Below are 70856 nucleotides of genomic sequence, written 5' to 3' on the forward strand. Positions count from 1 at the left end.
GCTTTTGTTCCTTCCTTTCCCCCCTCTGGGAACTGGAACTTTCCAGACTTCTGCCTGGCCCTACCCTCGCTTGCCCCAGGTGCTAAGGTGGTCACTTGCTGAGGCCACCTGCTGAGAGCCCGCAGGCACTTTCTGATGGGCAGGCCCAGGGTACCTCCTGAACGCCACTGCCTTGGGGCAGGAGGGAGGCCAAGGTGGGGGTAGAGAGGAAGGGCCCAGTTGTACTATGAGATGCTCTATTTTGGGGGGCTGCAGAGAAGTTCTGGGTATCTTTTTTTTTTTTTAAGAGAAAAAGGATAAAAATCTCAAAGTTGATTTTTCTTGTTACAGAAAAACTAATATAAAAGCATTACCCTTGTCCTGGCAGCTGCAGCCATGTTTGTGTGTGCTTCCAGCCAGGTGCTGGGCTGGTGTCTATGTGTGATGAGAGGGATTCAAACATCTCTGCACTCTGGCCATACCAGCAGGAATTGGGCCAACGTCAAGTTTCAGGGGCTCACATAGGCAGAGAGCCAGGGAGACTGGGCTTGGCAGCAGGTAAGGAGGCCTGTGTGCAGACCCCAGCTGGGCAGGGATCAGCAGGTACGGCTGGAACCACCACACCTGCGAGCCCACTCTGCATTCCCAGCTGAGCATCCAAGCAAAGGACCTGTTTAGACCTACTTGGGGCTCACCTAGGGTCATCTTTGCACTCGGGCTACTTCCAATGTACCAGCTCTGTACCATAGAGGTGGGGAAGGGGACAAAAGGCAGGCTTGGAAGAAAGTGTAGACCTGGCTTGGGGGCTAGGTCTCCGCAGCCTCCCCAGGGAAGAGATAACAGGATGCTGCCCCTCTTGGGTCAGAGCTGGGCTTGGGGTCAAAAGCTGCAGGGAGGCAGCACTCAGCTCTGCACCAAGAACCTCTGATGGAAGTAATGAGCTCTCCCTCCCAGAGGTATGTAAGTATATTCCTATCAAGCTTGCTAAGGAGCAGACTCCTGCCTTGTGGTGGGGCAGATTTGATTGCTCAAAGGGTCTTAGAAACGTCACCCAGACCAGGGGCACATAGCCTGTCTACACGAAGTTGAGAGTGACTGACAGCTTGACCTACGACCTCTCCCAAGTGATTGGCCTCCACTAAGGGAGGACGCCTTGTGGTGGCCCCGCAGCTCCTGGTCCTGCTAGGGGAGGGGAAGCCGAGGTGGAGGCCCTTCTGGACTCCTCAGGCTGTGATCCTAGGAGAAGGGTGACATAGTTCAGAAACTGGGGTGGGAGTAGGTGCCCTCCTGTCCTCCAAGTGACCTTGGGGAAGCTTGTCTCCTCCCTGCGCATCATAATGTAAGACCCCTCTAGACCCTGGGGCTGTATCTTCTCCCTCTAGAACAGGCTGTGTGGCAGGGGCCTGGCACACGGGCCAGGAGAAAGAAGGAGGCACTGGAAAGGCCCTTGGGCATGTCCCCTGCCTGGGGCAAAGCATTCACCAAAGGGAGCAAGACTGGCCCAGGACCTTTGTTTCTTTCATGGGGACTGATCGCAGGGCCCGCCTGCAGCCAAGCCCAGCCAGGAGCAGAATAATCTGTCTCCCAGGGATAAGTTCCAGCCACAGGCCCCTCGGCAAGCCGGTCCTCACTGTCTTCTGCATGTGACTGCTCCAACAGGCCTGTCCTCCTTACAGCCACCACAACAGGCCCATTGGTACTCTGACTGCAGACGTTAGCCCCAGGGAAGAAGTGCTGCCCATGTGTGCGGTCTCTAAGCCCACAAGGCTCAAAAAACAAGACACCTTTATTGAATTATTGCTTAATTTGCAAACACGGAAAGGGATACTCTGACTCCACCTTCCTGCGTAGGCCTTTGGGGAGTCTGACCCCGGGGCGCCACTGGCAGCTTGGCTGGAGCGCCCCATGCAGAGACCCCTCCCTGGGGCCCTGCATGGCCACCTGTCCCACGGGAGGCTGGCCTGCAGGGCCAACAGAGCCTTCCAGCCCTCATGAAGACCAATGCCTCCATATCAGAAAGGCCCCGAGAGATGCCGCAGGTGGATAGGCTGGTGGCCACAGCACTGGAGGGCAGTGGGTTCTGGCCTTGGAAGAGGTCTGCCCTGGGGATGGCTGCTGGGCTGAGGCCACCTGCTATGGGGTGGTGTGGGGGGCAGGCCTGGGCCTGGACACAAATGGGGCAGAAACCAGGACCAAGTTATTTTGTCTCCCTAACCTGTAAGTAGTAATGGCAGGGGGGTCTGGAGAGGGGCAGAGCCCTTTCCTCCAGGAGGGAGTGGGCAGGCCCCGAGAGACTTGCATTAGCGTCCTGGCGTGGACATTGCTTGCTTGAGACTTTGAGCAAGTGTTATCAGCTCCTAGAACCTCAAGTCTGTCATCCAGAACTTGGGGACAGTAGCTCTGGCCCAGTGCTCTCACAGGCTCACGGGGCAGAAGTGTTCACGGCTAGGGCTTGGGCTCTGCAGGCCACGCTCCCTGGCGGGGGCTCCTCATATGCCTTCCCCTCTCTGAGACCCCATTCCCCATCAGCAGGGCTAACTCCCACCTCTCAGGGCAGGGAGCACATGTGAGCCCAGGCCCTATCAGCTGTCCAAGTGAGCCGTTAGTTCAGATCCTGCCCCCGGCCCCCAAGGCCTTGCCAGGCCGCTGCAGCCCCACAAGCTCAGACATTGGTCTCTAGCTCGCTGATTTCAATGGTGCAGTGGTCCAGACTGGTGGTGGCCAGCTCCTCCTCCTGCTCCACCTGTACAGGGACATGGTGGGGGCAGGCGGGCCCGAGGGTCAGCTCTGAGGCCTCCGCCACACTCTTCACACAGCCATTCTGCTGGGTCGCCACGATCTCCTGGAGGCTCATGGGCTTGGTCTCGCAGGGTGGTGGTTTCTGGGGAGGGGGAACAGGCCTGATAGCCGAAGGAGCACTGAAGGTGGACGGGTGGAGCAGCGGAGCTTGGGGCTGGGACCCCGAGAGGGATTTATCTGCACATACCCTGGGCGGCCCCAGCAGGTTGCAGGCTCCCTGAATGCCAGTTTCCAAGATGCCCTGCCTCTTACCCAGAGCATCTTAAGGGGTCCTGGCCCATGGGGTCTAGCCAGTGAATTGGTGGCTCCCCCTGCCTGAGCCTCAGCTTCAGCTTCATGATGGGGAAAGAGAGGGGCAGCCTCCTCCTGTGGCTGTAGACAGAGCCCTGGAGGCCATGCAGCCCTAAGAACACTGGGGTTGATCTAGCAGGACAGTTGGATGTGGGCTCCCCGGGCTGAGATGCTCTGTTTCGTTCTCACTGTCTCTCTTACGTCTAGACTATGTGCTGGCCCTGGCAGGTACTCAGCACATAGAGATTAGAGGGGCTAGTCAGCCACCGTAACAGACAAGGAGACCGAGGCCCAGAGTCATGGAGGGACTTTGAAGGCCACCCAGCCAGCGGGTAGACGATATAGTGCTCTGCCACTCCAGCCAGCTCCACTCTCCTGTTGGGCCTGGGATGGGCGGGGGCTGCTCTCACCTCTGCACCCGTGTCCCGAGCAAAGTCCTTCCGGCAAATGTGAGCCATGATCCCTGCGGCCAGCGCGTCTCCCAGCACGTTGATCATGGTGCGGAAACGGTCCCTGGGAGCCAAGGGGGGCAGTAAGTGTCAGGGAGGGCCGCGCTCAGCCCAGGGAGCGAGGCCTCTGCGGCAGAGGCACCGGCAGTGACTGGGAGGCCAGCAGAGCCCCCACTCTCACCCCTTGCTGGTGCTGAACTGGGTTGATGCAGGGCTGGCTCGTGGGCATGTGGCTGCACCACAGGGCTCAGAAGGGACAGCTTGGTTCAATACTCTGCGGCTGCCATCTTGAAATCCTTTATAATTTTTTAACAAAGGGGCTCCTGTTTCTTTTTTAATGTGTGTGTTTGTGTTCCTGGGGATTGGACCCAGGGGCATCCTACCTCTGAGCCTAACTAAGTAGCTGAGGCTGGCTTAGAACCTGTGTGATTCTCCTGTCTCAGCCTCCCAAGTGCTGGGATTACAAGTGTGCACCACCACACCCGGCTCCCAGCCTTTTTTTTTTTTTTTTTTTTTTTTTTTGGCCTGGCTTCCAGCTTCATTTGAATTCTGGGCCCTGCTGAATGAGACACTTCTGCTATGGTACCAGGCGTGGCAGTTCCCTGGCCCTCCAGCCCAGGGAAGGGACTCAGCTTTCTACCCTGCTGCCTGCTGCCCTCTCCGAGGGGTAGGGCTGGGGGGCACTCACAGAGCCCAGTCCACGGCGATGATGAGGTTGATGTCGTCAGTGGGCAGTCCCACTGAGGTGAGCACGATGACCATGGTGACAAGCCCGGCCTGGGGGATGCCAGCAGCCCCAATGCTGGCCGCAGTGGCTGTGATGCTGTGGGGGCCAGGGAGAGAAAAAGGGGGAGCAGGAGGTGGTGGGGTGCCTGTCAGGACCCTGGATCCCAGGAGGAGGTCAGAATGCCAGGGCCTCTGGGACAGCCGTCCAGGGCTGAGGATCGCTAGGAATGTCCCATGGGGGATGCTCAGGGGAGCCCTTTACTGCTCATGGTCCTGTGACCCAGGGGTCCCCGCCCTTGGCCTCAGGAGAAGCCGGGTTGCTGTGAAGGTCAACGTATGAGCCTCTGTAGCTTCAGAGCCACTCAGAGACTCTGATCGGCCACCAGCAGAGCACCCCCCTGCCTTGCTCTGGGGTCTGGTGTCCAGCCTCTGCCCACCCTAGCACCCTGCCCTAGGATCTAGCCTCAGTCCTGCCCCTGTGCCCACCTGGGTGTCCGCTTCCCTCCTGTCTTGGCTCCCTTGCCCAGCGGCCCAGCTCGTACTCTGCCCCCCAAGCTGACTCAGTATGACCCCATGGTGGCTCAGTGTGAGCCCCTCACCCTCGCTGGACTCAGAGGCCCCTCCAGGGTGTAGGTGTCAGGACGTACCTGATGGTGATGATCTGGCCGAAGTCCAGCTCATAATTGTTGACCTGTGCGATGAAGATGGCAGCCACTGCCTCGTAGAGTGCGGTGCCGTCCATGTTGATGGTGGCCCCCACCGGCAGCACGAAGCGGGCGATGCGCCGGTCAATGTGGTTGTTCTCCAGCAGGCACTTGAAGGTGATGGGCAGGGTGGCTGAGCTGCGGCAGAGGGGCCAGTGTCTGCCCACCACCCTCCTCCAGGGCACCTGGGGCCCCTGACAGGAAGCCACCCTGCCTGGTGTGGAGAACAGACGTCCTGACAGGAGGCTGCAGGGATGGGCCCGGGGTCTGCCTGGGACAGGAGGGACAGCAGGGACGCAGCGCCCACTGGGCCCCAGGCACATGCTGCCCCTCATTTGGCTCCTCTGGGCAGAGAGGAAGCTGGCATGATGCCGCCTGTTGGGCCAAGAGCTGCTGAAGTGGCGAATTACGGGGGCTTTGCGCCGGACTGCCTGGGCCTGGAGTCCAGCCTCCCGCCAAGGGCCCCGCAGTCTCCTTCACTTTGTGCTGTGGTTTTATGTCCCACATGATCCCCAGATGGGGATGGAGCTATGGGAGGATCGAGCCACGCAGTGCTTCCAACCTCAGTCGGGCACTGAGCCCTGTGGAGGCGCTTCTGCTGCCTGGGAAAGAGGCTGGTGGGCATTTCTCAGGCCAGGAAGCTGAGGCCAGGGAGAGAAGGCAGGGAGGGCTGCGGGGAAGGGCGAGGTCTTCAGGCCAGGAAGGTGGGCTTGGGATGTAGAAAGTTCAGCCTTCCTCCCAGGTCCCGGTGCTCGGTAAGTGACCGCCTCCTTCCTCCCTGTGCCCGGTGCCTGGGCTGCACTGGCCTCATGCACTCCAGAGGCCTGAGGCCCTGAGGCCGCTGGGCCGGGCGGGGCTTCATCTGGCTCCACTGGTTTCCTACTTCCTTGGACTATCTCTGCCTCCCACAACCCTGTGAGGTAGAGGCTCTGATGGCCCAGTCAAAATGTGAGGACACAGAGACCTGGCTGGCCTCCCTCATGCATGCAGCTAGTGCACAGGGAGCTGTGATTCGGATCCCTGCTGCCTAGTGACACTGCCAAGTTTGGAACAGGGCACCAGGCAGATGTCCCAGGGGCCGTGGACAGGCAGAGCCCCTGGGACAGTGCAGGGCCTATCTCCTAGAGTGGGGCCAATTCTTCCGCTCTCTCTGCCCCATTCAGATTGGGTGAGCACTGGGGATTGTGGGTAGAGGAAGCCTCCAAGTGATTCAGACAGGCAGGGCTCCAAGCATTAGCTCTCTGACTAGGTCTTGTTGCTGGCCCTGGGTCTGTGTAGCAAGTCGTGGCTCTATGGCTGTGGAGCAATGACAGCTGGACAGCTGGACAGAGTCCCATTCACCAGGGCTACCTGGAGGAGGTGGCCAGCGCGATGAGCAGGGCCTGGAGCACGCCGCGGATGAAGACGATGGGGTTCTTCTTGGTGATGAAGAAGTAGAGCAGAGGCAGGATGAAGAGGCCGTGGACCACGAGCCCGCACACCACAGTGATGGCATAGAAGCCCAGCTTCTTTCCCACCGCCTTGGGGTCATCCATCTCTAGGATCTTGCCAGCGATGAGGAACACGATGCCGAAGGGGAAGTACCTGGGGGGGGGGTTTTGCAGCAGCGCTGGCTCAGTGCCAGCCGGGCACAGGGGCCCACGTGGCCCTGATGCTGTGTCTCTGTGTGGCCTGGCCCCCGAGCCTCCCCGATGGCTGAATGAGACTAATCTCGGTGCCCGGCCTCAGCCACCCCTGCCCTGAACAGCCTCTTGCCCCACTGCCCCCCTTCCATGCCTCTGAGGAGGAGCTCTGCCCTTGGGGGGCCCCACTACAGCCCCAGCAATGCCACAGCTCCTCTGGGGACGGCGTCAGGCCTGAGTTTCCCCTCTGACTAGAGGATTCCTAAGGTCTGAACTTGGAACCAAGGATTGGCAGCTGGTTCTCTCTTCCAGGGCATACTGTCTCCAAAAGTTGAGCTGAGGAGGCTCTGTGGTATGGGGAAACTGAGGCCAGTGGAGCAGAAGAGCCAGGCTGAACGCTTAGCTCTCCTCCAGGCTAGGCCAGAAGTGGCAGACCAGGGGCTGGGACTAGGCCTGGTCAGGGGTGGGGGATCCAGGTGAACACAGCGAGGCCTCTAAAGGAGCTGAGGACCAGATGGGCTGTGGTGGACCTCCACCTGCGCATGTCAGGAGGGGCGGGAGGGGTGAGGGAGGACGCTCCCTGGAGGAGGCTTACCACACAGCCACTGCCACGATCTTCATGACTGATTCATTCAGACACTGGCAAAAGCTGACCAGGGGGGCCCCGCTGTCACCCATGCGGCCCAGCATGATGCCTATGGGGACACAGTGCGTCATGCAGGGCCGGGCCAGACCTGCGTGCATGTGTATGCACACACATACACACACACACATATGTGCGCGTGCACAAACACACGAACATGCGCATGGGCCTTGGCCCCAGCTGCTTCCTCAGTGGCCTCGGTGGGCCAGTGCTTCCCCTCCATGCCCTCTCTCCTCAGCCTCCACCAGTGGACCAGCAGGGCTCTCGTCCCGCTCTCTAAGCTATTCCCCATGAAGCAGATGGCGCCTCTTGATAAAAATGCTCCCAACACAGCACCCCGTGACGTGCCCTGTACTTGGACCACGATGGAGCCCCTCCGGCTTTGGTTGTCTCTCTGACCCACCGTCGCTCTCTCCTCTGCTGGTCCTGCTTTTCCTCCCCCCACCGCTCTATCCCCATGGCCTGGCCTCGCTGGCTTTCTCCAGGTTACTAGAATATAGCGAGCCGGGCGTGGTGGCGCATGCTTGTAATCCCAGCATTCAGGAGGCCGAGACAGGAGGATCGCGGTTCGCGGACAGCCTCAGCTACTTAGGCCCTCTGCAACTCAGTGAGACCCGGTTTCAAAATAAAAAATAAAAAATTGGGCAGGGGGTGTAGTTCGGAGGTCAAATGCTTCTGGGTTCCATCCCCAGACCCCCCCCCCCCAAATAAAGAAAGAAAAAGAACACAGCGAGCTCCCTGCTGCCTCAGGGCCTTGGCCCATGCGGTTAACTCAGCTCTCCATACACATGGAGTCCCCCCTCTAGTCCCTGGGCCAAGTCTCCATTTTTTCCTGTCTTCCGTCTCCCTGACTCCTTCCTGTCACTTATTACGACTGGTATTTGTGTTCTCACATCTGTCTGCTTTTCCTCCTTGTCTTCTCAGACAGATTGGCTCCGTGAGGGCAGGATGCAGCTCCTCAGTGGGCACATGGTGGACACCCCACAAAGCCACTGAGAGAATGATGCTAACGCTGTCCCAGAAACCCACTGTCCCCGCCTGCCCTGGGCTTCCCTTCAACACTCACACTGAGTGCAGTGGAGACCACGCGTGACCGGGAGGTCAGCTCTGTCTCCCCTTCTGATAAGACCCACAGCCTGAGCACGCTCTGAGGCCGCCTTCACAGTGTGAAGTTCATGTCACGCGCTCAGAGGGCGTGGGGTAGCTCCAGGGAGGGGTGAGGTGGGGATTTGAACCCAAGCCTGTGAGGCTCCAGAGGAGGGCCCTTCCCCTGTGATCCAGAGTGTGGCCATCAGTGGTGAAGGGTCCCTGCCTGGATGGCAGCAGAGGCCAGAGTTGGTGGCGCTGGGCCTAGCCCTGGCCGCCTGACCTGTCACCGCCTGGCTGAGGCAGACCCAGGCTTCCCGAGCACTTGCTGCCCCTCCTGGCCTCTGCTTAGATCTCTTGGGCGGGGGGGGGGGGGCATCCAAAGACTCTGGCTGGCTGGGAGCTACTGTGCATGGGGCCTGGGGTGTGACAGTGGTGTCCCCCACAGCAAAGCCAACTACACCTTAGCGCCAGCCACATACCAGCCCCAGGGAGGGGCAGAGAAAGGAGGTTGTGTTGAGGAACCAGAAAGCCCGGTTCAGAGCCACCCAATAGACACAGCACAGAGAGAGATGGACACACTCAGGTGTGGTGAGTGCACACGGATGTCGGCCCACACCGATGTGGCACACATGCACAAACACACGTTGAGACATGAATGGTTACACCTGCTCAGACACCGAGGGATTCCTCTGCTCTGCCGATAGCGCTCCATCCCTGAGCAAGGCTGCTGCCCGGAGGGAGGAACGTCCAGCATGGGGGCTGGCTGTCAGGTGTGCTCAAGGGCGTCCCGGCACCGGCCTGCCGCACACTGAGGTCCTGGCCCCTCTGCCTGCCTGGGGTCTCAGCCAAGACAATCAGATCCTTATCTGTCACCGTTCACTCATCCCTCCAGCAGGTTTTGCCGAGCTCTGCTCTACCCAGTGGCTGTGCAGGCTCCAGGGGTACATGGAGACAAGTCAGGTGGGTCTCTGCCGGCAGGGAGCTGAGGAGGGTGCCGCGCAGACGCCACACGATTACCCAGTTACACAATGCAAGAGGGTAGTGTTGACCAAGGAGTAACCTGGGCACAGAATGCACATCCCGGGGTGCCTGGCCCAGTCTGGGGGGCGGGAGGCCCCTGGAGGAGGAGAAAGGTGTCAGGGAGGAGGGCACGAGGGAGGCGGCTGGGCTGGGGGTGTGGCTTCCTTCCAAGTGCAGTGACAGAGTTGCCGCCCTTGGAGGAGGACGCCTGGGAGGGGTCGAGAGTGGGGGGCAGGAGAATGCCCGGGAGGGGTCATGAGTGGGGGGCAGGGACTCCTGGGCAGCATTTGCAGGGACCAGTCGGCCTTGAGCGGGGCAGTGGTGGTGGCGAGGGAAATACCTAATGGGAGGGAGAATCCCCCGCAGACCTGATTTAGAGTGGGGCTGGGGCGGAGGTGAGGGAGAGAGAGAACCCAGATTTCTTGTGTGAGCAGCTGGGAGGATGGCGCGGCTTGTTACTTGAGAAGAAAATGGTGTGGAGAAGTGAGGGAGGCAGGAGACAACAGGCTCACGGGGCAGTTCAGTGCTGAGGGTTCCGAGTTCTCCCCCAAGAAGAAAAAGGGTTTGGGGTGTGTTTGGGGCAGGGGGTACTGCAGGAAGAGACATATTATAGTATTATAGGTTTTTGGAGTCTGAAGCTATACAGTTTGGGGGCCTTTTTTTTTTTTTTGATGGTACTGAGGATGGAACCCTTCTACCTCTGGGCTACACTTCCAGACCTAATTATATATATATATATATATATATATATATATATATATATATATATATATATATATTGTTTGTTTGTTTGTTTAATTTGGAAACAGGGTCTCTTAAGCCAGCACGGCTGGCTTCGAATCTGCACGATCCTCCTGTCTCTGCCTCCCAAGCACAGGGATTACAAGTGTGCACCACCACGCCCAGCTTGGAGGCCCTTTTTAAGAACAAGAATATAAAACTAAAAATAAAAGGTACAGGCCTCAGAAGGGTCCTGTAGAAAAGAGGGGCCCTGTGCCTGGAGTTTTATGGCTTCACGGTAAATCGCTTCTGGTTGGGGCCCTTGGGAGCCAGGGAAGAGTAGCAAGGGGAAGAGGTGGTCAGGGAGCCCACTGTGGGGCCCCAAGAAATGTAGGGAGTGGAGCTGGCCAGTGAGAAGCCCTGTGGATGGGACGGGGTGCGGGGCCTTTGAATACAGGGCGGCGCCCTGCCCCACCCTTTCAGGCCTCGGTGAAAGGTCCAGGGACAGCTGCTGGGACGACTGGGCCAGGAAGGATGAGGAGAGTCAGTGCCCTGGTGGGGAACCAGCCCCCAGGGAAGGGAGCCCCCAGTGAGGCCCCCATGGCTCAAGCTGGGGGGCTGGACATGCCCTCGGTCATGGAATGGGGCCTTAGAAGAGCAGAGGGCTCCGGTCACTCAGGTAACTGGATGGCAGGATCCCGGGAGGAGGGCTCTGGGCACTGCTGGGGCGGGCGGCGGTGCTCACCCATGGTGGCGGAGAAGATGACAATGCCCAGCACGTTCATGCCGTCGCTGGTGCCAGGCTCTGACTTGTAAACCACCTCAGGGGCCGGGGTCAGGTCCAAGGCGAAGTTGTGCACACGGGAGCCGTTCTCCTCCTGGACCCCATAGACGAGGATCCGCCGGGGAGGGGCCTCCTCTGGGGCCACCTTGGGAGACTTGACGACCGGGGTGGTCTTCGTGCGGTACTGGAGGGCGACATCCCAACCAGGAAGGAGTCAGGCCCAGTGTTGTCATTAAAGCCACAACAATAATATTATGAGGGCACCTTTGTGTCTCTTCATATCCTATTCAATTGGCAGCACCTTTGTGAGGTGGGCAGGGCAGGGATTATTAGTATTTAACCCAAAAGAGAACTGGGATTCCTCCATCCATCTATCTTCATCTATCTCCCCTCCTCAGGCATCCTGCCTCCTCAGGAGTCAGGGAGGCTGGCTGTCTTTCTAACCTGGCCTCGGCTGGCCCTGCCTACCTGCCTCTCCTGCCCCTCTCACCCCGTACCATGCCCTGCCCCTCCATTGCCCAAGGACCTGCTCACCTGTTTGAATGTGGCTTCTACCAGGTTGGCTGGGAACATGTTCCTGAGAAGAGAGTCAACAATTGAAGCATTCCAGAGCCCAGGACGGGAGGGCCCTCCAGGCCAGCCCTCCACCTGCCTGGGCAGCCAAGGCCTTTGGGGCCTGTTCCCTCTGAGGTCTCACCTGTCCACACTGCCGGCCCCACCGCAGCACTTAAGCTTCCTGACCACACTTGTTCCTTTCCAGCTCCCTCTGCCTGGAATGACTGCCTGCCTCTCAAATCCATCACGGTCGAGCACCGTGTCCTCTGCCCAGACCTGCCTGACTGCCCAGGCAGACCCGGGCCCTGCTGGGTGGGTTACCTCTGCTCCCCACACCACGGCTCAGCCAGCCATAGACCCGGCTGCCTTCCTATACAGTGGCCTCCTCGAAGGCAAGTCTTGGTTGTTCATTTCCTATCTGTAGGCCTGACACAGAACCTGGAACATAAGTGGGGTCATTCCACTCATCCCCTGGGACAGGGATTGGTCCCAAGATGCCCGTGCACACCAACATCTAAAGATTCTTATATAAAATGGTGCACTGGCATATACCCTACATACATCTTCCAGGACACTTTAAATGATCTCTAGATTACTTATAATACTTAGGACAATATAAATGTAATATAGTTATGATGTTTAGAGAATAATGACAAGCAGAAGGGGAGACCTTGCACATGTTCAGTACAGATGCAGTTTTTCCCTTCGAATACTTTTGATTTGTGGTTGAGACCATGGACATGGAATCCTTGGATGCAAAGAGCTGATTGTATTTTTGTTTACATCTTATTATAAAGCTAAACCTGGAAGCAGTCTTGTCCTAGAAAATACAAAAAACATATAATAAAAACGTAAGTGTAAAACCAATGTGGCACTAACATACCCATTAGTAGGATACTCAACAGAACAGGTGGTCCAGAAACAGAACCCGGGGCATACAAGTATTTCATGTTTGATAAAAACTACAGCACAGATTAGTGAGAAATCGGAGGATTCATCACTAAGTACTATACATCTGGCCAGCTGTTTGAAAAATAAATCCTAGATCCTTATTAAACACTTTGAACCAAAATAAATTCCAATAGTTTCAAGAAATAAGTAATTAAAAAAAAATGAACCCAGAAGCCAAGCGTGGAGGCACATGCCTATGAACCCAGCTACGCAGGAGGCCAAGGCAGGAGGACTACACATTCTAGGTCAACCTGGGAAACTTAGACTTTGTCTCAAAATAAGCATTTTAAAAGGGCTAGGAGCCGGGCGTGGTAGCGCACGCTTGTAATCCCCGCGCTTGGGAGGCTGAGACAGGAGGATCGCGCTGGCTCGGTGCCAGCCTCACTGGCTTAAGATACCCTGTTTCCAAATAAAAAAATATATAAAATAGGTCTGGGAGTGTAGCCCGGAGGTAGAAGGGCTTCCAGGAACCCCAGTACCACCAAAAAATAATAATAAAGGGGCTAGGAGCCAAGCGTGATGGCTCATGCCTATAATCCCAGTACTTGGGAGACTGAGACAGGAAGATTGCCAGTTCAAAACCAGCTTCAACAATTTAGTGAGACCCTATTTCAAAATTAAAAGGGCTGGGGGTATAGCTCAGAGATAATACCCCTGAGTTCAATCCCCAGTACCACAGACACACAAAAAAGGGCTGGGGATATAGCGAGTGCTACAGCCTCCCTGGGTTCAATCCCCAGCAACAATAAATAAATAAATAAACGAAAACTAGAATAGATAGATATTTTATCATCTCTCAGAATATGGAAGTACAAAATGAGCAATAAAAAAATCAATCAATATGCCGGCCGTGGTGGCGCATGCTTGTAATCCCTGCACTTGGGAGGCTGAGACAGGAGGATCACATAGGTTCAAAGCCAGCCTCAGCTACTGAGTGAGGCTCTCAGCAACTTAGTGAGACCCTGTTTCCAAATAAAATATAAAAATAGGTCTGGGAGTATAGCCCGGAGGTAGAAAGTCCCTGGGTTCCACCCCCAGTAAAAAAAAAAAAAAAAAAAAAAAAACCAATATTACTACATTAAAATTAAGAACTTTTTAAGCACAACACAGCATCCTAGATTGGATCCTGAAACAGATAAAAAGGACATTAAGGGGGGAAAAAACTGGTGCAATGTAAATGAGATCTGTAGTTTAGTTAATGGTGTGGTACCAATTTAACGTCTTCGCTTTGACGAAACATCACGGTTATGTAAGATGCTAACATTCAGGGAAGCGGGGGAGGGGGATGTGGTCTTAATTTTCTTTGCAGTGCTGTTTGCTAAAATGAAAGTTTAAAAAAAATTAGGAAGCTCTGTAGGACAGATTACAATACAGATACAATTATAAAGCAAATAAGAAGCGCTGTTAGATAGATTATGATACAAATGACCAAGCGTTATCATCCTAAATCTATAAAGAGCTTTTATAAATCTTGCCCTTGTTTCGGTGTTCACCGTCTGTCTCCTCTCATCAGAATATCAGTTCCCTGGAGGGCAGAGACCTCTGTTTTCTTCCCCGCTGTGTCCCTGGCGCCTGAAAGAGGGCTTGGCACATAACAGGCACTCAGCAAATATTTGTTGCATATATTAAAAATGGACCACAAAACCAGTAATACCCCCAAAAGCAAATGATAGATGTTTCCAGGCAATTTAGTTTCCAAAGGAAGAGATGCAAATGGGCTAAAAAGCTTTTAAGAAATGTTTGACCTCATCACTACAGGAAAGACATCTTTATCTATCAGATCAACTGTTCTATAAAATGACAGTACATAGCTAGACGCGGTGGCACGTGCCTGTAATCCTAGCACTTGGGAGGCTGAGACGGCAGGTTCACACACCGGAGGCCAGACTCAGCCACTTAGTAAGACCCTGCTTCAAAATTAAAAGTAAAATAAAATAAAATAGGGCTGATGGTGTAGCTCAGAGGTAGAACAGCCCTGGGCTCAATTCCCAGTACCAAGTCATAAAAGAAAATAACAGTATACATGCTGAGGATGTTCAGGTAGACAGGTACCCTCAGGTGGATGTGGAAGGGATCTTTCTCTAAAGCAACTTAGCAGTTCATGTTCAGAGTCTCCTTTCTTCCTTCTTTCCTTCCTTTTTTCCCTCTTTTTTTTTTGTGGTACTGGGGATTGAACCCAGAGGCATTCTACCTCTGAGCTATACCCCTAGCCCTGTTTTTATTTTGAAACATACCAGGTGGATATGATGACACAGTCTTGTAATTCCAGTACTTGGGAGGCTGAAACAGGAGAATCACAGGTTCATGGCCAGCCTCAGATACTTATTAAGGCCCTCCACAACTTAGTGAGACCTTCTTTCAAAATAAAGAATGAAAAATAGGTCTAAGGGTATAGCTCAGAGGTAGAATGCCCCTGGGTTCAATCCCCAGTACCAAAAAAAGAAAAAAGAAAGAAAGAAAAAAAAGAACCAGGGCCTCATTAAATTGCTGAGGCTGGTGGCAAACCTGCAATCCTCTTGTCTCAGCCTCCCAAATCTTGGGATTACAGGCCTGTGCCACCAGGCTCAGTTTATGTCAAGAGTCTTCAAAACATTTATATCCTTGTCTTTTTTTTTTTTTTTTTTGGTGGTACTGAGGATGGAACCCTTCTACCTACGGGCTACACTCCCAGACCTATTTTATATTTTATTTGGCAACAGGGTTTCTTAAGCCAATAAGGCTGGCATCAAACCTGTGTGATCCTCCTGTCTCCACCTCCCAAGCATAGGGATTACAAGCGTGCACCACCATGCCTGGCTATATCCTTGTCTTTTTTTTTTTTTTTTTGGTGGTACTGGGGGTGGAACCCAGGGGCCTTCTCCAGGATACACTCCCAGACCTATTTTATATTTTTATTTGGAAACAGGATCTCTTAAGCCAACGAGGCTGGCTTCGAACCTGCGCGATCCTCCTGTCTCAGCCTCCCAAGCACGGGGATTACAAGTGTGAGCCACCACACATGGCATATATCCTTGTCTTTTTAATCCCCTCCTAGGAGTCAATTTGAAATCAGTTGCTAACAAAGGTTTTGTCTCCATTTTCACTTGTGGGGACAGGCTTGCGGCACACACTCCTGCTCCCTCGGCCTGGACCACCCTCCTACTCTTGTTCTTGGCAAATCTCTTTCAAGGCTCAACTTGTACACGCATGGAATTAGACTCCTGGACGCAAGTGTGCGTTATTGCTCCCTCGGCTCCCCAACAGCCACCCCTGGAGGCAGAAACTAATTGTTTTCACTGCTGCTAAGAGTCAGATTCTGTGCACCCACCTGGCAGGAGGAAGAGGGCTGAAAAGAAGCTCTCAAGGCAGAAGGCTGGTCATGGGTGTGTTGTGACCCAATGGTCATTTACCTTTTCCCCAGGAATTTCAGCTTTGTCACGTGCGAGAGAAGCAGTGGTCAAGAGCTGAGTTGCAAGCAGATTTCTTTTTTTCTTTTTCCTTTTTTTTTTTTTTTTTTTTTTTTTTTGGTGGTACTGGGGTTCCTGGAAACCCTTCTACCACTGGGCTATACCCCCAGACACCTATTTTTCATATTTTTATTTGGAAACAAGGTCTCTTAAGCCAGCAAGGCTGGCTTCGAACCTGTGTGATCCTCCTGTCTCTGCCTTCCAAGCGCAGGGATTACAAGCATCCACCACCACGCCCGGCGCAGATTTTTTATATGCACCCAAAGGTTGCTGCCTGCAAGGACTTCTGACATCATGCAAACCCAGAGCACAGAGCCAGCGCTAGTGCCTGGGCAGTGTGCACAGCCCACCAGGGTGTGGCAGCCCACCTGCCCCGGCATCTGTCACCAGCTGGATGATGTCCATGGATTGTTAAACAGTTTGAGAATCTCTCCTCGGTACAGCCCCAGGAGGTTCAAGGTTTACTGAGAGGCAGTTTTCTAATGGAACTTAAGGGAAGCCTGTGTTAGCTTGGGCAGAAATGAAAGAACATTTGAAGGATGGTAAGAAACCAAGTGGAACTTATATCTACTAAGGGCATTTTTATCACTTCCTTTAACATCAGGACAATTTAAAATGAGACCCGCCGATGATGGGAGCCAGATGCTGAGCACGCAGAGTGCACAGGTGGCCGGAGCCTGGGATCCTGAGATACTCAGGAGCTGCCTGCCTCCGGAGGGAGAGTCAGGGGGAATGCGAGGCTTGACCTCACGGAAGCGTCTGCTGTTGCAGGTTTTTCGTAACTCGCAGCCCAAAGCAAGTCCTGACTGTGCTGTTTGCTCATAATAATAATCAGCAAACTTATTCTGCAGATTTAATTGCGGATTATACTTTTGATAATAATTGGGAAAACATACAGCATTTCTTTTGGCTTTGAACAGCCAGGGAAGCCTTCCCGTTTGTCCCAAGAGCCTGTGCTTTTGGTGGTAGCCACATAAAACACAGACTGTGCCTGGAAACATTAACAGTCATGCCCACAAATACCCACACACGCTGCCCAGGCCCCAGGCAGAGCCAGTGCCCGCCTCTAGGCTTCCCTCCTCATTTACCATTGTAGGCCCTCACTGCCTCAGTTCCCAACTTGCCCCCAGCCTCATGCGCCCGACCCAAAGGTGGGGATTGTTCTTTTTCACACAAACGCTGCTTCCGAGAGCTTCATCCCGTTTCTGAGATGGTAACTGGGAGCTAGGGAGCCAAGTCATTACTCAGTCTCTGTGGTGTTTTAATAAGATTGGAAAAAAAGAAACGAAGAAGAAGTAGGGCCAGCTCTGATTAGTGTTCCGCTTGGGTTTTTCCTGCGAGGCCGCCCTGAGAGTAGACGTCAGTTTTCTGGAGTCCCCACTTGGAGCCCTGGGAAATGAATTCATGTCTTGGTGGGTCATCCAGGGACACAGCCTGTTGTGTTCCTCTGGAATCAACTTTGAGGCATGGACCTTTGCACCCCAGAGGTGAGCGGTACAGCTGCCCCCACCCACATCTCGTTGGCTTTTCAATGGTCCTATCTGCCCCCAGGCCTTGTTTCCCTGTTCCTGCCCTACATTTTCTCATTCAGTCATCAACACTTGCCAGGCACCTGGGCCAGAGCACGGTGTGTGTGTGTGTGTGTGTGTGTGTGTGTGTGTGGTGGAGACCCCGGGTCCCTCCTGCCGCTGTCCCCACTGCCTGCACAGCCTCTTGAGCATCAGATAATCGTGTCCCTCACACCCTTCTCCTCTTTCTGTCCTAACATGGAGGACAGTCCTGATGCAGAGACATGTGCTTTCTCTCCCAGCTCCCAACACAATGCCCCTGCACAGACTAAGGGCTTCATGAAGGCGGGTGGATGGAGTGGAAGTGGCCGTACCCCTCCTTCGTGCCCCCAGCTGTATCCTGCTCACTCTGTTCTTCTCCAGCCCAACCGTTCCAACTTTTGTTATTGTTGTCGGTGGTGGTACTGGGAATCGAACCCAGGGCTTTATCATGCTACTCTACTACTGAGCCACATCCCCAGCTACAGCTGACACCTCTATCATCTATCTATCTATCTATCTATCTATCTATCTATCATCTATCTATCTATCTATTATCTATCTTGCTCTCTCTCCCTCATTTTTTGGCCCTGGGAGTTCACCTCTTGGGCACTCTATCACTGAGCTCCATCCCCAGCCCTTTTTATTTCCTTCTTTGATTCTGAGTCATGCTCTTGCTCAGTTGCCCTAGCTGGCCTCAAACTTGCCCCCGCTGCCTCAGCCTCCAGAGTAACTGGGATTGCAGACATGCCCCTGCCCCTGCCCCAGGTGCCCACTCCTGATGTCTGACAGCTAACTGGCCCCTCCTGCGACATTCACGGTGCCTCCTGCTGTGGCGCTGCCCAGCTGCCCAGAACCTGCTCCAGGAGCTTCTGCGATTTGCCGGCTCGTGGTGGATCTTTGTGCATAGAACCACAGAGATAGAGAGAAGGGATCTTAAAAACCACTGGGAAACTGCTATGGAGAAGACCTGGCCTGGCTGGGGTCGCACAGTGGCTTTTTACTGACAAGACTGAGACGAGACTGCAGGTCTCTGGGGTTCTTGTTCCCCCACTCCCCGGGAGGCATTGTGATCCCTCCTGCAGCCTTACTTTCTGACCAAGAAATGGTGCTGGTGATGGCCCACTGCCCAGCTAGCAAAAGCCTCAAAGCAGGAGGACCAGTTGTCACCATGTGAGAAGCAGCTGAGAGCAGAGAACACTCTGGAATGTTTGGCTGTGACACGTGCATCCGGATCCAGAGCCCCTGAGCAGGAGGAGTGTAGGGAGGGCAGGAGGGCAGGGAGGGCAGGAGGGCAGGGCTCCCCGAGCACCGGCCACTCCTTTCACCACGTACAAAAGCTGTTTTGAATCATAGAGTCTAAAAAATAATGATTCATAGGCAGCAAATCCTAGAAATAATGGGTCTTAGAAATGAGGCTTCTCAGAATCCCTCCTGTCCTGGCTGCCAGGACACCAGCTCTCCCGGTTGCCTTCCTGCCCCCATTTCTGCTCCGCTAGTGCCATACAGCCCCGGAGGAGCCCGTGACAAGGCTTGCCCTGGACGCTTGCACGTGGCATATGGCGCATGACTTGAGTTAGGGAACTTGCCAAAAGTAGAGGCTTAAAAAATCACTTTCATGTTTCTGTTTTCTCTTTCTTTTCTACCTTCCTCACAAGAAGGTGCCCAGGTGATCTCTCTCCTGGAATCCTGTCGCCTCCATGAATAAAGTCAGGCTGGCCTGCTGACGTGTGAAGACCACACACAGCCCAGCTGAACCATCTCAGCCGCGGCCATCCTAGGCCAGCTGTTTCACAGAGGGGCCACCAGCCTCCTGCAGACCATGAGTGAGCTCAGTCCAGACCAGCAGACCCACCAGCCGATTGTGGACACCCAATGGTTATTTTAAGCCCCTAAGTCTTGGGTGGTTTGTTACACAGCAGTGACTGACACAGAAGGTGAAAGCTTCTTTTCTTTTTATTTATTTATTTTTTTGTACTGGGGATTAAACCCAGGGATATTCTACCTCTGAGATATATCACCCTCTATTTTTTAATTTTATTATTTATTTATTTATTTATTTATTTATTTATTTATTTGTGGTACTGGGGTTCCTGGTAACCCTTCTACCTCCGGGTTACACTCCCAGACACCTATTTTTTATATTTTTATTTGGAAACAGGGTCTCTTAAGCCAGAATGGCTGGCTTTGAACCTGCGCGATCCTCCTGTCTCCGCCCCCCAAGCGCGGGGATTACAAGCGTTCACCACCATGCCAGGCACCCTCTATTTTTTTATTTTGAAACAGAGTTTTGCTAAGTTACTGAGGCTAGCCTCAAACCTCTGATTCTTCCATCTTAGCCTCCCAAGAACTAGGATTATAGGATTTGCCACCTCACCTGGATGAGTTTCTTTAGGTAGAGGGGGAGACGCAGTGCTGGGTGTCTATCCCCACAGGGAGGAGAGGCATGTGTCTCCCAGCTTTAAGCCAGGAGAACTACTCAGAGAACCTGGCTTGTGTTCCTTAGGGGTTGAGGAATGTAGGGACTGGCGCCTGCCTCCTGTCCCAAGGCCCTAGGAAAGACCCACACTGCTAGCAGAGGTGTGTATACTTTTCACAGGCCACATATAGCCCTTGCAGAAGGGACCCTGCCCCAGAGGGTCACCCAGAGGGGTACGGTGACCCCAGCAGAGGGGTTAACTGGAGGTCAGGCTGGTGAGGGTGCTGTGAGTGGCCCTATGGATCAGGGATCATCCTGGCTGGTGAGAGACATGAGTGCTGGGGGCGCCAATGAACCCTCAAAAGTTTCTCTGAAGGAAAACCATCAGGAAGCCCTGCAGCAGCTCACCCATCCCCAGCAGAGGGGGATCTTGCAGACCCCTCCCTGCCACTCCACCCGGTACTGGCGACATAGCAAGAAAGAGAGAGGACGTCCCCAGGCCCCTCGGCCCGCTGCAGATTCCCAGCCTGAATCAGAGCCTCAAGGCTCAGGCAGGATTCACTTTAAATGGGACGAGTCTTTAAATTAGACAGGCTTCAATTTTTTTTTTTTTCAGTACTGAGGATGGAACCGAGGGGCATTCTACCTCTAAGCCTGGACTTATTACATGTGTCGTTGACTTGAAAACGAGAGGGACCAGGAGGACGCTGCAGAGCAGTGTGACGAGGCAGCCGGTCAGCCCCAGGCCGTTCCCCCTGTGCGCCTCTGTGGTGCTGGCCACACCTGCTTGTCTGGAGAGACCCTCCACCACCAGGTCACCTAACGCCTCACCCCGGGTAATTTCTCATATCCTTTCAGACTCTCCCATGAGCTTCAGATCCCTTGGCCAGCCATCAGCTGACCTGTCCCGCAAGAGGGCTGACAGATGAACGAGGGCTGACGGATGGCCTCCATCTCTCGCTCCTCCTGCTGGGCAGCCCATGGTCTGTCCCTCCCTCCCTGTCCCATGGCCCCCATCCTAGCCCACCCTGCCCATGCTCGGGTCCAGGGTCCCTCTGGCAGCAGGCCTCCTGAATCGGGTCCTGCCACTCCTGTGTTTAAGCCGCTTCCCGTGGCCTTCAGGAGAACATGTGCTTTCAGCCTGGGGGACGGTGCCCTTCATGGTCTGTTCTGCTGGAGTCTCGGCAGCGTCTTCGGCTGCCCTTCAGCTCCTGCTGTGGTCACACCAGGCCGGGCCAGGCGGCTGTGACCGTTCCCCATACCATTCCCTCTAGGCTCAAGACCTGCACACAGCCACCCTCCCCGGGACAGCCCTCTCCCCTCAGCCATCCAAACCATCACCCATGTCGTCTCTGTCTACTTTTGGGTCTATCTCTTTTAAGAGACAATGACCATTCCTCCAGGCAGGGGAGACTGAGCGTCCTCGGGGGGCCTGGTAGAGCTGCTCTGGTGAGGTGTAGGGGAGGGCTGCCTGCTGGGAGCCTGGGGGTCCCTCATGGCTCTGTCCCTGGGGACCAGGGCTCAGTCCATGGGCCGTGGTCAGCGGAGCTGCCCTGTTGGCATCCTGAGGGTGGCAAGAAGCACAGTCCTGGGAGTTCAGAGTCCAGTCCTGCCTGGACTTCAGACAGGCCTGAAGTCCTGGCTCTACCGCCTGCCTGCCGGATGACACCTCCTCTCTAAGCTCCTTTTCCTTATCTGTAAAAAGGGAGCGCGAAGAAGAGAAAGCAGGCATGGTGGCACGTCAGCAATCCCAGTACTTGGGTTGCTAGGACGGGAGAGTTGCAGGTTCGAGGCCAGCGTCAGCAACTTAGCAAAACCCTGTTTCAAAATAAAAAATAAAAAGGGCTGAGAAAATAGCTCAGAGGTAGAATGCCTCTGGCTTCAATCCCCAGTAACCCCTGCCCCAACACACACAAAGAGGAGGAGAACCATAACTGTGGGCCTTCCATCTCACAGGCCAGGTGCACACAGCTGTTCACTGACCCTGCTGGGCCCTGCCCTGCCCCCTGCTTCCAGCCTGATGGGAAGACGGCACAGCATGAGCCAGCAGAGCCCCAGGGCCAGGCACAGGGCCGTGTCATTGACTTCAGGGTACCAGGTGGTAATGGCCTCTTTAGGACCTCTGTGCCCACCCCTCGTTACCACAGGTCACCAGAGCAGCCCCAGCCCCATCCCTGCGCTGCCCTCTGGAGGGGGGTGGGCACCCCGGCCAGCCGCACAGGCAGGCGCACCGGAGCAGGGGGGCGGAGGCCAGTTACCGGATGAGGTCCAGCAGGGCATCAGCCGAGCTCATGACGGGCTTCCCACTCTGCTCTGTGGTCTCCTTCTGGGCCGCGCCGCCTGGGTGGATGATGGAGACCATGATGATGCCCACAATGACAGCCAGGAAGGTGGTCCACAGGTAGTAAGCCACGGTGAGGATGCCCAGGCGGCTAGAGGTCTTGGCATCCAACGAGGCAAGGCCGGACATTAAGCTGGTGGGGCAAGAAGGTCATGTCTGTGGGGCACACATCCTGGCGGGCACTCGGGCATATCCGCTCCAGCCCTGGCTGTGCCCGGCACCCCTGTACTCTCTAGAGAGCCCTCAGGACCCAGGCCTGAGGCTCCCTCTGGTCTCGCCCCTTGAGCCCAGCGTCACCCAGCCAGCACGTTCACATCTCAGTCCTGTGTACACGCCGTGACACCCAGCAGCTCCCTCCCTCTCAGAAGCTGCACGTGAAGCCCAGGCTCAGTGCCAAGTCTTCAGCGAAGTCTTTTTCAAGGACCTGCTTCTCCACCAAAAGTAGGAGTCCATTCTGGGGCTCCCCCGTCCAGCCTCCTCTGTTGTGACCCTGATTCTCACTGTCTGTTACCTATGTGTGTCTGTCACTGGACTGGGTGAGAGGAGGGACAGGTCTGGCTTCTCTGTGAATCCCCAGTGTCCAGCAAGAGCTGGCTCCAAGCAGGTGGCTACTGTCTCCTCCTGAGTGAGCGCCTATGTTCGGGCACTGGGCTGGGCGTCCTGACCTGGACCTGGTTATAGTTCTGCTAACTGGCCGTGTGACTCTTAGACAGTAAGTCACTCTTGCATCTTGGGGCCCCAGGATCCCCACCTCCAAGATGGGGCCATGAGAGATGCCTCTTGCACAGAGGAGCCACCCTGGGGCCATCTTGGGTTAGTGCCTAGGGCCAGGCTTGCCCTCACAGGAGGCTGTATTGAGGGGCCATGGGTCTCTCGCCTCTCCCCTCCTCCTGCCAGCCAGACCCTACCAAGCTCGCTGTCCAGCCGTGCAGGCCAGGCCCAAGGCAGCGCTGCCTGTGGCTGGTGCAGGGGTGTGGAGATGGGGTGGGGGTGAGGCGAAGGACAAGAGATTAATTAAGGAAATGCTTGTGCTTTGTTTTGATGCCAAAAGGATTTTTCCCCAAAGCCCTTTCGTTCTTCCAGATAAAGGAAGTATTTGTCTGGTTTTAATCATGTAAACAAGAGCAGATAATCCCTCCCCGTCCATGCTCTTATCAGACTACACACAGCAGCGTCCAGCGCCAGGCCAGTTTCTCCTCTGCTCACTGACGCAAGGCTGACCCTCCCCAGGGTCACAGGGCCAGGGTCCCTCCTTCAGGAAGCCTTTCCCAACCAGGGCCAGTGAGGCCCCTTATCTGGGCTCCACAGTCCCTCGCTGTGATTCCCTCTGTCCCCGTCCCCACCTCAATATATATTTGCTATTTTCTAACAGCACCTCCTGTGCTAGGTTGGGATCTGACTCAAGGCGGGGTCCCCAGAGCAAGGCCTAGGAGCAGGTCGCTCAATGAAGGAGGGAATGAATGAGTGAGCCGATGCTCACGGCGTCTGGCATCCTCCTCTGCCAGGATGCCATATGTTAGTGATGGGCTTAAGGTGGGTCTCGGATGTAAATCCTGCAGGGCTCATAATGGGATTGTGTGGCAGAGGAAATGGGGCTGCTGTGACCATGATCTAAGAGGGATTACCTCCAGGCAGGCAGCAGCAGGACTGGACTCTGTGCAGCAGGACCCCAAGGTCAAGGCCAACCTTGGGCTCTGGGGCAGCCATGGCCGACACTAGTGCCCAACTGAGCCCGAGCTCGGGCCCCACTCCAGGCCTGTCCTCTTTCATTCATGCCCGCGCTGTGCCGTGCCCTGAGCCTGCAGAGAGGACTCAGAACCTGTCCCTAGAGCTTTGGAGACAGACAGACACACAGACAAGGACACTGGGACAGAGGGGATACCAGTGACCACTGGACAAGGCAGCTGCTTCAGCACCATGTGTGGAGGGGCTGGGCAGGCTCCTTCCCCAGGAGACGAGAGTCGACCCCCACTAGGACAGTCAGGTAGGGCTTCCCGGATGAGGCAGCATTTGACTTGGTTCTTGGAAGATGAGGATTCGGGGGCAGGGCAGATGTGCCAGGTGGCAGGGCGGCAGAAGGCAGCATGGGGCTGGGGAGCGCGGGGGCTCCTCAGTGTGGCCAGAGCTCAGGGCACGTTGAGGTATGGTAACAGGAGAGGAGAGACAGATTGAGCACAGGAGTGGCCTTGAATGCCAGGTCAGGGGAACTGGGAGCCACCCAGGGGAGGTTTAGGGGGAAGGCTGGGGCCTGGCAGCGCCGCAGCACAGCTCATCCAGCAGAATTGTGGGATGCTGGAGAGGGGGGAACTGAAGATGCTTTAGATTTGAAAATGTCCAGGCACACAAGGTGCAGCAGTAGGGCCCCTAAGTGGTAAGAACAAAACCTTGGATCTCAGAAAATACAGCCTTCCTGGCACCCTGGAGTGGCCATTGCATAGGGTGGTACCCTGGGGAGGATGGTCCTAATCTATTTCTTTTTTTCCTGGTACTAGTGATTGAAGCCAGAGGTGCTCTACCACTGAGCTACACCCCCAGCCCTTTTTATTTTGAAACAGGGTCTGCCTAAGTTGCCCAGGCTGGGCTTGAACTTGAATGGCAGTCCGACCTCAGCCTCTTGAGTAGAGAATGTTTCTAATTAAATGGAAAGTGGAAAAGCCAATCACCAGCCAGCTTTGTAGCCCCACAGGAAGACGCACAGCCTCTTGGAAAGGAAACCCCTGTCCTGTGTGGACAGTGCAGACATGTGGAGACGTGTTTGAGGGATCGCGCAGGAGAGGGGCACCGATGAGAACCAGGTTTCGGCGGAGGTTAAAGGGCCTAGGAAGAAGAGGCCCGGCATGGGGTGGTGCCAACCCAGAGACAACCAGATGTGGAAGGTGGGGAGAGGGGGAGTACAGGCTCCAGGCAGAACAAGACCCCCGGCCCCAGGCCCCGGGGACACCTGTTGCTCAGGGAAGGAGAGGGCTGATGAGGACATGGAAGGAATTCCATTACCAGGGACCCCAGGAGCTCTGCTCTGGAACCTCCCTCCTACCTCCAAAATGGGAAGGGCTTTGCTACTGGCTGAGGCCAGTGCAGGTGGGCGGGAGCGGCTGGCACAGCCATGGAGCAGGCCACCCAGGTGGGCTTGGGCAGTGCTAGGGGCTTCACAGGCGATGGTGGCAGCCAAGAACAGGGGGAAGTGCTACGGATCCCACAAGAGACCAGGCCACTCCTGGACTCGCAGTGATGGGGGACGGAGGCCGAGGTTCTGCAGCCTGGCCTCCTGGGGCTCCTCCCAGAGGTAGTGCCTTGAGGTCCAAGACTTTGGAGCCAGGCCTTTTTTGGGGGGTACTGGGGATCAAACCTCAGGACAGTCTACCTTCAAGCTACACTCCCAGCTCTTTTTATTTTTAATTTTAAAACAGGATCTCACTAAGTTGCTAAGGCTCTCAGTAAGTTGCTAAGGCTGGCCTCAAACCTATGATCCTCCTGTCTCAGCCTCCCAAGCACTGGGGTTGCAGGTGTGTGCCACTGTGCCCAGCAAGCCAAACTATTAACTGACTTTTCTGAGAACCTACCAGTTTGGGCAGTGACGACCTGTGGGAATCATGAGGCCACATGGACACACACACACCACAACACATACACATATACACACTGGAAAATAGTCAACAATCGTTGTCTTTGGGTGGTGGGATTACAGGTAGCTTGTGTTTTTCATCTTTCTTCATGTACTCTATTATGTCTAGGATAAACACGTCTATGTGAGGCCGAGCCCCAGCCCTTGAGCGCCGGGCAGACACAGAAACCATAATCTGCCTCCAGTTTTACTGTTAACCAACACCTGAACACATTTGATCCTTAAAAACCTTCTAAGTTGGTGCTGCCCTATAGAATCATAATGCCAGCCACATTTATCATTTAAAATTTTCTAATAGTTACATTAAAAAAGGAAAAAGAAGATGAAATTCATTTTTGTGAATTTTTTTATAATTTTTTAATGTAATGTATCCAAAATATTATCATTTCAATGTATTAGCAAATATAAAAAATGTCCCACTACACTGATTTTAAACTTCAATGAAAATTAATTCAAGCCAGGTGTAGTGGCGCACGCTTATAATCCCAGCATTTGGGAGGCTGAGACAGAAGGACTGTGGTTCGCGGTCAGCCTCAGCTATTGAGTGAGACCTTTTGCAACTCAGTGAGACCCTGTTTCAAAATAAAGAATAAAAAAGAGGGCTGGGGGTGTAGCTCATAGGTAGTGTCCTGAGTTCCATCACCAGTACTGCCAAAAAGAAAAAAAATTAATTCAATAAAACCTAAAAGTCAATCCCTTGGTTGCCCTGGCCACATGTTGCTGCTCAGTAGCCACCTGTGACTGGTGGTTATGATATTGGACCATGTGGGTTTAAGTCCAGATAAGAAAAACAGAGTTCAGGGCAGAGGGGATAAATTAGCCAGATGCCTCTTGGTAAGGTGTGGGTTTTTTGGGTTTTTTGTTTTGTTTTGTTTTGTTTTTTGGTACTGGAGATGGAACCCAGGGGCATTCTACCTCTGAGCTACACCCTCAGCCCTATTTTTTATTATTTATTTTGAAACAGGGTCTCACTGAGTGGTGAAGGGCCTCACTAAGTAGCTGAGGCTGGCTGCAAACCTACAATCCTCCTGTCTCAGCCTCCCAGGTAACTGGAATTATAATCTTGTGCCACCACGCTGGCTCCTGTTGGGAAGTTCTAGAGTCAAGACTGGAACAGGATTCTGATTCAGAACCCTGGGGGAGGTCCCCCTCTCTCACAGTGCTTCCTGGTGGTACAGATCTGGTTTAACTCCTGGGAGGCAGGAGGAAGGTCTTCTGTTTGGGGTTGACTGTGATTGTAATATGACGCAGCCCATGTAATCTTTTCAGCTCAACTCTCGGAGCTCACGACCTGCCCACAGCTGCATGACCTCCCTCACGTTTGTGGTGGTGACGTCTTCATCTTAAGAAGGGCCCAAGGGGAGCCTGGTCGGCCACCTGTTGGAGGCTTCCGGCTAGAGTGGGCATTTCTATGGGGTTGCCTCAAATGTTCCTTCTGGCTCTGTAATTATGGTGGAGGAGCAATAGGCAGACTTAACCTCTCCTATTCCAACCTGGCTGGGTGCGCCTGAGGTTCCCTGAGGTCCTTAGGAGCCCCAGGGAAGAGCCCCAGGAGCCCAGAGGCCTGGAACTCCTTCCCAAACCATCTGGCTGCCACTAGGAGCCCAGGGACTGGGATCAAGAGATGGCCGGGACTAGACATTAACCCGCAGAGGCAGCGGGAAGCTGGCCGGGCTCCCAGCCCCAGCCCGTCTCAATCTGGTAATCATTCCACTTGCAGGGCAGGGGAGGCGGCCGTAGCTGCTGGGCTCTTGATGGAGGGAGAAAAAGGTTCCTTTCCGGCCCTCACCTGGTTCTCACACCAACCCCAGGTGGAAACTGCAAGCCCGTCTTCCACTGGCAGCTCTGGGCAACTTGGCCCTCTGCCTACAGCTGGTTACAGAGAAGTGTGGCCCCATCTCCCCAGCCCAGACCTTTCCACCGGCCTTTTCCAAACTCAGCTCAGACAGGGCTTACTCTGGGAGACTTTGTGGCTGCGGCCAGCTCACTGTACCCCTCCCAGCCCTGTGCACCCCAGTTTGTTACAGGGCCTCGTATACCCAGCAGTGCGCTCACCCTGAATCCCAGAGTCCTGCCTGGAGTCTGACACCTGGCAGGCTGGCAGGGGAGGAGTGTGGAGTGAAACAGGGAAGATGGAGGGACCTGTCCCTGCCCCGCCCCTGCCCTGCCCTTCCTGTCCTTGCATGTCTCCCACACCACTCCCTCCTCTGGGCGGGCAGGGATAGGCAGCTCCTGCAGGCGCCTCACCAGCTGGGAGCCCTTGGCAAGCTATGGATCCTGAGCTGCCTCAGTTTTGCAGTGGGGGATAAATGGGAGGAGAATGGGTTTATCACAGGAGACGACCCCGTTGAGTGCCTGCCACACAATGAGTCCATGTGCAGTTCAGTTGTCAGTACTGCCTGTGTTATCACTGTTCTGTGATTGCCTGCCCCACGGCCGGGAGGTCCCCAGCGCAGGGCTGGATCTGGTATAGTCCCAGGGCCTGTGTAGGCCTGGCACAGGGGCACAGACATGTGTGATGTTAAACTGGGGATGGGGACATGCTGGACCTGACTGTTAAGGGGGTAGCTTGTGATTCCGGTGACTGCCAGCATTCGCTGGAGGGTCCTGGAGAACCAGTCATCTGAGCCAGCTTTGATCCCCTTGCCTGGTGCTGGGTGTCTGTGTGACACTGAGGCAGTTGGCACCAGAACTTAACAGGAGCAGGTTGGGAGCTGGGGACAACAGGCAGGGAGTGGGACGGCTACTTCAGGCCATAGACAGGGTCTTAGAGGAATACTCCAGGGCTCTGCTTCCATATCTTTCCTCTCTGGTCATTTTTATCAATGGCCTGGCCAAGGCCACTGACAGCATGTGGATCCGATTTATAGCGTTCAGGAAGCTGGGAGGAGCAGCTAATGTGTCAGATGAGGGGCCACAGGCCAAATCTGACACGATGCAGCTGAGCACAGACACGTGCTGGGCCGCACTTGGCTTCAACAGCTCGGGGAGCACAACAGCTTGGGGGCGGGAGAGGGGAAGCCTGAGCCCAGCCGGCGGCAGCGGGGCTTTGGGGCTGTGTTTGCTGCCAGCCTGGTGAGTCACCTGGGACATGGGGCCATTAAAGGGCTGGTGGGCTCTCCTGAAGGGCCAGAAGCCGGGGGCTCATCAAGCATCTATGGACCTGCCCTGGGGTGACACCCACCAGGAAAGGGCCAGGGAAGGCGGCTGTGTTCCATACAGTACAGCTGGGGACAGGTGGCAGGTGCCATGGGCCTGGGACAACACCCAGGGACAGGTGCTAAGAAGCCTGGAACACAGCCGATTGGGATGCTGGCAGGGATGGGAGCCCTGGGGACCTCAGCTCAGCGTCAGGAGTAACTTCCCAGCAGTTACGTGGCCCTTTGAGGGAAGGAGCCACTTTGAGGAGTGAACTCTCAGCCACTGGAGGAATGCAAGTGATCTGCTGAAGTCACACAGTGAGAACACAGGCGCTCTGGCCTGCTAGCACAACATCAGGCCCAGCCCCCTGCCCCGGGAGACCTGGGGGACAGGAAGGAGCCTGAGCCCTGGGTCAAGTCCCTGGAGTCGACCTCAGCCTGCATAGTCACAGAGCCCCTCCCATGCCGGGCCCTAGGACACAGCTGCAGACAGTCCTCCCGACATGAGACAGACAAGAGATGAGGCATCTGGGGCAGGGTGGGGGAGGGTGTCTCTGGGTGAGAGGGTCCCCTCAGCCCTTCCAAGCATCTTGGATGACTTCGTTCCCCTGAGCGGAGGACAGGCCCAGCAGCTGACAGCAAGTGCCACGTTAGCGGTTACGCTCCCCAGCTGCTTGGCCACGCCCCCACGCCCAGCCAATTACCTAAAATATGGGCCATCTGGTCCCAGCACCCCATCACAAAGGCAGCACGCCCTAGACCACCTGTGCTTGCATGCCTCGGAGGACAGGGAGCCCACTACCTCCCCAGGCAGCCCCACCACTGGAGGCTTCTGGGGCTTACTGGAAAAAGTCCTTCCTGGTGCCAGGATGAAGAGGGCTCCCCCTGGGGCCCAGCTACCCTGGCAGCCACATTGGCCACAACTCTTGGCGCCATGGGAGGGTTCATAGGGGCAGGAGGCTCCGTGTGGGAGGGGCATTGCTGCCCTCTGGAGTGACCTCCTTCCCAGGCCCCCAGGCACCAAGAGTGTGGGTCCACAGGGCCTGTGCGCTGACAAGCTTGAACCAGCCAAGAACAGGAGGGACTGCAGCTGAGGCCCACAGAGTGGGCCCTTCTCACCCCTCCATGGAGGCCACGCCCATGCAGCAAAGCATGTCCAGTGTGGGGGCAGAGTCTCTACGCATGGTCACCACACCTTTGTCTCCACCACGAGTAGGGGCTTTCTTGGCACACCTGTCAGGCTGGTCATGGAAGCCTGCCCTCGAGGGAAGGGAGGGCCCTGTGCACGTGGGAACTCGAGGGTTCTTGCCCCCCCCCATCCACAGCCACCCCACAGGCTCAGGGGAGCCTGCCCGAATGTGGCGGTCGCCAGGTCTCCCCAGGTGGAATGACACTGTCCTGGAGCGTTTCCAAAGCTGCACCCAGTCCCCCAGCCCCTGCTACTGTTCTTGCCCCACCTGTGTGGAACACTTGCTCTGGGCGTCCCAGCGTCCTAGGAACAAACTAGGTGGGTTTGTGGTCCTCAGGAGATTTGTCCAGTGGGTGGTGAGGCCTATGGTTGGACAACCCTGGGTGGTGGCGGTGACTGATAGGCCAGAGTAGGGGCTACTCCCCTGGGAGTGCGGCCAGGCTTCCAGGAGGTAACTGTGAATGGACTGGAAGAGGAGAAAGAAGAGAGAGAGGAGGGGGTGTAGGAGGTGAAGGAGGAGGAGGAGGAGGAGGAGGAGGAGGAGGAGGAGGAGGAGGAGGAGGAGGAGGAAATTTCTAATGGGAAGGGGGCGAGAACACTGGTATTGGGATGAGTAGAGATTTTTCAGTCACCAGATTGAAGATCTGACCCACCCCCAGCCTGCAGCTGGGCCATGTTTGGTGAGTAAAGCTCTCAGCTGACCAGCAAAAAGGCCAAAGACAGCTCCCAGGGCGCCCATCAGGAGGCTCCCAGAGCTCTGCCAGGAGCCATGGCTGCCCATGACTCGAGGGCTCAGTCCAGAAGCACAGGCTGCGCCAGACCCGGCCCTGCGGCTGCCCAGGCCTCCTGCCTGCCTCCCACCCGCAGCCCGCCCGGGGCGCTACCCCCGCGCACTGGCTGCCAAACTAGACTCGGCTGCTTGGCCATGGACCAGCTCCAAGAAGTCAGAACGTGGGTGTTTGGGAGTTTTCTGCCAAACTAGAGTTCCTCAGCCAGGGGGAGAAGGGAGAGGAGAGATTATTTTGGCTAAACGTGATTTCCTGATTCTAAGAAAAGTCCGTTTTAAATTTTTACAAAAAATAGGAAGGAAAGCCATACAGACCCAGGAAGACGCAAACATCCCACACACGCACGTAGCGACACATACTGTGGATTCCCACGCGAAGCCTGCACTCTCGGATTTCTTTGCTGTGATGTGGAGCTTATGAAACCTGCTTCTACGCCCAGCCCCAGTGAATGACAAACACATGGCTCAGTTTTCCTTGAATGATGCCTGGTTACAGAAACTGAGGAATGAGGGGAGAGGTTTGGCAAGAAGCAAGTCGAGCCTTGGAGGTGCTAGCTGCAGCCAGATGCCGGTTTAACCAGCCTGGTTCCTTGCATGCTGTCATCTGGAATGTGTGAAAACAAGGCTTTGTCGGGTGTGGTGGAGCACGCCTGTGATCCCAGCGCTTGGGAGGCTGAGACAGGAGGATCACAGGTTTGAGGCCAGCACACAGTAACTTATCAAGACCTCAGCCCCAGGGGACACACTTGCGTGGGCACACACATACCACCTACACACACTTGTAAATTTGCAGGTGCTATTGAGTTTACTTTATGGTGCAGGCTAAAAGCATGGTAAATAACAGAATTTGAGAAAACTCCAGACTCCTGGGGTGCGGCCTCAGTGGTGTCTACAGCAGTACCCTAAATAGCTAATGATGAGAAAAGAGATTTGCAAATCCTGCTCCAGCCCTGAGTGGGAGAGGAAAACTGGATTCCCAAGGCAAGAGTGCGGTACGGAAAGTCTTATGACATGCTGAATTAAAACCAAAAACAGCAAGAGGCAGATTTATTTTCATAGAAATAACAGTAAGGTATCCTCCAAGAACTTAAAGGAACAGAAAGTCACCAATCTTTTACAGAGTTAGTCTATAAATTAAAAGCAAAAGTTGCCAGGTCTGGTGTTGCGTGCCTGTAATCCCAGTACTTGGGAGGCTGAGACAGGAGGATCACAGGTTCAAGGATAGCCTCAGCAACTTAGGGGGACCCTTAGCAACTTAGTGAGATCCTGTTTCCAAATTTAAAAAAATAGGGCTATGGGTATGGCTCAGAGGTAGAATAGCTCTGGATTCAATCTCCAGCACCAGTGAATGAATGAATGAATGAAATAAGGGATCTGAGCCAGGTGAGGTGGCACGTGCCTGTAATCCCAGCACATTGGGGGGCTGAGACAGGAGGGTCGAAGGTTCATGGCCAGTCTCAGCTACTTAGTGAGGCCCTCTGCAACTTAGTGAGACCCTGTTTCAAAATAAAGAATAAAAGGGATCTGAGCGGTGAGAAGTAGCCTTACTGGGAGAGAATGGAAAAGGAAGGCTCCCGGGTCCCAAAGGCTGGCCTTTCCCTAATAAAAAAGGGTCGGCCGGCAGTGGATGTGCAGGGAAGAGTGCTGAGTGGTGAACCACGTGGTGTCCCCGTCCCCACCCATCCATGGGAGAGGAGCCCTGCTCAAGGACACCATGGCACTGCGGCAGGCTCCTGTGCCAGTGTCATGTGATGCAGAAGTTTCTAAATTTTGTTCAAGGCTCCTATGCTCGTGGAGAGAGATAGCAAGTCCTTTTGCAGCCAATTCCATTTAAAGAAGAATCTCTCACTACTGAGGAGGTCGGTATGGAAGTTCCCCAAAAGACTAAAAATGAAGCCGAGCGTGGTGGCGCACGCTTGTAATCCCAGCGCTTGGGAGGCCGAGACAGGAGGATCACACAAGTTCAAAGCCAGCCTCCCCTACTTACTTAGTGACGCTTTAGGTCTGGGAGGATAGCCTGGAGGAGGAAGGCCCTGGGTTTCATCCCCATGCCCTGGGTTCCATCCTCAGACCCGCAAAAATAAAAAATAAAAATAAAAATAAAAATAAAAATAAAAAATAAAAAAAGACTAGAGATAAAACCCTGCTATGACCCAACCATCCCATTCCTCAGTATCTTTGCAAAAGAAGCAAAGGTAGAACGCTCCAGGGATGCGTGCGCATCCATGTTTACTGCAGTATAGTTCACAATAGCGATAACCATGGAACCAACCTAGGTGCCCATCAACAGGTGACTGATTAAAGAAAATGTGGTGTATAAATGCAATAACATTTTACTCGGCCACAAAGAAGATGTCACTTGCAGGAGAATGAATGAAACAGAGAATGTTATGTTACATGAGATTAGCATGCTCAGAAAGTCAAGGGTCATAAGTTTTCTCTCATATGTAGAAGCTAGAGAAAAAAACAGAAACAAAAAAGGACTTCAGTTAAGTGTGGAGAGACCAGTCTCCTGCGTCCACCGGTTACACTGAGCTCCAGGGAGAGGTCGGTGTGAAGGACCAGGTAGAAAAAGCCCTGATTCCCTGGGAAGGTTGCACATGGCCCTCCCTCCCCAAGGAGGGGGCCTGCCAGTGGCCCAGCTCTCTGTTCAGTGAGATGAGTGGTTATTAGCAGGAATGCTAACCGTTTACTCCGATGGATGTTGCTACTGTGCTGAAAGCGGTGCCTGGCCCTGAGCTGCGGCCACACGCCCCAGCGACACCGAGCACTCCCAGATTTCAACGCTGTCAGCTGAGGACGCAAGCTGTCGTTGACTGGGCTGGGATTTCACGGACAGAACCCTGAGCTAGCCTTTTGGCTCTCGGAGCGGCACCGTGGCGGTCAGCAAGAACAAGCGCCTATTAAAGGGGAGCCAAGAAGAAAGTGGTTGATCCGTTTTCTAAGAAAGACTGGTATGATGTGAAAGCACCGGCCATGTTCAATAGAAGAAATATTGGGAGAACACTCATCACAAGGACTCAAGGAACTAAAATCGCATCTGGTGGCCTCAAGGGTCGTGTGTTTGGAGTGAGCCTTGCTGATCTGCAGAATGACGAAGTTGCATTTAGGAAATTCAAGCTAATCACTGATTAGGGTAAAAACCGCCTGACTGACTTCCATGGCACGGATCTTACGCGGGACAAGATGTGTTCCATGGTCAAAAAACGGCAGACCATGATTGAAGCTCGTGTTGATGTCAAGACTACCGATGGTTACTTGCTGCATCTCTTCTGTGTTGGTTTTACTAAAAAACGCAACAATTAGATACGGAAGACCTCTTATGCCCAGCACCAACAGGTCCGCCAAATCTGGAAGAAGATGATGGAAATCATGACCCGGGAGGTGCAGACAAATGACTTAGAAGTAGTCAGTAAGTTGATTCCAGATGGCATTGGGAAGGACATAGGGAAGCTTGCCAGTCTACTTATCCTCTTCATGATGTCTCGTCAGAAAAGTAAAGATGCTGAAGAAGCCTAAGTTTGAATTGGGAAAACGCATGGAGCTTCACGGTGAAGGTAGCAGTTCTGGAAAAGCTACTGGGGATGAGACAGGCGCTAAAGTCGAGCGACTGATGGATATGAATCACCAGTCCAAGAATCTGTTTAAAAGTGCAGACTTTTTTAGTAGTGACAAATAAAAAAATCCTATTTGTGTGTGTGTGGAAAGCCCTGAGCTAGGTATGGGTGCAGAGTGTGGCTTAGAAACTAATAAAGAGAAGAAAGGGTCTGGGATTCCAGGGCTTGGTGGGGGAGGGCAGCTGGGCTCCCTGCAGATGAGGTGAGAGCTGAACGGGTACCAAGCTTCAGGTCCAAACATGCAGCTTACTGGAGCTAGAAGCAAAGGTGCCAAAAGGTGCTTCCTCCAACTTCAGTCATCACGATGCAGAAGACCCTTGACTCCCCTGGAGCCACTGGGAATGAAGAGCGGAGTTCTGGTGCTGAACTCTTCAGCTGCCCAGCTGAGGCTGCACCTCAAGAGAAACCGGCTTGCTTAAAACCATCAGAATGCTTGTGGGGCTTTTATTTTTAATTTTTTAGTTTTTGGTACTGGGGGTTGAATTCAGGGGCATTCTACCTCTGGCCAACACTTTTTATTTTTTATTTTGAAAAAGGGTCTCACTAAGTTGCTGAGGCTGGCCTTGAACCCGCAATCCTCTTGTCTCAGCCTCCCAAGTACTGGGATTACAAATGAGCGCTTAACATACCCTTGCTCGGGCCCCTTAGCGCTCTGGTGCAGTGAGCCCAGGGCGAGGCCTGATGTCTGAGTTTGTCAAAGCGGCCTGATGAGTCGCTGTGCCCTGGAGTGGGCACACTAGTGGGTGCTCCTGGGGGGCAGGGATGCTCCTGGGCTGGCTGGGAGCAGAAACTCAGGGAAGGGTGATAGACGATGGATTCCAGACCTTATGAGATAGGCAGATTTAGGGACAAGAGGTTTGGGGCTCAGAATCGCACCCCCCCCCAAGGTTTCATTCTCCTGTAATAAGGAAATGTTAAGGCGCTTCCGTTGTTCAGTGGCACAATTGCTCTGCACCAGTGCAAACTGCTTAATAAACAAATGAAATGAATGAATACACTGGTTTCCCTCAAGGTAATACCACGCTGCGGTTCCAGCCAAGAGAACGTACTCAGCAGGGTGAAGCGGGACCAGCGAGCGCGAGCCAGGGCTCGAGCTGGACCGGCTGCTGGTCACTCGGGCGCTGGGGCCGGGCAGGGGCCTCGCCCCAGTCACACAAGAGGGGACAGGCGTAGGATCCGGCCTCAGGCTGCTGAACGTGATTTTTTTTTTTCTTAAACTAATTGACTTGCACAGTACTCACAGCTGACAAATGACAGAGCCAGGCCGGAAGCCGTGGTATGGCCGACTCCAGGGCCTCTGAGTGTCTGCTTTGGATAAGAAGGCATGCCCAGGCGGTGAGGGAGGTCAGCAGCAGAGGGCACATGCTGCCTAGCAGGGGCACTGACTCCCTCCCTCACCCACTGTGCCCTTGAGCCAGAGAAGCACCGTTCATCTCTGTATCTACAGCAGCACCCATGACAGGGATAAGTGCCCAGAAAGCACAGTGTGATTGTTGACTCGTCCATTAATTCATTCGACAAATATTAATGAGCATCTACTATGTGCCGGGCACTTGGCAAGATGCTGACAAGTCAAAACTGAATGCTAGCCGGGTGTGGTGGTGCACGCTTGTAATCCCAGCATTCGGGAGGCTGAGACGGGAGGATCGCGGTTCGCGGACGGCCTCAGCTACTTAGTGAGGCTGTCTGCAACTCAGTGAGACCTGGTTTCAAAATAAAGAATAAAAAATAGGGCAGGGGATGTAGCTCGGAGGTTGAATACCCCTGGGTTCCATCCTCAGACCCACAAAAAAAAAATAAATAAATAAAATAAAATAAAATAAAAACACAAAAAACTGCTGATGGAGTACCGTCACTAATTTTTTTTTTTTTTTTTTGGTACTAGGGATTGAACTCAGGGGGATTCTACCTCTGAAGTACACCCCAACCCTATTTTTTATTTTGAAACAGTGTCTCATTGAGTTGTCATTTGTCAGCTGTATGTCCTGTGCAAGTTAGTAGCTGAGGCTGGCCACGAACCTGCGAGCCTCCTATCTCAGCCTCCCAAGTACTGGGATTACAAGCATGTGCCACCACGCCCGGCTTCTGTCTCTGAGCTTACACTCCAGTGGGAAATAAAGAGATGAGTAACAGATGAATCTACAGAATGACCATGCGCTGTGTGCGGAGGGCGGGGACCAGGGTGGAGTGAGGAGAGCCAGGTGGGCTGAGGCACAGTGGGTTGGTTCTCAAGCTGGAAACCTTGAAGCTGAAACACATCTGACCATGGAGATGTCGAAGGGCTAGCTGGTTAATGGAGTGTGGTGCAGACAGGAGGCGTGGGGTTCTCTGTACCCGCGCGTGTAGGGCTCGCGGGTGATAGGTTAAAGCCACGGGGTTAGACGAGGAAGGCCAGAGAAGCTGTGGCGTGGAGGCTGAGGTAGAGGGTGGTGGGGACTGGGATGGAGGGGCAGGGAGCGGGCAGAAGCTGGGCGAGGGCAAGGCCAGAGGAAGGACTCCCAGCAGGAGAGTGACCGGTGCTGAGCTCCTCTGGGGAGGTCACACAGAACAGGGACCGGAAGCGTACTTTGCACTTAGCAGCATGGAGGTTGCTATTGACCTGGACAGATGAGTCAATTCCGTGAATGGCCCAAAGGCATTTGCCAAAGAGGAGGCATTTGCCAGAGTGGGTGGGGGAGTCAGGGAGGTTTCCCGAGGGAGGTGGCATCTTCGCAGATTTGGAAGGCTGAGTCCTGGGAGACCCGAGAGCGCCCGCCCGCAGGAGCCTCCCTGCAGGGAGCGTGAAGAGACCTGGCCCTGGCCAGGAGGGAGGGCACATAGGGGCTCACTCCTCACGGGGGACCAGGGAGGCTGCCCCTCCCCACCTGCCTCTCACCTGGAGACCACCAGCGGCAGGATCAACATCTTCAGCATCCGCATCAGGAGCTCTCCGGGGAACTGAAAGTAACTAATTTCCTGAAAACAGAGCGAGAGCTGGCGTTACAGCAGGCGGGGCAGGCGTCCAGGTCCCTCGGCTCCCTGTTCCTCACCGTCTTCCAGGCGCTCTCTGACCTGCCTGCTCCTGTCTGGCACGCGGGCAGCAGGGGCCAGGGAGGAAGGACTGGCATTGGAGCTAAACAGACCTGGTCTCCAAACCTCGCACCCCCCCAGACCCAGCTGTGTGGCTGTAGGCACGCTACTCAACCTCTCTGGGCTTTCCCCCTATGACAGGAGGATAAAAACTAAGTCATAGGGTCACTGAGAGGCTCAAGTCAGAGAAAGACAGAAGCACTTAGCGTGGTGCCTGCGTAAAAACAGCTGCTCAGTGCTCCCACGTCTGCGCCTTTTCTGGCCTATCAGCGGGGTGAAATCTGCCTCCCATGCAGAGGGTAAGTGCAAGTTAAGGGCTGAGCGTCGTCCCCGCCACCCACACCACCAGGCGTCACTCTGGGGACCCAAAATGAATCCAGCATGGTTCCCAGCTTGTAGAAATTCCCGGTCTTGTTTACAGGGAGAAGGCCCTAGGCAGACCACGACCTCCAGACACCAGTTTTCCTCTGCAAAGTGGAAAGAGACAGGACCCACTGGGTGCGTGAAGTGCACCATGGGACAGTTCACGGGCTGCTGGCTCCAGCCTACCCTGGGACCTTCCCAAATCCATCCCAGTCAGCTCTGTCTCCTGATGATAGATGGGGGGCACAACTGAAGCAGAAGTGGCCGCCGAGCCTTTGACTTTCAGATAATAGCGAATAATTTATTCTTCACTCCCTCTAAAGAATGATTTGTTATTTAATTAAAAGTCTGATGTGGGCGGTGGTGGTGGCGGCACAGGCCTGCGATCTCAGTATTTGGGAGGTTGAGATAGGAGGATCTCAGGTTCAAGGACAGCCTCAGCAGTGTTGCCAGACTCTCAGCAACCTAGTAAGATTTTGTTTCAAAACAAACAAACAAAAAAAAAAAAAATAGAAAAGGGATGGGGGTGTAGCTCAGAGGTAGAATGTCCCTGGGTTCAAATCCCCAGTTCCCTGCTCCACACAAAATCTAATTTAACTGGGTTTACCATCTCTAAAGTTTAAAATTAATCAGTCTCTTTCTGGCTCTTTCTGGCAACCTTGCCTCGGGATCTTTTCTGTAGCAGGGAGGTTGTGGGTGAGGCAGGCAAATGGGCTTTCAAATACCATCCGAGTTACACTTTCATGCTTGCAACTAATTCTAAAAAAAAACCCTATGCCAAATATAACCATCGGTTAATGGTCTGATGCTTAAAAAAAAAAAAAAAAAAAAAAAAAAAAAAAAAAAAAAACCAACCCAAACCCTAGAATTTGGGTGCTACAAAAGGGCATTAAAGATCTTATCCACAGGAGCCTGTAATCCCAGTACTTGGGAGGCTGACACAGGAGACTCACAGGTTCGAGGCCAGCCTTAGTAATTTAGTGAGACCCTCAGCAACTTAGTGAGACCCTGTTACAAAGGGGAAAAAATGAAAAGGTCTGGGGCACAACTCAGAATGCCCCTGAGTTCAATTCCCAGTACTGAAAAAAAAAAAAAAAAGTCTGGCTCAGTTCAGTCATTTCACAGAGGAGGGGCTAACCCGGGGGATGGAGATGACCTGCCCACCAAGGCACAGTGCAGGATGGAAAACTAGTTCCAGAGTTCTTGGTTGCATTCTGCTACCATTTCTAATGCACCAGAGAGGTCTGCTTTCTAAAGAAATGCTCATATGCCTATACATTTTAAATCAATTGTAATCCATGGTATATTCCTTAAATCAAATAGTGCCCTAATGATAGGAGGCAGGCCCTCCCTCATTGCTCTCTCCATACCCCAACTTCCCAGGAACAAACCACATCTCATTCTGTTTCCCCTTCTATGATTATCTTTACATTATTTATTTATTAGTAGTAGTAGTATTAGTATTAGTATTAGTATTAGTAGTAGTATTAGTAGTAGTATTGGGGGTTGAATCCAGGGACATTCTACCTCTGAACTGCACCCCCAGCTCTTTACAAAATATATTTATTTATGTATTTATTTTAGTACTGGGTATTGAACCCAGCAGCATTCTAGCCCTGAAATACACCACCAGCCCTTTTGTTTGTTGGCTTGTATGAAATAAGATCTTACTAAGTTGCTAACGGCCCCATGAAGGTACCGAGGCTGGTCTCGAACCTGTGATTCTCCTGTCTCGGCCTCCCCAGTACTGGCATTGCGGGCGTGGGCCACCACGACTGGCTTAATCTGCCTATTACAATGCCCAACAGCAGCTTTTCTTACTCACTTGAGCACCTCGGTTCCCTCTGATCCTCCCTGGACCTCAGCCCTCTACCCCTCGCCATCTCCTTGCTCCAGCTGGAACAGCCTTTCTAGCCAGGGGACGTCACAAGCCTCTTCTTGGCCGTCATTCTGGGACTTGGCTCTGTAGAGAATCTCCTACCTTCTGGATCTGTTGGGTTTTTGTTTGTTTGTTTATTTCCTTTTTTCAATGGCACATCTCCTTTGGTAGCTTCCCAAGAAAGGGTGAATGGAGGAAAATTTCTGAGTCCCTACGTGAATAAGATTTTATCCTCCCTTACCTGTGATAATAGTCTGGTTATAAGGAAGATTCTTAGGTGAAATTCATTTCCCTCTCAATTTTATTTTATTTTATTTATTTATTTATTTATTTTTTGGTGGTACTGGGGTTCCTGGAAGCCCTTCTACCTCCGGGCTACACTCCCAGACCTATTTTTACATTTTTCATTTTTGGAAACAGGGTCTCCTAAGCCAGCATGCGTGGCTGGCTTCGAACTTGCGCGATCCTCCTGTCTCTGCCTCCCAAGCGCGGGGATTACAAGCGTGCGCCACCACGCCCGGCTTCCCTCTCAATTTTAAAGGCATTCCTCCTTTGTCTTTAACGTCCAGGGTTGCTTAAGATGTTCAAAGCCATTCTTGTTTCCTACTCCTTACAAGAGGCCTGATTTTATTTCCTTGGAATCATTTAAGGACCCCGTCTATCTTCACGTGTTTGCATTTTCATGGTGATGAGCCACCACACAGGATGGATTCCACCCCTTTCTCTTTCTCGCTCGCTCTCTTCCTCTCTCCTTTCTCTCTCTCTCTCTCCCTCTTTCTCTCTTATTCTTTCTCCCTCCCTCTTTCTCTCTTATTCTTTTTCCCTCCCTCTTTCTCTCTTATTCTTTTTCCCTCCCTCTTTCTCTCTTATTCTTTCTCCCTCCCTCTTTCTCTCTCTGGCTTTCTTGTGTTGCACTTACTTCTCATTTCTGAGAAACTTGTATTCTCTGCTATTTTCTTATCTACATATTTTCTGTTAGCTTTCTTTAAAACTATTACTAGGTGGTTGGATGTTAACATTTCACTTTTTTTTTTTTTTTTTTTTTTTTTTTTGCGGGTCTGGGGATGGAACCCAGGGGCATTTGACCTCTGAGCTACATCCCCTGCCCTATTTTTTATTCCTTTATTCCTTTATTTATTTATTTATTTTTGGTGAGACTGGGATTCCTGGAAACCCTTCTACCTCCAGGCTACACTCCAAGACACCTGTTTTTTATATTTTTATTTGGAAACAGGGTCTCTTAAACCAGCGTGGCTGGCTTCGAACCTACCTGATCCTCCTGTCTCTGCCTCCCAAGCGTGGGGATTACGTGCACCGCCACCACGCCTGGCTTGTTCTTTTATTTTGAAACTGGGTCTCATTGAGTTGCAAAGGGCCTCACTAAGTAGCTGAGGTTGTATGCGAACCACGATCCTCCTGTCTCAGCCTCCCAAATGCTGGGATTACCAGCATGTGCCACCACGCCTGGCTTCCCACCTTTTTTTTTTTTTTTTTTAACTTGTTCTTTTCTCCATTTTCACTTTTTTGTTTTACTTTCTGGGAGATTTTTGCAACTGTATCCCAGCCATTGACATTTTTATCTCAGTTCTTTTATTTTTTATTTCTTTAAAAAATATTTTTATTGGTGCACTGTAGTCATACATCTTAATGGGGTACAAGATGGTAGAGGGATACATGCACACATCACTCATTTGGCCTTTACCCAATTCCCACCCCATTCCCTCCCACTCCCTCCTTCCCATGTTTGACTTAGTAATTGACCTTGATATGTTTGGAAATGTACATCATATACATTAGGGAATTTTCCTCTTCCTCCCTCCCATTTCCCTCAGTTGGGTTGTCTTGTTTGCTCATCTATAGTTTTTCCTTCTTCTTTAGAGTTCATCCTATGACCTATTTTCTCCCTAGCTTCCACATATTAGGGAGAACATTCAATTTATTTGTTTGTTTGTTTGTTTGTTTCCTTTTTTAGATACTGGGAATGGAACATAGGAGCATTCTACCTTCGAGTGACACCCCCAGCCCTATTTTTTATTCTTCTTATTTTGAAACAGGGTCTCACTGAGTTGCAAAGGGCCTCACTAAATAGTGGCTGAGGCTGTCTCCGAACCATGGTCTTCCTGTCTCAGTCTCCCAAATACTGGGATTACAAGTGTGCGCCACCATGCCTGGCTCCAATTTCTTACTTTTTGTGATTAACTAATCTCACTAAGCATAATGTTCTCCAGTTCCATCCATTTCCCTGTAAATGATAGAATTTTGTTCTTTATGGCTGAGTAAAATTTTATTGTGTACATATCCCATAGTTTTGTAATCTATTCATCTGTTGCTGGTTTCATAGTTTGGCAATTATGAGTTGTGTGGCTATAAACATAGATATGCATGCATTAGTTTGGTAGTTTAGTTTCCATCCTTTTGAGTAGATACCCAAAAGTGGTATTCCTGGATCAGGTACAGGAAACTTATAGAACCCCTTTTAGAGAACATCAGAGAAAAGGTTCCCCACGCCACATAACAGTCAAACTGACCAACATAGAAGCCAAGGAAAGAATCCTAAATGCAACAAAAACAAAAGACCAAGTGGCATTCAGAGGCAAACCAATTAGAATCACTCCAGACTTCTCAAACCAAGTCACGAAAGCCAGAAGAGCCTGGAGTAAACATATTTCAAACTCTGAAAGAAAACAACTTGCCAGGCGTGGTGGCGCATGCTTGTAATCCCTGCGCTTGGGAGGCTGAGACAGAAGGATCACACGGATTCGAAGCCAGCCTCAGCTACTTAGTGAGGCTCTCAGCAACTTAGTGAGACCCTGTTTCCAAATAAAATAGAAAATTTGTCTGGTAGTATAGCCTGGAGGTAGAAAGTAGAAAGTACCTCCAGTACCACAAAAAAAAAAAAAAAAAAAAACTTGCAGCTCAAAATTTTCTACCCAGCAAAACTCTCTCTCAAATTCAATGGAAAAATAAAAATCTTCTATGACAAACAGAAGTTGCAAGAATTTATTTCTTCTGAACTAGCACTAGAGAAAATACTCAAAGAGACTAACTGCAAAGAAGAAATATAAAACATGCCAGAACAAGATAAGAATTTCCATCAAGCAAACAACTAATCAAAGAAGAACAAATACCACCTCAAACAGAAGTCAAAACTCAAAATGCTAGGAATTAAAAATCATCTCTCATCTGGGCATGGTGGTGCATGCTTGTAATCCTAGCATTTGGAAGGCTGAGACAGAAGGATCATGGTTCTCAGACAGCCTCAGCTACTTAGTGAGGCCCTTTGTAACTCAGTGAGGCTCTTTGCAACTCAGTGAGACCCTGTTTCAAAATAAAAAATTAAAAAATAGGGCTGGGGGTGTAGCTCAGAGGTAGAATGCCTCTGGGTTCCACCCCCAGTACCACACACACAAAAATTATCTCCCAATAACCATGCTGAACATAAATGGCCTCAATTCCCCAATAAATAGACGTAAGGTGGCAAAATAGATTAAAAATCAGAATCCATCTGCTGACTGCAAGCAACACACCGTACAAGTAAAGATAGTAAAAAACTATAGCTAAAGGGCTGGAGGAAGGTATTTCATGCCAATGGAACTTGAAGACAAGCAGGAGTAGCAACTATGATTTCTGACAAGTTTGACTTCAAATTTCAAAGAGACAAAACAGGTCATTTTTTAGTGGTAAAAGGAACAATCCAGCAAGAGGAAATAACAATAGTCAACATTTATGTCCCAAACATAGGTGCAGCTACTTTCATAAAACAAACTCTTTGTTACATTAAGTCACACATAAATCTCAATACAATAATACTATGAGATCTCAACACCCCTCTCACACCACTAGACTAATTTTTTTAAATTTCTGATCTTCAAAAGCTTCTTCTTATTCTATGATTGTTCCTTTTCTTTAGAATCTCATTCTGTTTTTGTTTGAGTTTGTGATGCTGAAATAGAATCCAGGGTGTTGTATGTGCTAAGCCCCCAGACCCCACATCTTGTTCTGTCTTATGATAACTATCTTCTCTCATATCTCCAAAGATCTTAAGAGAAGATTTTAAATGAGTCTAGTGTGGTGGTACACTCCTGTAATCCCAGTATTTGGAAAGCAGAAATAGAAGGATCTCAGGTTTGAGGCCAGCCTCAGCAACTTAGCAAAACCCTGTTTCAAAATTTAAAAAAAAATTAATAGAGCTGGGGCTGTAGCTCAGAGGTGGACTGTCCCTGGTTCAATCGCCATTAAAAAAAAAAAAAGATTTAGAATGTTTTCCTCTCTCAATGCATTGTTTCTGCTTCTCTTAAGAAGAGAAGGACTTTTCTCCTTTTAAGTCTGCTTTACATTCTCTGTTTTCCTCAAATTTCTAGCACTTGGCCTTCTGCTTATACGTACATATAGAGTACAACTTCTGTGTCTAGGAACGGAGCTTGTCAACCGATGGGCGTGTTGGGACAGGGTGGTAAGTGGGGTGGTAGAGGAAGCTCCCTTCTAGAAAATTCAGAGATCTTTCCTTTGGGGCTTCAGTGCTGGTCTCTTCCTACCCTTGGGGATGGGGCTGTGCCTGAGGCAGGCTGGCTGGGTCTTGAATCCTTTTGGGGTGCCATACCCACAAGGCGTTTGTTAGTTGGCTTGCAGCATGTGCCTCACTACCACCCTGTTCCCAAGCACACTCAGGTGAGTATGATGACCCTAAATCAACTTCTCTGGTGCCATGGGCTGGCAGGAGGCAGGGACTGGAGAATGAGGTCTCCTCTGCCCACATGAATCACAGGGACCCCACAGCATTAACAAAATTCCAGCCACTGTCCCTGCCTAGGACAGCGCCTGGCACTTGCAAGTCCTGAGCCTCCTGGAGTTCCACGAGATCACCCACCTAGGTCCGCTTCTAGAGACATAAGCATTTATTTATTTATTTATTTATGGTACTGGGAATGGAACCCAGTGGCATTCTACCTCCGAGCTACACCCCCTAGCCCTACTTTTTATTCTTTATTTTTTGAAACAGGGTCTCACTAAGTTGCGGAGAGCCTCACTAAGTAGCTGAGGCTGTCTGCGAACCGCGATCCTCCGGTCTCAGCCTCCCGAATGCTGGGATTGCAAGCGTGCAGCACCACGCCCGGCTGACATATAAGCTTTTAGCTTTCTGGCCTTTGCTAAATGAGATCATTCAATTCTATCCACTTCCCTCATCACCTAATTTGTTGTAGTCCTGTGATTTCCTTTCTCAACTATCTCCTTTTATAGTCTCTTTGGTGATTTACAATCTTTAAAACTTCCATTATTATAATTTTCATGGATTTCCAGGAGGGAAAGGCAAATGCGTGTAATCAAATTCCCCGTGATTTAACTGCAAGTCTCAAAATTGTCTATTGTTTTTAACGAGACATTAATGTCCAAAGATAAAATTTTGTAAGGTTCCTTTTTCACAAACAGAACATTCGGCCATTTTCCAACTTGTTTATGATGTCTGCCTGTTGCATAAGCTTGCAAAATTAGACGGGTTTTTTGTTTCTGAGTCACAGGCAAAGAAATCAAACAGAGAAATCCTGGATTTCAAAGTAAGATGCTAAGAAAGCCAATTCTTGCCAAATTATTGTTCTCAGACTCCACATCCTTCCTTCAGTTTATCTGGCAGGTTATTCCCAACTGGAACACATTTACTTGTCCAAGCAGACGGGGAAGGCGGCTCTGGCCTTGGAGGCCCCAGATGGGGTTGGCTTTTAATAATAGGCGTTCCAATTTGTTTTCACAAAATAATCTTCCTGCAGGAAACATATATTTGTTGCTGAGGAAAATCAAAGAGAGCAGATTGTAGACTGTGCTGTCATCGGCTTAATACAGCACATAGTTGAGGTTCTCTCTGTGCCTAAGACTGCACGAGACTCACATTGGGGTTTAAGAAAACCCATAAACTGTGTCAGGCATGGTGGCGCACACTTGTAATCCCAGGACTTGGGAGGCTGACACGGGAGGATTACGGGTCCAAGGACAGCCTTAGCAACTTAGTGAGACCCTCAGCTGTTTAGTGAGACACTGTTTCAAAATAAAAAAAAAAATGGCTGGGCGTGGTGGCGCACACTTGTAATCCCCGCGTTTGGGAGGCGGAGACAGGTTTGAAGCCAGCTGTGCTGGCTTAAGAGACCCTGTTTGCAAATAAAAAAGAATAAAAATAGGTACTGGGAGTGTAGCCCGGAGATAGAAGGGTTTCCAGGAACCCCAGTGACACCAAAAAAAAAAAAAAAAAAAAAAAAAAAAAAAAAAAAAAAACTAAAACAAAACACAAAATAAAAACTGAAAAAGGGTGTGAGTGCAGCTTGGAGGTAGAATGCCCCTGGGTTCCACCCCAGTAGGAAAAAAGCTTATGAGTTGTTCAGTCATTCGCATTCAGGTGGGAAATGAGACCCTGGGCGAAGGTGAGGCAGCCAGCCGCTGGGCCACGGTGAGCACCTGGCAAAACTGTTACTTCAGATGTAGACGGTTCCGGGAGAGTTGTCAGTGTGTGTGTGGTGCTGGGGATTGAACTCAGGGGTGTTCTACCTCTGAGCTACACCTCCAGCCCTTTCTATTTTTTATTTTGAAACAAGGTCTCACTAAATTGCTAAGGGTCTCAATATGTTGCCGAGGCCGGCCTCAAACCTGTGACGCTCCTGTGTCAGCCCCCCGAGGACTGGGATTACAAGCGTGTGCCACCTTGCCCGGCATAACTCATGAGTTTTCTTGAACCAGAACGTAAGCCTCGGGAAGCGTGAGGCGCAGAGAGGACTTTGACAGGTAGACAGCGAGAGAGGGTGAGGCGGCATTCGTGAGCGCTTACTGTATGCCGGGTACTGACAAACCCTTTGTCTACTCAGTTCTCCATGTCACAGATGCCTCCGCTGCATTAAAGATAAAGAAACTGAAGCCACAGAGGAGAGAGGATGGCGCCCAGCCATTCACTAGCAGAGCAAAGTCTAGGCTCGTCTGCCTCCAGAGCCCATGGTCCTTCCTGGGGAGCTGTGGGAGTCCCGGGTTGCTCTAGTAATAATGGCTCAATTTCTTTTTTGTTGGTGTTTCTTTTTGTGGGATTGGGGATAGAATGGAATCCAGGGCATTCTATCTCTGTGCTATACCCCAGCCCTATTTTATTTTTTTTAAATTTGTAAACAGGGTCTAAGTCGTTGAGGCTGGCCTTGAACCTGCCATCCTCCTGTCTCTGCCTCCCAAACACTGGGATCACAGGTGTGTGCCACCACACCTGGCTTGCCTCCGTTCTTTTTCATTGGAAACAAAGTCTGGTGCCAGAGCTCCAGCTGTAGAGATGGTACTAGGTTGCTGTAAGCTGCAGGCAGAGGAGTTTCATGAGACTGAAAATCTTCTGGGAGCCTCCAAGCCCCTTCCCACCCAGGCCTGGTCTTTGGACTTTGTCTTGGGCCTGCACGGTGCAGGTGTCACAAGCCTGCTAAGTCTGTTAGTGAGAACCCCTCTCTCCCGGTTCCTCACCCACAACCTCGGGAGCCGTTCACCGTGACCTGCTGTTGCCAGTGGATGCCCCAGCCTTGATGTCTGCGCTCAGTGCCTTCCTACCCACCGCCCCTCCCCTGTGGCCAGCTCAAATCCCCAGCTGTCTGCTGCATTTGGACTTGAGTCCTATCTGTCCCTCAGGATGTTTGACACCTGTCACAATAGCCCCAAATAAAGTCTTCCTTGCCCTTTGAATAAATGTCAGAACAACTTCTCTAACACTGTATAAGTATCCCCTTTCCCCACAGGAGATGGGGGCTGGGGGGCCTTCCATCTCCCAAGCCTTCCTCCAATTGGCCCCTGCCTGCCTCCTGTGCCCCCATTTCCCGTTCAGCACCGGCATATCCCTATAGCTCAGACCTGACCAAAGCTCTCCTGTTCAAAGCATCTCATGGCTGCCCCAAGTCCATGTCCAGAGGTGGGGCCTTTGAGTACTGCCTCGCACTGTCCACTCCAGCAGCCACAGCAGGCCTGGCCCACTCACGGGAACCTTCCGAGGCCCTGTGCCTGCAAAGCCCTTCCAGGATTTTCCATCACTGAACTGCCTGTAGGGGTCGATCTCTGGGCTCTTAAAGATCCACTCTCTTCCACCGCAGCTCTAAGCCCTGGGGTATTCTTTTGTTGTTTGTAGTACTGGGGGTTGACCTCAGGGCACTCTACCACTAAGCTACACCCCCAGCTTTTTAATTTTTTAAATTTATTTTATATTTTGGTGATACTGAGGGGTTGAACCCTGGGAGCATTCTGCCTCTGAGCTACACCCTCAGCCCTATTTTTTTTTTTTTTTTTTTTTTTTTTTTTGGCCGTTTGCCATACTGGGGATGGAACCTGGAACCCAGGAGCATTCTACCTCCGAGCTACACCCAAGCCCTATTTTTCATTCTTTATTTTTAAACAGGGCCTCACTAAGTTGCAGAGGGCTTCACTAAATAGCTGAGGCTGTTCGTGAACTACAATCCTCCTGTCTCAGCCTCCCAAATGCTGGGATTACAAGTGTGCGCCACCACACCCAGCTCTCATTTTTTATTTTGAAACAGGGTCTCGCTAAGTTATTGAGAGTCTTGCTAATTTGCTGAGGCTGGCATTGACCTGTGATCCTCCAGTCTCAGCCTCTCAAGTACTGGGATTACAGGCATGTACCATCATGCTCAGCCCTCTTTATTTATTTATATTCTTATTTTGAAACAGGGTCTTACTCAGTTGCCTCGGCTGGCCTTGAACTTGTGATTTTCTTCCTTCAGCCTCCAGAGTAACTGGGATTAGAGGCGTAGCCAATGCATCAATGCCCTGTGGCTATTCTAATGAGGCATCCTTGCCTCTGGTCACCTGGCCATACCAGGTTTGTTACCAGCCCCCAACTGTATTATTGATGTCTCATTCTGATCCTGACAGGTATTTATCACACCCATGTTATAGATAAGAAAACCTGGACACAGGGAGGTGATGCTCTTGCCAACATGTCCCTGGGAGCTCCAGATCCCTCAGGCCCACACACCCCTCCTACCAGGGACCCCAAGGTGCTCCAGGCAACTGACCTGTGGTGAGAGGTGCCGGGTCCTCAGGAAGAAGCCGAGAAGGCAGCCCACAATGACGGACAACACGGACAGGATGAGCAGCCCGTTCCGCCGGCAAACGTCTCTTCCTCGCACCAGGGCAGCACCCAGCACCATGGTGAGCCCGACCTTCTGGCCTGGGGCGCAGCACCATGCCACGCACGTGGGGCCGGCCAGGGGCGCAGGGCTGCACCGGCTCCCCAGTGCCAGGTGGTCAGCCTGCTAAGCACCGGTGGCCAGCCGCACACATGCCATGACCATGGCTGCCCCAGAGGGGAGCCACAATCCTATTACCAGCTGCATCATTAGGCCCTGGGAGCAGATTAGGGCCTGGGAAATTAGAGCAGGCCACGTGGTCTGGGAGCTTGTCTTGAACAGGGCAGCGGGCCAGACACTGCTGGGAGGAAGAAGCAGGATGTCCGATCACCCCCACTGCATTCCAGAAAGAACCGAAAGCAAGGCAATACGGTATCAGTGCTCGCCAACACTAATTAAGCATCTACTGGGCCCTGGTTTCCCTTCTAGAAGCATGTTTATGAGTACCACTAATCTACCATTTTATGTTTGAAGAATGAGTGCACTAGCCGGGCATGGCGGTGCACGCCTGTAATCCCAGCACTTGGGAGGCTGAGACAGGAGGATCAAAGGCTGAGATACAGGTTCAAAGCCAGCCAGCTCAGCTACTTAGTGAGGCTCTCAGCAACTTAGAAGACCCTGTTTCCAAATAAAGTAGAAAATAGGTCTGGGAGTATAGCCTGGAGATAGAAAAGCCCAGTACAAAAAAAAAAAAAAAAAATGCATGAACTCTGCGTGCCAGGCCTGTTCTGGCTGTGTTACCTTCACTAATCACTGGAACTCATTCCAAGGGCCCTTAGACTTCCCACCACAGAGCCAGCACACGCACAGTGCAGTTTCCACCAGGGAGCAGGCAGTGGGGCTTTGGTGGCCTGACTTGAGCCCTGACCTGGGCTGGGCCGCTCCGCATGATGTGGAGATGTGCATATGCACTCTTCAGGGCTATTTTAAGCCTACACCTGGGTCCCTCACTGGCTCTCAGCACTGATTATTTTATTTATTTTTATTTTATTTTATTGGTGGAACTGGGGTTCCTGGAAACCCTTCTACCTCCAGGCTACACTCTCAGACCTATTTTTTTTTTAATGTATTTTTATTTGGAAATAGGGTCTCTTAAGCCAGCGAGGCTGGCATGGAACCTGCGTGATCCTCCTGTCTCCGCCTCCCAAGCGCAGGGATTACAAGTGTGCGCCACCACGCCCGGCAGCACTGATTATTTTTGAAGATGGAAGAGCCCAGGAGATCTGCACTGAGTGCCCCAGCTCTGCTGCTTGGTAGCTCTGTGGCCCTGGACAAGCCATTTCACTGCAGGGAGCCTCAGTTTCTACCCCTGTAAAATAGACCGAATAATAGTGTCTGCTTTCCTAGGGCTGGTGTAGATTCCACTCAGAGGCTCTTGGGGGAAGCTGTGGTGAACCCTCGCGTGTTGAACAGGGCAGGTCTGTCGGGTGGTCGGGTGATCGTCCACAGCATGCTGGAGGTGGGTTTCTTCCTGCTGTTCTGGCGGCCTGGCCTGGCCTGCCCTTTAAAGCCAGAGGAATTAACCCTCCTGTATTTTGCCTGGAATCTGTAATCCCATTAGGGGCAGTCAGGCAGCTGCAGGGAGTGCGATCTGTGTGGAGGTGGGGAATGTAAGAAGCCTGGGGTGCACTCAGGGGGCGGGGGATGGAGAGGACCAGGCGAGGGGCTGGGCTGGCCAGGCAGAGGACAGAGGGAGGCTGGAGCTAAGGGCAGGGCTCCCGACTGGGAGGAGATGCTTGGATCACACCCAACTCCAACACCTTGAGACCCTGCCCTCTGGGCCTCGGTCTTGCCCTCTTTAGAAAGAGGAAAACGGGCTGTGTGCTTCTACAGAGCCTCCGTCCAACAAATGTCCCTTCTGAAGCCCCTGCTCTTTGCAGCCCTTTGAGGGAGGTGGACACAAGTTTCCTGATACACCTACTCCAACAAATGCCTCCTTTCCTACTTACCGGGCAGTCAGCTGTTGCTTAGAGGGGGCAACTTTCATAGCAGACCTCTGGGTTTGTGTTTCCACCGAGGTCCAGGTCTGGCCTTCAGCTGTGCCGTGAGGTAGGTGAGCGGTAGGTGGGCCTCATTTCCCACTCCAGCTCCAAACCCCAGGTCCCCATACGCCCCTGACTGTTGCTGCCCCTTCTCCCCATACACGGATCCCGCCGCCACCTGCCTCTCAGACCCCAGGCTTTTCTTTCCCTTGCACTCACTGTCTTCAACAGGGGAATTATGACTCCTCCAAGTAAATGTCCTCCTGACATCTCTATACTATACTGGGGACGCAGCAGTGAGTCAGACACAGTACTCACCTTCAGGAAGCTTACACAAAAATGGGGAAAGAACTAACTCATACTAAAGTCTCAGTGGCTGATAATTAACTTACTGAAGATATCTGTGAATTAAATCAAAAGACTCCTGGAAGCTGGGTATGGTGGTGCCTGCCTATAATCCCAGTATTTGGGAGGCTGAAACGGGAGGAGATCAGGTTTGAAGCTAGTCTCAGCAATTTGGTGAAACTCAGCAATTTAGCAAGACCCTGTTTTCAAAAACAAAACAAAACAAAACACCCAAAACAACAACAAAATAAGGCTGGGGGTGTAGCTCAAAAATAGAATAGATTCAATCCCCAGCACCCCCCTCCCCACATACACCCCGAGGCAGGAGGCTGAGACAGGAGGATCACAGGTTCAAGGACAGCCTCAGCAAGTATTGAGACTCTCATAAATCTAGTAAGACCGTTTCAAAATAAAAATGAAAAACAAGGCTAGAGGTGTAGCTTGAAGGTAGAATGCCTCTGGGTTCACTCTCCAGTTCCACACACACAATAAAAAAAAGGAAAGGAAGAAAAGAAGAAAGGAAGGAAGGAAGAAAGGAAGAAAGAAAGGAAGGAAGGAAGAAAGAAAAAAAGAAGGAAAGAAAGAAAGAAAGAAAGAAAGAAAGAAAGAAAGAAAGAAAGAAAGAAAGAAAGAGACTCTCCTGGATCAAAACCCTTTAACAGCTCACCATTGCTCACAGAATCAATTGTCTTTCACAATGTTGCTAAGTATGCAAACATTTTTTTCATGATTACATTTTTTGGGGGGTACTGGGAATGGAACCCAGGGGCATTCTACCTCCAAGCTACACCCCCAGCCCTATTTTTTATTCTTTATTCTTTATTCTGAAACAGGGTCTCACTGAGCATGTGCTGGCTCCAGCAAAGGGCCTCACTCAGCTGAGGCTGGCTTCAAACCGGCGCAATCCTCCTATCTCAGCCTCCTAAGCACTGGGATTACAAGCGTGTGCCACCACGCCCAGCTTGATTACATTTTTTAAAGTTCTGAGGACGTGGGTGCAGCAAAGGCAAGCAGGTTCTCTACTCCAGGCCACCTCAGTCAGGCTGCTGGAGGTAAAGTCCTGCTCCACACTGCAGGATCCTGGGCACGTTTCCGGTGTGTCTCTACAGTCGAGACAAGTGGGCATGTGGCATGGGTGGACGTGGTGACGCGCGGTGCTTGGCGCGCCGCCTGGCTCCCCCATGGGTGCCCACAGGGGCTCGGGATTCACACCAGCAGAGCAGGGACGGCGGCAGCACATGCACAGGACGTCTCTGAGGCTGATAGGAATCCTGCCTTTCCTTGGAGCAGAGAGTCAGTGGCTGGGGTTAGGGAGGCACCTTGGAGACTGTGCAGGGTGAAGGCTGCGGGCAATAGCCAGGCAGGGAGGCCCCGTGCCTGGCCTCTGCTCCCCAGCATGCCCTCCGCCCATGCACCTGGAGAGGAAAGGCTGCTTCCCTCTCCACCACTGCCCGCACTTCTGCCTCCAATGCGTTGTTGTCACTGAAGTCACAGGTCAGATGCGCCTCTTTCTGGAAGCCTTCCCTGACAACCGCAGCCAAGGATTAATTAGCCCCAGGTCCTTTCTAAGTGGCATGTGTGTGTGTGTGTGTGTGTGTGTGTGTGTGTGTGTGATACTGGGGATGGAACCCAGGGGCATTCTACCTCCAACCTACACCCCAAGCCCTATTTTTTATTCTTCGTTTTAAAACAGGGTCTCACTGAGTTGCAGAGGGCTCCACTTTTCAGAGACATACCAGCCATGCCTTAACTCCCGGACATGTCTCCCAGCTCACGAGGCTGGACCTCTGGGTAGCTCAGCTGCTGGGTGCGGAGCCTCTACCGCCTAGGGACTGGCCTCTCCCTCGCTTGCCTCAGAGGGTGGAGGCAAGTGACTTTTGTGGCAGGCCCCCACAGGCCGCCTTCCTTCCTCCCCTGCCAGCCCCTCCTCCTGTCTAGCCGCGTCTTGTGGAAGTCAAGCCCGCGCACCCAGGATCTATTCAGCCGCTCTTGGTTGAGCACTTCCCTCATGTCGGGCACTCTCCGGCTTCTGCCACACTCTCTGGGAAGGGCCATGAGCAGAGGGCGGGGAGCAGGTCAGCACCCCCAGAACATTCACCCAATTGGTCAAGAGTTGAGGTTAACGGCAAGGCTCACGTTCTAATCTGTGCGACCCAGTACTATAGCACTAATCACACTATTTTCTTTTATTTTTTGGTGGTATTGGGGTTCCTGGAAACCCTTCTACCTCCAGGCTACACTTCCAAACCTATTTTATACATTTCTTTTTTAAATTTGGAAACAGGGTCTCCTAAGCCAGCGTGCACCGCTGGCTTTGAACCTGCGCGATCCTCCTGTCTCCGCCTCCTAAGCGCGGGGATTCCAAGCGTGCGCCACCATGCCTGGCTAATCACACTCTTTAAATTTAAAAGTCTGCAGGGCGTGGTGGCACACGCTTGGAATCCTCGCGCTTGGGAGGCAGAGACAGGAGGATCGCGCAGGTTCGAAGCCAGCCACGCGCGCTGGCTTAGGAGACCCTGTTTCCAAATAAAAAATGTAAAAATAGGTCTGGGAGTGTAGCCCAGAGGTAGAAGGGCTTCCAGGAACCCCAATACCATCAATAAATAAATTAATTAATTAATAAATAATAAATGTAAAAGTCTACAGTTTGCTCCTCAGTTCAGCTGGTCACAGTTCAAGGGCTCAGTAGCCGGCTCTATGTGACTTGCAGCCACTGGACGGTGCAGCTGCAGAAAGTTCTTTCTACAGTGGTGCTGAACTGTCAAGTCTCAGGAAGCTGGTGGCCTTGCCCAAGTTAGTGAGCCTCCCTGAGCTGCGTCTATGAAAGCCCATGTCCTTCACAACACATGTTTTCTCTCATTTGAGTATGTCGGTTGGAGCAAAGTAAAATGTCAAAACTCCAAGCAAGTTCAAATTAAGTTTCTAGGTGAGTTAGGATGTTTGTTAGCAAGTCGCAGGAAATTAAGTCAAGCCGGGGTAGGTAAAAAGGGAATGTATACGCAGGGCTGACTACGTAACTTGTGGGGCCCAGTGCCAAGTGGACATGTGCAGACACAGCCGCCTTTGAACAGTCTTGGTTCAAAGCAGGAGAAAGCGCATTAGGCATTACAGTACAGAGCCTTTCTTCTTTCCTCCTCCCACGGCCTCTCTGCTCATCATGGTACAACCTGGGCCGAAGGTCTTGCCACCTGCCGCCTCTGGCTGCCAGACATATTCCGTAGGTCCTGAGCTCAGTGGCTGTGAGCAGGAGGCAGGCTGAGGCTCCAGGTCTGCGGAGCCATGGTTGCTGCCACTGGGGAAAGAGCCATCTTGGGGAATGGAGCCCACAGGTGTTAATCAGATTAAGGAATTGGACAGACAATGGATTCAACCTGGGTATCTGGAAAGAGTAAAGACAAGAGCACAGAGGCCCGTGCCGAGGGGGCGGAGGCAGGGAAGGCAGATGCCCAGGTTCTCGTTTTGATGGTGCAGAATGCTCTGGATGGCGCTGAGCCTCCCTGAGCCTCAGGTCCTCAGCTCAAAGGCGACTCCTAACCTCAGGAGGCTGTGAAGAGGCCGCGCGGCTGGGCGCGCAGCGGTCAGGAGCAGACTTTGGTCTCAGGCAGACCTGGATTAACGTCCCAGGTCCGCCATCCTCTAGCTTGTGACATGAGCACCTCAGGGCTCTGCTCTCTGTCACCTTGTCTGTGAACTAAGGACATTAATGAATCATAGGGCTGGGGAAGTTTAAATAAAATATTACTAAAAAAAAAGATATGGGTCTTGGCATGCACTAACTGCTCAGAAAATGGTTGCAGATATGGAGACCCCAATCTTGGTTGCAAGATATGAAGCCCAAGCCAAAAGAGCAGAGTATTGAAATTGCTTCACCTTCCCTCTGTCCTACTGAGTCGCATTTGCCTAATCTTGCTGTCTGGTCCTGGACATTAAACCGGGAAGGGGGGGCATTCTACCTTTGCTCTATACCCCAGCCCCCCTTTTTTGCGGGTCTGGGGACAGAACCCAGAGGCATTTGACCTCTGAGCTACACCCCCTGCCCTATTTTTTATTCTTTATTTTGAAACAGGGTCTTACTAAGTTGCGGGTGACCTCACTAAGTAGCTGAGGCTGTTCGTGAACCACAATCCTCTGGTCTCAGCCTCCCAAATGCTGGGATTACAAGCGTGTGCCACCACTCCCGTTTCCTTCCCCCCCACCTTTAAAAATTATTTTTGGTGGTACTGGGGTTCCTGGAAACCCTTCTACCTCCGGGCTACACTCCCAGACCTATTTTATACTTTTTTTATTTGGAAACAGGGTCTCTAAGCCAGAGAGAGACTGGCTTCGAACCAGCGAGATCCTCCTGTCTCTGCCTCCCAAGCACAGGGATTACAAACGTGCGCCACCATGTTCAGGTGCTTTTTAAAATTTTGAGACAGGGTTTCCTTAAGTTGCATAGGCTGGTCTTAAGCTTGCCATCCTCCTGCCTCAGCATCCTGAGTACTGGGATTACGGTGGGCGTGTGCCACCCTGTCTGACATCCGTGTCACTATTTTTATGCCTAACTCTGCAACATTTTGGAATCTGACAACCAGAGAAGGTTACAGGAATTGGTAGGAGGTAAACTCTTTGTTCCCAGAGAAAAACAAATAAAAGGCCAGCAGCGGGCAGCATCTCAGGGGCACACAGCAGAAGGTGTTGAAGTACCTGATGGGCCAGAGGAGGGGAGGGGCACTGGGCTGCAGGCCCTCCATGAGCTTTCCAGACTCTTCCTCTCACAATGCCCACTCGCCCCACCCCCAGGTCCAGGGAGGGGGTGGTGACCACGGGGCAGTACCCAGGAAAGTCCTGCAGAGGGCTGGCCACCAGGGAGACCCGGGACACACAGGCCTTCCACATCCTCCTGCGTGCCTGTGTTGGGTGGTCTCCTCTCTTGGAGCCGGGGGCTGGTCCTACAGGAAGAACAGCACAGACTGCTGTCCAGTGGAGCCTTCAGCCAGAGCTAGCCAGAAAGGGCCAGCAGCAACCATGGAGAATCTCCAGCCCTGTGTGAGCCTCACAGGAGGAGAGGGGCCAGGGAGCGGGCCCTGCACGCCCCTCCCTGGCTTGCTCGGATATGACCCGACACCAGAGCGCCGCACAGCCACAGATTTCTCTGATGAAGGACTTCTGGGCTCTGGGAGGGAAGGGGGTCACCACAACCCCCAAGGGGCATGGCGGGACCTCTGAGGCTTTTGCTTTGGAAGCATACTCAAGCCTGTCGCAGTGACGCACACCTACAATCCCAGTACTTGGGAGGCTGAGACAGTACTTGCCGAGTACTTAACAAGTCGCTGCTAGCCTCGGCAACTTCACAAGAGCCTGTCTCAAAATAAAAAGTAAAAAGGGCTGGGGTGTAGGTCAGAGGTAGAACACTCCTGGGTTCAATCCCTAGAGCCACAAAAAGGAAAGAAAAGAGAAAAAGCATAGTTAATATCATTATTTTCTTGTGTGGTATTGGGAATGGAACTCAGGATCTTTCTACCCCCAGGCTACACTTTTTTTTTTTTTTTAGATGGAAACAGGGTCTCACTAAGTTGCTGAAGCTGGCTTCGAACCTGCGGGATCCTCCCGTCTCAGCCTCCCAAGTGCTGGAATTACAAGCATGTGCCACCACACCCAGTTTCATAATTTTATTTCTGGAAAATAAACACAAATCTTCTCTTTCTTTACTCCATGAATCACAGAATAAAACTTAACTAAGGCTTTGGGGTAGAGATGCTGCATCTGCCCAACCTTGCCCATGAGAAGATTCCTAGTGTGTGTGTGTGGGGGGGGGGGGAGTAGAGAGGTCTTGGATATGGTCCGCATCATAAGCTCTGGGGAGTTTGGTACCTTTCTCTTCCTCTGAAGAGACCATGTGTTCAAGAGGAAAAGTACCTCTGATGGAGACAAGCAATGGTTAGCAGAGGAGGGAAGAGACACCACAAAGGAAGGGGACTGACTTCTCCAAAGTCAAAACGTGAGCTAGCCCTGAGCTGTAAGTAAGTCTAGGGCTCATTAATTCATTGATTGATGGAAGGATGGATGAATGGTGCATATGGCACTGGAGAAAGACAATTTGGGTGATGGTGTGAAGAATCTTTAGCCATCAGCTCAGCAGTCAAGAGGCTGTGGACAGGGCTGGCACCTGCTGGGACTAGTAAGCCTGGCTCTGATCTCTGGCTCTGAGCAGTGTCTGCATTCTTTGGGGGCGGGGGGAGCCTAGGTCAAGGTCAAGGTGATTTGGCTTTGATATAGGGCTGTCTGCTTCCCTTGGTTCAAAGTTATGATTAATGAAATCTAGGGATGCCACAATTACGAATGTAGGTTTTTCTGGGCGTGGTGGCGCACGCTTGTAATCCCCGCGCTTGGGAGGCAGAGACAGGAGGATCATGCAGGTTCTAAGCCAGCCTTGCTGGCTTAAGAGACCCTGTTTCCAAATAAAAAAGTATAAAATAGGTCTGGGAGTGTAGCCTGGAGGTAGAAGGGCTTCCAGGAACCACAGTACCAAAAAAAAAAAAAAGAAAGAAAATGTAGGTCTTAGCCAGGCATGGTGGCACATGCCTGTAATCCCAGTACTTGGGAGGCTAAGAGAGGAGGATTGCAGGCGTGAAGCCAGCCGCAGCAACTTAGTGAAGCCCTCAGCAACTTAGTAAGACCTTGCTTCAAAATGAAAAATAAAAAGGGCTGGGGGTGTAGCTTTGTGGCAGAATATTCCTGTATTCAATCTCCAGTATCAAAAAAAAAAGAAAGAAAAGAAAAAAGGAAAAGAAAAGAAAGTAGATCTTACCCATGTAACTATCTCATGTGTTGTATTTTTCAAAGAGGAGAATTATTTTATTTTTACCTCCCAAAACAAGCACTGTCCCAAATTTTGTATTGTATCACCCCATTGCTTCTCTCAATAGATTTTAATATATTTAGTTTTGCATAGTTTTGAATTTAATTGCATTGAATTTTTTCATTCAACATCATACTCAAGATTTATCAATGTCCTTGGATATAAGTAGAATCCATTTTTCTCTGCCATATAGCATCCTATGATATGGAGGGAATATTTTTTATTATCTACTATTGGCGAACATTTGCTTTCTTCCAGTTTTTGACTGTGATGACAGGGCTGCTATAGATGTCTTGAACACTAATGCACGTGTGCAGGGGTTTCTGGGCTATACACAGTGGTGGAGTTGCTGGGTCATAGGTTATGCAGATGTTCGACTTCACTAGGTAACACCTGCTGCTTTCTAAATTAGTTTTACCAGTTGATGCTTCCATTCACAGTGTGTGGAAGTTTCCATGGGCCTACATGCCGGCCAACATTTGGTATTGATTAATTATTAACTCTTGTCAATCTGGTATATGTGAAATGCCATTCTATGGTATTTTTCTGATTACTAAAACTGAATATATTTTAATATATTTGTGAACCATCTGCATCTCATCTTTGGTGAAATTGCTATTCATTTTGTGTGTGTGTGTGTGTGTGTGTGTGTGTGTGTGTGTGTGTGTGTGTGTGTTACTAGGGATTGAACCCAGGGGCATTCTACCTCCAAGCTACACCCCTAGCCCTATTTTATTTTATTTTTTGTTCTGAAATAGGATCTTGCTAGGTTGCTGAGAGGCTAAGTTGCTGAAGCTGTCCTTGTACCTGCCAACCTCCTGTCTCAGCCTCCTAAGTACTGGGATGGCCGGTGTGTGCCACCATGCCTGGCTTGTTTAATAATTTAACTTTCTAAAACCTGCTAAGCTGTTTTCCAAAGAGGTGACACGTTCCTGCCGGCAGTGCACGAGGGTCTCGGCTTCTCCACCCATTCCTCTTGGTTACTCTTACTTGCTTTTTTTGTTGTAATCATCTTAAAATGTGTGAAGTAGCATCTCATTGTACTTTAACTTGTATTTTCCTAGTGACCAATGGTGTTGAGCATCTTGTAATGTACTTATTAGGCATTCACATCTCTTTTTTGGTAATTTATCTATTCAAATCTTTTGTTTTAAAACTCAGATTAAGCCTGGTAAGGTGGCAAACACTTGTAATCATAGTACTTGAGAGGCTGAGACAGGAGGATCACAGGTTTGAGGTCAGCCTCAGCTACTTAGTGAGGGCCTCTGCAACTCAGTGAGACCCTGTTTCAAAAAAAAAAAAATAAGGCTGTGCCAGGCGTGGTGGCACACACTTGTAATCCCAATACTTGAGAGGCTAAAACAGGATGATGGCAGGTTAGAGGCCAGCCTCAGAAATTTAGGGAGACTCTCAGCAATTTAGCAAGATCCTGTTTCAAAATAAAATAAATAGCTGGGCGTGGTGGTGCAGGCTTGTAATCCCAGCATTTGAGAGGCTGAGACCAGAGAATTGCAGTCCACGGAAAGCCTCAGCTACTTAGTGAGGCCCTTTGCAACTCAGTGAGACCCTATCTCAAAATAAAAAGAATAAAAAAATAGGGCTAGGGGTGTCGCTTGGAGGTAGAATGCTCCTGTGTTCCATTCCCAGTAACACACACACACACACACACACACACACACACACTAAACTAAAAATAAGTCTGGAGTATAGTTTGGAGGTAGAATGCACCTGGGTTTAATCTCCAGTAATCAATCGATCGATCAATCAGTCAACAATATAACATGAGGAACTTTCATTTTTTAAAAATACGTAAATAGGCTGGACGTGGTGGCACATGCTTGTAATCCCAGCGCTTGGGAGGCTGAGACAGGAGGATCGCATAGTTTCAAAGCCAGCCTCAGCTATTTAGTGAGGCCTCAACAACTTAGACCCTATTTCCAAATAAAGTATAAAATAGGTCTGAGAGTATAGCCCAGAGGTAGAAAAGCCCCTGGGTTCCACCCCCAGTACCACCCCCCCAAAAAAATAATAATAACACATAAATAGGCCGTGCGTGGTGGCACATGCTTGTAATCCCAGTACTTTGGAGGCTGAGAGGAGGATTGTGCAGGTTTGAAGCCAGCTTCAGCTACTAGTGAGGCCCTCTGCAACTTAGTGAGACCCTGTTTCCAAATAAAATATAAAATAGGTCTAAAGTATAGCTTGGAGGTAGAAGGCCCCTGGGTTCTGTCCCAGTGCTAAAAATAAATAAATAAATAAATAAATGCATTTGTTTGGCCACCTTCTCCAGGATCCAGCGATTCATAAAGTGTTTTCAGAAGTATTTAGGGAGAACTGGCATGGTGGTGCATGCCTGTAATCCCAGTACTTGAGAGGCTGAGACAGGAGAATCACAGGTTTGAGGCCAGCCTCAGCAACATAAAGAAACTCTTAGCAACCTAGCAAGACCCTGTTTCCAAACAAAAAATAAAAAGGGATCCAAGAGTAGGGGTGCATTGTTTGTAATCCCAGTACTTGGGAGGCTAAGACAGGAGGATCGCAAATTTACAGCCAGCCTTGGCAACTCAGCAAGGCCCTCCACAAATTAGTGAGACCCTGCTTCAAAATAACAGAATAAAATAGGGTTGGGGGTATAACTCAGAGGTAAAATGCCCCTAGGTTCCATCCCCAGGACAACAAACAAACAAACAAAAAACAAGCAATTAAAAATGTAGGGGCCATAGCTCAAAGGTAGAATGTCCCGGGTTCCATCCCTGGTACTATGAAAAAGAAAAAAAAAAAAATATTGAGGGAGTATTTTGGGGAACCTACCTCTGCCTTTTCAGAGCTCAGCACTGGACAACAGATGTAAGGGACACTATCTGTTTAGGAACCTACAAGTAGGCTGCATTCCAGAATTTCACTTGTATATCACAGCTTGATTCTCAGAATCATTTGTTCTTTGATGGGATTAAAAAAAAAAAGAGTCACCGGGCGTGGTGGCGCACGCTTGTAATCCCCGCGCTTGGGAGGCAGAGACAGGAGGATCGCGCAGGTTCGAAGCCAGCTGCGCGCACTGGTTTAGGAGACCCTGTTTCCAAAATGAAAATGTAAAAAATAGGTCTGGGAGTGTAGCCCGGAGGTAGAAGGGCTTCCAGGAACCCCAGTACCACCAAAAAAAAAAAAAGAGTAAAAATTAAAAAAAAAAAGAGTCACACATTGTCCTGTGCATGGAGTCTTGTCCCATTCATGGAAAAAAAATTAACCCACTCTATGTAATTATAGACAGTTATATCTATTTGTATTGGGAAATTGTAGGGGAAAGCATATAGCTCAAAAAATCTCACCCTATGTTTTTGTGCCTATACATAATGAGTAGCACATAAATATTTTCATAATCAAATATTGCAGATAATTTTTTTTGCATTTGTTACCTTACCAAATTTTGGGAGTCGATGCTCGAGGTAGATTAAAGGAAGAAAAGGTGTTTGGTGGAGATGTTTGTTCCTGTACACAGAGGATCCCCTTCAAGAAGCTGAATCCCTCCTTCAAGACCCAGGGGGAGCCGGGACCAGAGATCAGAGATGAGGCCAAAGAAGCCCGGTGGACGCTCTGGGTGGCTCCTGAGCAGGGCAGAGCCGGGGTGTGGGAGGCGTGTGTGGCCAGGCCCCAGTGCCAGGGCTAGGGCTGGAGGCTGACAGCGCTGGGTAGTGGGTACAAGCTCCCTCAGGGTCCACAGGGTGGGAGTCATTGTGCTGAGGCCACCACGCCAGTGTGGGGGTGCCAGTGCTCCCCAGTCCTCCACTGCCTGGCTCTTTCTACTTCCTGTGATTGGTTCTCAGGGGCCACCCAGAGTTGACAAGAGGGCAGAGGAAGCAGGTGCCTTCCCTTTAAGGGTTAGGGCATGGCTATTTGCCTCTGATAGGTCCAAGTGAGCCCTGTAATAAATTTTGGATGAATTACTAAATTTGCATTTTCAAGAACTAAATTTAGCCAGTTGTGGGGGCACATACCTGTAATCTCAGTGCTTGGGAGGCTGAGACAGGAGGACCACAGGTTTGAATCCAGGCTCAGTTTAGCAAAGCTCTCATCAACCTAGTGAGATGCTGTTTCCAAATAAAAAATAAAATAGGGCTGGGGATGTAGCTCAGATGTCAAATGCCCTTAGGTTTAATCTCCAGCATCACAAAATATACATACAAACAAAAACTCTAAATTTGAGGTAGAGAACCATATTAAAATAAAAATCAAACTAAAACAACAACAATATCAATAGCAACAAAAAGCCCACAAGCTAAATCAAATGACAAACTGGGAAATATTATGTGCAACTCGTAGCACAAGGATTGATTCCCCGAGGCTATAAAACCTTGTGGAAATAGAGGAAGAAAAGACCATCAATCAAATTTAAAAGGGGGGGGGGCAAAAGACACCAAAGGGCAGCTCACAGTTAGAGACATACAGATGGCCCTCCAACATGTGCGGAGGTGGTTGACCTCATTCAAATGGAGAAAAATACAGAGTACAACTACACTTGGATACAGTTTTTTTTTTTTTTAAACCTGACAGATTGGCAACGTTCCAGCTCGTTCTGTTGGTGAGTTTGTGGTGAAGCAAAACATTCTCACCTTTGCTAATGGGAAGGCAGAACCTCTATGTAATTTGACATCTTGAAATTTGCAAATTCTTGGGCCCTCTGATCCCACGCCCTGCGTCTAGGAATTCATCCTTGGACTTGCACGAGCATGACAGGACACATACAGGTTGGTTACTATGGCAATGACGACGGGTAACAGCAAGAGATGGAAATAACCTACGGTCATTAAATGGGAGTTGGGACCTCCGAGGAAACGTCGACCATGGTAACGCCTCTAGTGCACATCAAAGCAATAAAACCAAGGTGGAGATGAATAATTGGGTAAGAAAGGAGAACACAAGAATAAATGTTTGTGTTACTGGCATTTACAAAAGAGACACAGGAAGGACACATGAGAAGCTTAGAGAAATGTTTATCTTTAGAGCGGTAGCTCTCCAGCGTCAGCTGGTCTCCGGCACCTGGAGGGCTGTTGAAGCCCACATCGCTGGCTCCCCCTGAGCTTCTGATCCAGCGGGTCTGGTAGAGACCCAAATGTGCATTTCTTTTTTAAAAACTTTTGTGATACGAGGGATTGAACCTTGGGGCATTCTACCTCTGATCTAGACCCCCAGCCTTATTTGATTTTGAATCACGGTCTAGCTAAGTCACGGGGACAGGCCTGGAACTGTGCTCCTCCCAGTTTAGCCTCTCAGGTGCTGGCCTTGCAGGTGTGCAGCACCGTGCCTGGCTTTAAAACGCTCCCAGGGAGCTCATGTAGCTGCTCATGAGACCCCACTTGAGCCAGAAAAAGAGATTGAGGCAGAGGCACTTGAATTACCTACTTGAAAAAATCTTAATTAAAAACAAATTAGGGCTGGGTCTAATGGTGCATGCTTGTAATCCCAGTACTTGGAAGGATGAGACAGGAAGATTGCAGGTCTACAGCTACCTTTAGCCACTTAGTGAGGCCCTCTACAACTTAGTGAGACCCTGTTTCAAAATAAAGAATAAAATATAGGGCTGGAGATGTGGCTTGGAGGTAGAATATCCCTGGGTTCAATCCCCAGTACTGAAAAAAGCTTTTTAAAAAAGATAAATATTCAATAAATTAATCCTCAATTACTTTGACCCCTTAACCAATTTTAACTTACTTTACTACAATATTGCCTTTTTGTTACCCACTCTATAGCCAACCCTGATGTGTGTGTCTGGTATATAGTAGGTACTCACAAAATAGCTGCCAAATGAAAAAGTGAATGAATGAATTCTGTTAGTGTTTACTAGATCAGTGACTCTTGGTCAGTCATATGGTGAACTTGTAAAGCATACCAATGCCCCTACTATCCTCAGGTTTTTATTTAATTTGTTTGAAGGTCTAAATCATAGCAATGTCAAATATTTATGGTTTGGATTATTCACACAAAATGTATTCGTATACAGACCTTACAATGTGCGTGTGTGCACGCGCGCGTGTGTATGCGTGCGTGCCCCCAGCACTGAGGACAGAACCAGGGCCCCACACGTACAGACAAGTGTTCCATCACTGAGCTGTACCCCAGCCCTGTTGCTGCATTTTGGTACATTGCTCTGGGGCTAGTTTGTTTTTGTTTGGTTTGGTTTGGTTTGGTAGTAGGGATTGAATTTAGAAGCATTCTACTTCCCAGATACACCCCCGGCCCTTTTTATTATTTTATTTTCGAAACGGGGTCTCTCGATATTACTGAAAGTCTCGCTCGGTTGTTAAAGCTGGCCTCAAACCTGCAATCCCCTGGTCTCAGCCTCCCAAGTGCAGGGATTACAGGTGTGCATGACCTCGCCTGCTGTTTGGGACTAGCTCTGAGCCCCTTTTGGTCTGGAGACCACGGTTCTCCCCCTTTCCCTCTGGGTTTCCTGCAGATCTGGAGGCCCGGCTGAAAAGCCATTTAAATGGCCCTGTCAGGTAAGGAGCGATTCAGGTGTGGGATGGCGGGACACAGAACTCCGCAGCGGCATCAGCCTGGATGTCTCCTGTGGGTTTTCCCCGCTGCAGGGCAGGGTGGGCAGTGGGCCTGAGCCCAGCCTGCTGCGCTGAGCTCTGCAGTGAGGCTGTGGGCTCAGAGCGCAGGGGCCGCTGAGTCGCACTCACCATCTGAGTGAGATTCACAGTCCCTGGTCCCGCCCTGTGGCCGCTCACCAGGCCTGTGACCTTCCATCTGCAGCTCAGCGTCCTCACATGTAGATTGGGGTGTAGCCTGTCTCTTGGGGCTGCGGGAGACTCAAAGGCGCTGAAGTTTGGACACACAGCACCCAGCCCGTGTCAGTTACTTCTTAGATTGTCAGCTTCGTTATTGCATTGGCTGTTTTCATAGTTTCCCCCTCGGTTTATTAAGTAATAGTTGTAAAAGTTTATAACAGGTCACGGATTGCAGGCCCACACCCTTGTTTTGATTGGCGTTCAAAATGACTTACAAAAACCGGACTTAGTTGCCAACATTTAAAAACTGGGAATCTAGCTGGGCTCAGTGGCACGCGCCTGTCATCCCAGTACTTGGGAGGCTGAGACAGGAGGATCACAGGTTCAGGCCCTCATCAGCTCAGCCAGACTGTTTCAAAATAAAAGATAAAGATTGCTGGGGATGTAGCTTAGAGGTAGAATGCCTCTGGGCTCAATCCCTAGTACAAAAAAAAAAAAAAAAAAGCCAACAACAACAAACAACTGGGATATTACATAAAATCCTGGATTTGTGGGTCTAATAGAAACATCTACATGATCCCAGCTGCTAGGCTGGGAGTCGGCTAGGCATTCTCACCTGCCATCTCACCCTCCCATCTCCTGGGGCCCCAGATCAGCTAACTACCAGGGCTCCTAGTCATCCCATTAGGCCCTTGCCTGTGAGGGAGGTGTTAATATTGCCCTACCTTATAAGGGAAGACACTGGCTCTAAGATATTACATGACCCCACTCAGGGTGACTTGGGGTGAGTAATGACTGGCAGCAGCGATCATCCTGGACATAGGCTGTTCTTCACAGGTTTTTAATTAATTTAATCAACACAACAATTTTATTGGGTTTCCCTTTATCCCCATTTTACAGTTGAGGAAATCAAGGCCCAGAGAGGTCAAATGACTCTCCCAAGGTTACACAGGAAGTACACTTTGAGCCCAAGCCTTCTTAGCCTTAATCTATACTTGTTCCATTGTACTGCGACACAGTCTTTCCTTCTTCCTCCCTGTTTCTTTCCAGGTTGTATAGTTATGTTTTTAGTTTAAAAAGTTATAGGAAAGGAGAACGCAACCTGGAGGGCACCATGAGGTTTCTGAGTAAAGGCTGTTAGAAAAGAATGTACAGCCGGGGGTGGTGGTGTGTGCTTGTAATCCCAGCGCTTGGGAGGCTGAGACAGGACGATCACAGTTTGCAGGCAGCCTCAGCTACTTAGTGAGGCCCTCTGCAACTTAGTGAGATCTTTTTTCAAAATAAAGAGTAAAAAAAAAAAAATAGGGTTGGGGTGTAGCTCAGAGGTAGAATGCCACTGTTTTCCTGGGTTGGATATTGTCAGGCGGCAGAGACAATTCTATGACTGGACACTCTACAAGTCTCATCTAGAAGGCAGGAGGCCAGCACAGGGCTGAAACCGTCACAGGTAAAGCTGCAGCCCCTCGCCTGCAGGCTGGGGGAGCTTGGCGTTGGTGTGGTTCACACAGTGGCCTTGTTTTGTGGGTGCTTTCTGGTTGGTGTTTGCTGAGGGGCCCTGGCTTTTGCCCTGCTCCCTGAGGTGTGAGCAGCCTCCTGTGACACTGGCTTCTGGGCTACCAAGTTCCCTAGGCAACACCCATGTCTGGGGAGGGTCAGGCCAGCCTCTGGGCCAGGGTCTGCTCTGCCCTTTCTTGCAAAAAGGACTGATCTCAGTTCTGTGGCAGACAGCACAGAAATAAGCAAGTCTTTCTTTTGGCTGTGTGATACCACCACCTCCAACTTTTCTGTATTTTATCAGTGAGCACAGAACCAAGACAGGCCAAGGTGTAGAATCAGTGCTTCTGATGGCCCCTAATCTAATGATCTTTGTCCAAGAACAAATTATACTCTTGGCACACAGCCAGGAGCTTCTAATATTCACACGGAAGGCGGCATGTCATGTGCACCTAAATGAGAGTTCTATCCACTCCTTACCAGTACCTCAAAGGTCATATTCAAAGCCCACCAGGGCCGGACATGGTGGCGCACGCTTATAATCCCAGCATTTGGGAGGCCAAGACAGGAAGATTCGGTTCACCAACAGCCTCGGCTACTTAGTGAGGTACTCCGCAACTTAGTGAGACCCTGTTTCAAAATAAAGAATAAAAAATAAGGCTGGGGGTGTAGTTTGGAGATAGAATGACCCCGGGTTCAATCCTCAGTACTGGAAATTTTTTTTAAAAGCCCACCAAGACCCTGGTCCTGGCTTATGTTTTTTTCTTTCTAAACACAACTATAAAGTTGAAGAAAGTCCTACAGGGCACATACCTGTAATTCCAGCATTTGGGAAGCTGAGATAGAACGATCACAGTTTCGCCTCAGCAATTTAGCAATGTCCTCAGCAACTCAGGGTATCAGTGAAATCTTGTCTCATATTAAAAACAATAAGCTGGGTGTGGTGGCACACACCACACCTCAATCACAGTACTTGGGAGGCTGAGACAGGAGGATTGCAGATTCACAGCCAGCCTCAGCAACCTCATGAGGCCCTGCACAACTTAGTGAGGCCCTGCACAACTTAGTGAGGCCCTGTTTCAAAAAGAATAAAATAAATTAGGGTTGGGGTGTAGCTCAGAGGTAGAATACCCGTGTTCAATCCCCAGTCTCCACCCCAAAACCCATTATATAGTACATAATATATATGATTTTATCTGTTAATTAAAAATAAATTATTTCCCAGGTTGTTCATGTTAATCCACTCTAACTTCAAGTAAACGTCTTCTGTGACTTCCATTCAGTCTGGAACCTGCGTTCAAACTGAATGGCAAAACTATGGCCATACGCGGTATCTTTCAACCCGCTACCTGGGCAGGAGCTAGAGGAGTCAGGCTGGGATATAGTCCCAGCTTGGCCCCTGACCAGCCTCGCGCTTCAGGAAGGCAGTGGAAGCCAGGAGTGTCTGCTCCTTCACCATGCAGAGTGAGCCCAGGTACCTGTGAGGCACCCCTGGGGATGGCCCCTGAGCAGCGACCACTCCTCTTACTCCTCAGTCCCTCCGGCACCCTGAAGCAAGGACTTCCTGGAGTTCCGTCGTGTCCTCTCGGCTCACAATACAGAAGTGTTTTACAGGGAGAATTCGAGCCAGGAATAAAAGCTCCATTTGAGAGTCACTGAATATCTACAGGGAATCCAGCTGTGCCAGGTTCTTAGTTACATTCCAGGGATGTGAATGTGCGGGGGACAGTCTTACCGGGGAGACAGAGCACAAACTAACCACTCTACAGTAGGGCTGCCCCCAGAGGGAGGCAGGGAGGTGCGGGGACAGTGAGAGCTCAGGACACCCTCCCTTTCTCTTTCCTAGAACAGGAAAGTTGATGAGTCCCAGCTTCTGGTTAGATTCTGTGTTTTACAGCTGCGTTCTCTGCTGTATCCTTAGGACTTAGGGCAGTGCCTGGCGTGTAGAATAAGTATATGAAATACTGAAAGACGATAGCAGCAGAGGCCATACACTCCATATATCCCGTCTCTATATGTAAGTTAGTTGGTTGACAGCACATTAGCGTAAAGATGAAGAGCTACCTCAGGTGTGGTGGTGCATGCCTGTAACTCCAGCACTTACAAGGGTGAGACAGGAAGATCACAAGTTTGAGGTCAGCCCCAGGAACTTAGAGAAACACCCAGCAACTTAATGAGACCTTGTTTCAAAAAAAAAAATAAAATAAAAAGGGATGGGGAGGGGTGTAGCGGGGAGGTAGAATGCCTGGATTCAATCCCCAGTACCAAAAAACAAAAAAAACACAAAAAACTGTGTAGGTCCATAGCAGTGTCCCTGCACTTAAGCAGCTCAAGTTAGTGAGAAACGCTGACAAAATTCAAACACAGGGTAAGTGTGGGCCTGAGCCACTTGCCAAGAAAGTTATTTTCCCCCTTAGAGATGATCAATGATCCACTTGCAATATTTAACAATGATCGACTTTTAATACTTACAATACAGGCTAAAAAACACATCAGACCAGTTTAGAATGAGTACTATGTTATTATTGAGTCCATGAGACAGGAAGGTTTGGAGGCTCCAGAAAAATTTATACTGAGAACCCAATAAAAACTGCACTTTGGAAGAATCCTCTGCTAAAATATTCCCATTCTGCTACAGCAGGCTTGCTAGGGTCCGGAAAAGTTAGGGAAGTTTAACATATTTGGTCAAAATAATTTCTCCCAGCCAGGAGTAGTGAGTGGCCTGCATCTATAGTCCCAGCTACTGAAGCAGGAGGATTACTTGAGCCCAGGGTTTGAGACCAGCCTGGACAACATGGCAAGATCTTCCCTGAAAAAATAGGATGAAATTAGGGCTGGGCGTGGCGGCGCACACCTGTAATCCCAGTACTTGGGAGGCTGAGGCAGGAGGATGGCAGGTTCCAGGCCAGCCTGGGCAACTTGGCGAGACCCTGTCTGAAAATGCAAAATGAAAAGGGCTGGGGGTGTAGCTCAGTGGGAGAGCATCCCTGGGCTCAATGCCCATTGCCACAAATATGAATAAACGAAGTGAAATGAAATAAATATTCTCTCCCACCATTTCCTTCTCCAAGGCTTCTGCAAGAAGGCTTAGGCAAGAACTGCAGCCTTGCAGAAGCATATGGGAATAATATTGTCTACAAAACTTACATAGCCAATAAAGAGCTTTAAAATATGAAATAGCTCGCTCTCCCAGAGAACAGAGCATTATGGAAACATTTCCAATTGTTATATTTTTCTCACATATATTGCTGCTCAATTAACCCTACTATTTCAATTGACAAGATTCTATGTAGCTACACAAGGATGTTTCATAATCCTATTATTAGTTATTACTAAGTGTTGCTGTTAATGATTTCCAGGGTCATTTTGTTAAATATCATTTATGTGACCAAGAAGGCAATAGTTCAGAATACTTCATTTAAGTACCTTTCTCCTATTTTTGTTATGATAATCATATATAATCACAAATGTAATTATAGAAATAATATATATTATGTTAAGGCAATTTTATATATATGGTTGTATATATAAAGAGAGTTATATGGCACAATCACAGTATAGGGTCAGCAAAGGACCACATATATGACAATGGTCTCATGGTTATAAAGAAGCTGAAAAGGAGCCCCTGAACCATACCACTCTAGCTAGTGAAGGCCTGACTATCATAATATCATAGCAGTAGGTATTGAACCAGGGGCATTCCACCTCCCAGCTACCCCCTTTTTATTTTTGTTTTGAAAACAAGGCCTCACTAGGTTGCTGAGAGTTTTGCTACTTTCATGAGGCTGACCTCCAACCTATGGTCCTCCTGTCCCAGCCTCCCGAGTACTGGATTACGAGCTTGTGCCACTGCGTCCTACTAGTATAGAATAACTCAAAAGGAACTGAGAACAAGCTATAATGGAAGGCTGGGGCCCTCAACTTGCTCCCCAGTGAGCCGACAGGCTTATTAAGTGTCTCCTGTCTCCCTATCACAGTGCGGAACCCTCTCTTCTCTTCCTGGCCCAGTTTTGCCTCAAGCTTGTGTCCAATTTGATGAATGTCTCAAATAATCTGAGAGTAAAAACCAGGGGCGTGTGAGTACTTAGAGACAATGATACTCTGACCCCCAGTTCCTGCGGCACCCAAAGCCACAACCTCAGCAGCAGCACCCCGCGACAGCCCGGGCTTGCCCAGTGACTGTTTTATTTCCTCCCTCCCTTCTTGCCTCCCCTCCTTTCCCTCCACTTACAACTCAGACCAGCCAGAGAAAGCCAAGGATGCTCCCCGACCCATTGCATACAGATGCCTGCTTCTAGCAGCAAGCCTCCTGAAGCCCTCCTCCTCCTTCTCTTCTCTTCTTTTTTTCCACAATAAAGTCTTCTGCTCCTTCCTTGCCTGCCTTTGAGTCTTTGCTGAATGCAAGAGTTGGGGGCTGACTCTCTTGCTAAAAGCCAGTTCTGAATCAGACGCCTGCGGGCTGTGTTCCTCCACAGTGGCCTTCTGCCCCTTGGTTGTGCCCATTGTCTAGGAAGTTGAGCCCTGACGGCCAAAGCAGCACCTAGCATGCGGTAGCTGCTGAATAAATCATTC

At 50.9% G+C, this 70856-nt stretch overlaps 1 protein-coding gene and 1 pseudogene across 2 annotated transcripts; one reads left to right on the top strand and one right to left on the bottom strand.

Moving 5' to 3' along the window:
• Positions 1 to 2641: 2641 nt before the first annotated feature.
• Positions 2642 to 48915, bottom strand: SLC1A7 (solute carrier family 1 member 7; the record flags this gene model as incomplete). The annotated part of the gene is made up of 11 exons (XM_080692991.1): positions 2642 to 2860; positions 3480 to 3582; positions 4207 to 4341; positions 4892 to 5086; positions 6299 to 6532; positions 7166 to 7265; positions 10788 to 11010; positions 11361 to 11403; positions 22003 to 22218; positions 37316 to 37395; positions 48781 to 48915. 11 exons carry the CDS (start codon positions 48913 to 48915, stop codon positions 2642 to 2644), a joined length of 1683 nt encoding a protein of 560 aa, XP_080549117.1.
• LOC308261066 (small ribosomal subunit protein eS1-like) lies at positions 33709 to 34471 on the top strand (annotated as a pseudogene). Its single transcript has one exon. The product of its transcript is annotated as a small ribosomal subunit protein eS1-like (transcript).
• Positions 48916 to 70856: the final 21941 nt, after the last annotated feature.

The sequence above is a fragment of the Muscardinus avellanarius genome (assembly GCF_963383645.1).
Source record: "Muscardinus avellanarius genome assembly, chromosome: 3".
Classification (NCBI taxonomy): domain Eukaryota; kingdom Metazoa; phylum Chordata; class Mammalia; order Rodentia; family Gliridae; genus Muscardinus; species Muscardinus avellanarius.